Source organism: Dryobates pubescens, chromosome 6 (assembly GCF_014839835.1).
Source record: "Dryobates pubescens isolate bDryPub1 chromosome 6, bDryPub1.pri, whole genome shotgun sequence".
NCBI classification, from domain to species: Eukaryota; Metazoa; Chordata; class Aves; order Piciformes; family Picidae; genus Dryobates; species Dryobates pubescens.
This window is the reverse complement of record NC_071617.1, coordinates 43,221,525-43,293,613: the sequence shown is the minus strand read 5'-3', so window position 1 is coordinate 43,293,613 and position 72,089 is coordinate 43,221,525. Positions and strand designations below refer to the sequence as shown.

The following is a 72,089-nucleotide window of genomic DNA, read 5'->3' as shown; positions in this document are numbered from 1 at the left end:
TGCTTCTTCACCTGCTTACTAGCAGAGTATGGGAAACTGAGAAACCCTTAACTTAAGATAAGCACTGTTTAGTAACAAGCAAACCATCAGTGTGTTATCAATGTCATTCTCACACTGAACCAAAACACACTGCTAGGAATAAAATTAACTCTTTCCCAGCCAAAATCAAGAAAATAATGTGCCAAGAAGTGACAGGGCAAGACAGACTCACAGTTAACCACTATAGTGTCTGGGGGAATCTGGAAGTAGAGAAGAATCTGCATCTCCTAGGCCACAGTTGATAGTATTAGGTGTTTTGTGTTGCTGATCTGCTCTATGCAACTCAGCTTCAAGCTACTCTCATTCCAAGCAACTTGTCCTTAGGCAGTTTGGGTAAGATTTGAGTTATTTGCCTCAAGTAGTTGAGAAATTGTCATAAATTGCTCTTTATATGGTTAAATGTTGTTATGGATCACACCATCAGTTACTGTAATTCAGAAGTTGTAATTTAGTGAGAGTTAGAAGATCTGGTTTCTCTTTTTAACTATGCCACAGATTTCAGGCTCAAACATGGCAATCAAAACAGTTCAGGTCAAACAACATCAAATTCTATGCTTTAGGTGTTGTCTATCAAAAAAAAATTGGAATATATCTAATTTGTGGAGTTCAGCATAATATACATTAAATGGACAAGTTTAACCACTTGCTTGTATTATATTATATTATATTATATTATATTATATTATATTATATTATATTATATTATATTATATTATATTATATTATATTATATTATATTATATTATATCATATCATATCATATCATATCATATCATATTATAGAATAGAATAGAATAGAATAGAATAGAATAGACCAGGTTGGAAAAGACCATTGAGATCATTGAGTCCAACCTATCATACAACACTATCTAATCAACTAAACCATGGCACCAATTGCCCCATCCAGTTTCTTCCTAAACACCTCCAGAGATGGTGACTCCACCACCTCCCTGGCCAGCACATTCCAATGGACAATCACTCTTTCTGGGAAGAACTTCTTCCTTACATCCAGCCTAAACTTCCCCTGGTGCAGCTTGAGACTATGTCCTCTTGTTCTGGTTATGGTTGCCTGGCAGAAGAGACCAACCCCCACCTGGCTACAACCTTCCTTCAGGTATTTGTAGACAGCAAGAATGTCTGCCCTGAGCTTCCTCATCTCCAGGCTAAGCAACCCCAGCTCCCTCAGCCTCTCCTCATAGGGCTTGTGCTCCAAACCCCTCCCCAGCTTTGTTGCTCTTCTCTGGACACCTTCCAGCAACTCAACATCTTTCCTAAACTGAGGGGCCCAGAACTGGATCCAGGACTCAAGGTGTGGCCTAACCAGTGCAGCATACAGGGGCAGAATGACTTCCCTGCTCCTGCTGGCCACGCTGTTCCTGATGCAGGCCAGGATGCCACTGGCCTTCTTGGCCACCTGTGCCTGTACTGACCAAACATGCTGGTTTATCCTGGATTTAAACTGTTTTTATAATATTTTTGTACACTATAGGAAGCCAAATAAAGTTTGCAAAGCTATCTGATATTCTTGCATGGATCAAATCGTGTGTAGATGCACATGACTTAATACACATACCTTAGCTAATAATTTTTAATCTTCTGAAGTTTCACAAAGTATGCTAATCTGTGATATGGATATCGCTGCATTAGGCAGCCAAAGTTCACAATGCAATATCAGTCTCTGTTTCTGAATCTGTTCCAGGAAGATCTGGGGCAATCATGACTTCAGACAAGTGTTTCAATTAAGAAAACATCTTGACATCATCCTTGTGAGGAGCCAGAGTCATAGACACTGCCACTGCTTAGGGCATAGCAATATGTCAACAATATAATTAATTACATTACTATTTATATTGTAGTAATGTTTACAAACCACATGTCACACAGCAAGACCCACGTCTGCTGTACAAGCATTTCATCCCCTTACAATCTCAATCGGGGGGGGGAAAGAAAAAGACAGTTTTCTGGAGAGGGAGGGAGGCAGGAAGGGAGGGAGGGAGGCAGGAAGGGAGGGAGGGAGGCAGGAAGGGAGGGAGGGAGGCAGGAAGGGAAGAAGGAAGGAAGGAAGGAAGGGAGGCAGGAAGGGAGGGAGGGAGGCAGGAAGGCAGGGAGGGAGGCAGGGAGGGAGGCAGGAAGGAAGGAAGGAAGGAAGGAAGGAAGGAAGGAAGGAAGGAAGGAAGGAAGGAAGGAAGGAAGGAAGGAAGGAAGGAAGGAAGGACAAATCAGTGACAATAAAACATTGTGCACACCAACTCATTCACACACACAACATGAAATTCATGGTTTCTCTGCAAGGGGAAGTCACCCTCATGTAACTTTAAGAGGTTTAAAACAATATCAAACATTATGTAGATACTTCTTCAGAATATTAGTGGCTAATTTACATGTAGAGAGAGAGTTGCCTAAGTGCTTGCCTACATGTTTCCTCATTATTTTCATGTAATTAGCTAATGGTATGTTTACCTCACTTAGAGACCCAGAGGGAGTACAGAGGTAGACAATAAAGCAATTGATGTAGGGGAGTAATATCAGCACACTCAATTATGCTCTGGAGGCTTCCTAAGGACACGATGTATGCATCTAACTCATATGTTAGGAGTTTCACACTTCCATGTCTTCCCAGGTGTGTCCTCTCTTTCTGCCCAGAGATCATGTTCAGATGCCCAGTAGCCCACTTACTACAGCAATACAGCTCTGCCTGGACTTTTCTGACAAGAAGAAAACCCAAAGAAACTTCTACCAGTTTTGTACAGATCAAATCTACAGAGGTTGTGTGGTTGCTGTATTGGATGCTCGTGCACTTCATGTCACAGATACATTTCTATATAATACATCAGAGCAAGTGTCTGAATGGCAATTATGTGCCTCTTAAGCGGGAGAGAGGTGGGAGTATAAAATAAACCCACATCAGGGTTTTCTTCCTATTGAATAAGGCAATCAAGATCAAAGGGACTAGCTGGAGAAGTAGCCTTGAACTACAGCAGTGAGGTTTGTTTGAGCTCATATGTCAAAGCTGTGATGGTAGTGTCCATATCAATTTCCTTATACTGGTACAGATTCAGTTCTCAAGTTAAATTGTATGACTTTTTCAGGCCATCCTGAGGCTGTCATATAAAACCCATCTGTATTTGGTGGGTGAAACTAGGAGAACCTCATAGAGGATAGGATATACAGATCTTTTCAAACAGACATAAAATTATGTGGCCTCAGCTCACCCTCAAATGAATATTGCAAATGTAGATGAGTCAAGAGGATGAGAAGACCAGAACACTGGCAACTGTTCAGACAGGGTATCACTTTAGAGCCAGGGGACTGCTTTAGCATGCTAGCAATAGCCCTGGTGCTGGCATGCCACTGAATGCTTTGAATTCCTTGTAGGTAAGCAGCACAGTACCCATGACATACTCATCTGAGTCCAGAAGGGCTGAGAACAAATGAAAAACATATGCTGTGAACTCAATGCACAGGATTGAATTTTGTTTCAGATGTCTGCAGTTAAGACCATTAGTTTTAGTGCACTTATCCTGGTATGGTGTTTGTGGCACATCACTGGTAGCTGTGAAAGGAACTGGAGCTGTTGTTGCTTGAGGCTATGGCTGGAGGGTAGTCAGCCAAGACAGGCACTTGCAGCTGCTGAAAGTCTGGACTGACACAGACACAGACACACTGGGAATTACCCCTTCCTGTGTTTTCCCCAACCTCAGTCTGAGACCTCAGCAATCTCTTCCACCATGTGACCATGTACCTCTGATGTGTCTATGGTCCCTCTATTTCCACAGCCAAACACTGGCTCCTCTAACTTCTTAGCTTCAGTCTCTCATCCCAGCCACTCCAGCTTCCCAGTATGGCTCTATGTTACCTTGCTCCTGCAGCTGCACTGGGAGGGAGGCAGTGAAGCAATCCTGGGAGTAGCTGTCACAGTGAACAGGGTTCACTGTGGGTGAGATGGGACAAATTGGCTTAGGACAGCTGATTTGTGCCATCTTGCTTCCTCCCAGGTCAGGGCCCAGCGGATGGAGATGCTACTTACAAACTTATCATTGATTATGTGGAATCTCTGACGCACTCTAGACAGGGCTACTAAAATCTACACTGTCCCAAGCCTTGTGGAGTGGGAGATCTCATCAGTCTGTGTGTCGTGTACCTGCATTGCTTCTGGACCTCAGCAAGTGTCTTGCACATTTATTCTGCTTTCCATTATTTATTGTACACATTCCCTAAGATAAGTGAAATTAAATTAAATAGTGGTGTCCCCCAGGGACCAGTGCTGGGCCCCATCCTGTTCAATATCTTTATTGATGATCTGGATGAGGGGATTGAGTCCATCATCAGTAAATTTGCAGGTGACACCAAGATGGGACCAGGTGTTGATCAGTTAGAGGGTAGGAGAGCTCTCCAGAGGGACCTTGATAGGCTGGAGAGATGGGCAGAATCCAATGGCATGACATTTAACACATCTAAGTGCCAGGTTCTACACATTGGCCACAACAACCCCATGCAGTGCTACAGGCTGGGGTCAGAGTGGCTGGAGAGCAGCCAGGCAGAAAGGGACCTGGGGGTACTGGTTGACAGTAGGCTGAACATGCGCCAGCAGTGTACCCAGTTGGCCAAGAAGGCAAATGGAATCCTGAACAGTGCATCAGGAATAGTGTGGCCAGCAGAAGCAGGAAAGTCATTCTGCCCCTGCACTCAGCACTGGTTCCACCACCCCTTGAATCCTGGGTCCAGTTCTGGGCCCCTCAGTTTAGGAAAGATGTTGACTTGCTGGAAGGTGTCCAGAGAAGGGCAACAAAGCTGGGGAGGGGTTTGGAGCACAAGCCCTATGAGGAGACGCTGAGGGAGCTGGGGTTGTTTAGCCTGGAGAAGAGGAGGCTGAGGGGAGACCTTATTGCTGTCTACAACTACCTGAAGGGAGGTTGAAGCCAGGTGGGGGATGGTCTCTTCTCCCAGGCAACCAGAACCAGAACAAGAGGACACAGTCTCAAGCTGTGCCAGGAGAGGTTTAGGCTGGATATTAGGAAGAAGTTCTTTCCAGAAAGAGTGATTGGCCATTGGAATGTGCTGCCCAGGGAGGTGGTGGATTCACCATCACTGGAGGTGTTTAGGAGGAGACTGGATGGGGTGCTTGGTGACATGGTTTAGTTGATTAGATAGTGTTGGATGATTGGTTGGACTTGATGATTTCAAAGTTCTTTTCCAACCTGGTTAATTCTGTTCTGTTCTATTCTATTCTATTCTAATCTATTCTATTCTAGTATGTCTTACAGAGCCAAACACCTGGACATATTCATTCTTGTGACGCAAGTGTATTTACAAATATCTATTTACAAATGAACTGTGTGAGAATGTCTTCATTCAGTGCTACCATATACTTTGTCTAGAAAAAAAAACATATTTCTATGAAGTGCATTTTACTGAGAAGTTCAAAAATGAGTGGTAGAAAATCTGGAAGTATTCTGCACAGTTTCAGATGTGTATATTGATCACAGATATAGCTCCTAATTGCATGTTAGAAACTCCATATTCCTGACCAGTACGGTGTATACTGCTGAAGTTCCTGACAAGCCCCACAAACTTGCCTTGCAAGATAGAGTATATTATATCACCAAAACCTTCCATTCATTGATTTTCAACAGCCAGGGATCTTTAGCCAGCATGTTGAATTAATGCATCAGTGGCCTTCCACTAAAAGAACTCAATCATAAAGCCTCAAACAGTCTGTATGAGGTAAGAAAATACCTTTGCCGTACACATAACCAGGATCACAATTACCTCACACAGTTAACTAACAGGATTATAAATTTCTACTGCCCCTTTGAACATTAGGAACGGTGTGCTGGAATTGCATTAACTAATTATGCACCTTCATTGCCCAGCTGCACTGAATATCGTATCCTGAACATTGTCTTCCTTATGTTTTCTCTTCCTTATATTTTTCTAGGCTTTTACAGGCAACTGCATTTCAGACTGTTATCATGGAAGGAAAATGGCTGCTTTGTAACAGGGTTAAAATCAGTCATATATGTTGTCTTCTTCAGTGTCTGGAAATATTATTATGCCAGGGCTATGAATCTTAAACAGAAAATATGGGGAGATATTACAGGGTGTAAAATTGAAAGCACATGAAAGTTCTGATTAATAAGAATCACAGAAACACGGAAGCATTCAGGTTGGAAACCAAGTCCAACCAATAACCCTACTCTACAAGGTTCACCCCTAAACCATATCCCCAAGCACCACATCCAAACCACCTTTAAACACATCCAGGGTTGGTGACTCAACCACCTCCCTCGGCAGCACATTCCAATCCCTGACCACTTTTTTTCCTAATGTCCAGTCTAAACCTACCCAGTCACAGCTTAAGGCCATTCCCTCTTGTTCTATCACTAATTACCTGTGAGAAGGGATCAGCAGCAGCCTCTCCACAACTTTTCAGGTAGTTGTATAGAGCAATCAGGTCTCCCCTCAGCCTCCTCTTTTCCAAACTAAGCAGCCCCAGCTCCTTCAGTTGCTCTTCATAAGATCTACTCCCCAGGCCCTTCACAGTTTCATTGCTCTCCTCTGCACTTGCTCCAGCATTTCCACATCTCTCTTGTATTGAGGTGCCCAAAACTGAACACAGTACTTGAGGTGTGGCCTCACCAGAGCTGAGTACAAGGGGACAATCACCTCCCTACTCCTGCTGGACACAGCATTTCTAATACAATCCAGGGTGCCATTGCTTTCTTAGCCACCTGGGCACACTGCTTGCTCATATTCAGCTGCTTGTCAATTAGAACCCCCAGGTCCCTTCCTATATCTTTCACAGGGTAGTCTCCCAAGGGACTGAATAGTATCATATAGGTAACGATTTAGGTACTACAATAACAGTAACTAGGAAATATTTTCATCAAAGGCAAACACTAAGACCTGTAAGAAAGATCAAAGATAAGGGAAGATAGAAAAGCAAATTGCCATTTAAGATACTGCACTAAGTCAAGCATCTAAGGGGAAAAAATGTACTTAGTTTTCCCTGCTGCATTCTTCATTTGTGTGTGTGCTGCTCCACAAACCAAAAAGAGATGCCTCTGTTAAACAAGCTAATGTTGACCTGCCCTCCTGATCTCACTGCCCCAATAATGGGCTATTTTTGCTGCTTGAGCTTTCCTATGTACACAGATGCTCTCTTTAGAAAGACATTTCTGCAGGATGTTTGCCTTTCAGAGAGCTCCCTATGGGAAAGAGCAGCTGAGGCATCCGTGGCTTTGTATAAATTAAAGCCACTGTACTGGACTTAATTTTAGTCCAGGTTTTATCTCATTTTAATGCTTTGCTTGGGAGCTGGTCATAGTGTTGTGTATTAGGAAAACAGGGATAAGTCATGGGTTAGGAAAACCAAAATATTGGAAAAACAACTCTGCCTGAAGAAAGGGCTTTGAGCAACCTAGTCTAAACCCCTGTTATAACAGAGGTTCTTCACGCAGTGTAATGTAGTAGCCAGGCTGAGTCTCCATGGAAAAACTGTGTTGCAATTACTGGGCTTTTGCCTCTCTTAGGAGAGCTAGAGAGCCATGCTGTGCCATGCTGTGAAGCCTTCACTCTGCCTTGTCCCTAGGACTGGTTGTTGCAAAGATTAGTTGACTTTTATAAGGAAGAGAAGAGAGGAATGGGGAAACAAGCAATGACAATATCTGTGGGAAAGCACCAAGGACAAAACTGACATTAGTGGGGGATATTTGTGGCCTGAACAATGGCTATAGCTGGAAAAATCTCAGATCCTTTGTGCAGAATGAGCTGAGGGGCCCAGGGTGGGCTAAAGCAGAAATTTCAATGTGGAAACAGACTGCAAAAAATAGAGTGAGAGTTCTGGTCACTTGATGTACAGATATATCATTCAATACTGTTCTTACTAATGAAAACATAGACAATAAGGCTGGAAGAGCCAGAGCCAAAGAACCATAGAATCAATAAGGTTGGAAAAGACCTCAAAGATCATCAAGTCCAACCTGTCACCCAACACCTCATGACTACTAAACCATGGCTTCAAGTGCCATGTCTAATCCCCTCTTGAACCCCTCCAAGGACAGTATCTCCACCACCTCCCTGGGCAGCCCATTCCAATGGCTAACAACTCTCTCTGTGAAAAATTTTCTCCTCACCTTGAGCCTAAAGTTCCCCTGAAGTTCCCAGTTTGAGACTGTGTCCTCTTGCTCTGGTACTGAGTCAGAGCACACCTGACTACAGACAACTTGCTGCCTTGGTTTTGGAAGCTCTGTATTTGTGAATTTGGCCTGCATGCCTGAACAGTCCTCAGACCAGACTGTGTGCATGTGTGTGTGTTTAGCTCAGCAGTGCACAAACCAAGCCCAACACCTGAATCTCACAGACCAGTTACATTAGGGACAATGATCTATTGGTGTGTTTACTGACAACCATTTTTCTGTGAGAGACAGCATCAGATTTTTACAAGAAATACAGTGTAATATTAATGTTAAAAAGCTCACTCAGAGTGGAAATGAATTGTTAAGGCATGAAAGGAGATTCTATAGAATATGGACAAAACCTTCAAGCTAGAATGAATTGCCTTCGTAGTACTTGTCTGGACACTTTATTCTCCCTCAGATCTCAGTAAACAGCCATAGCATACAGGGCGGGGGGATGATTCTGTAGGTAGTCTCCACATGGCTTGAAGCTGCAGAAGAACGGAGCATTACCTCTGACAAAAATAAGTAAGGGGAAGAAAAAAAACCCAACCAACAAAAACAAACCAACCAACCAAACAAAAAACCCAAACCACACCCAAACAAAACAACTGGATAAATAGGGGCATTCAGACCTTTTCTTTAGTGTTGTCATGGGGAAACCCATGCTGACGTCACAAATGATGTCCACAACAGCAAAAGAAAGCTCCCTGTGTTGCAAGATGGTCTATCATTCCAGGTTATCTTGTTTTTAAGCTGGAGATCTTCAAATCCTTACTGTATTTTGCATTTTTTGTTTTTATTATAAACAGATGTGTGTCTGGATAGAAATACTAGAAGTTTTGAGAATTCTTCCCTAAGTGTGAATTTAGGAAACAAGAGGAGCTTAGAAGCAATGGCTTTGGGCTCCAAAGTGGTTCACATCACAGGCTGAATCTGCAGTTATATACAGAATAGAACACAGAATACAGAATTAACCAGGTTGGAAAAGATCTTTGGGATCAGAGTCCAACATATCACCCAGCACTATCTAATCAACTAAACCATGGCACCAAGCGCCCCATCCAGTCTCCTCCTAAACACCTCCAGTGATGGAGACTCCACCACCTCCCTGGGCAGCACATTCCAATGGCCAATCACTCTTTCTGTGAAGGACTTCTTCCTAACATCCAGCATCATTGGTGCACAGAAAATTTGAGTGTTACACAATGTCAGTTATGGTTTTCTATATCTTTTCAAATAGTAGTTTGTCTGGCTGACATAGATGTGATACGTGAATGTGATTTGGTGCAAGCATTAAATAACATAGCCCTCTGATCATCCTTGTGGCCCTTCTCTGGACATGCTCCAGCATGTCCACATCCTTCTTATAACAGGGGCTTTAGAACTGGACACAGTACTCCAGGTGGGACCTCACCAGAGTGGAGTACAGGGGGAAAAAATCACCTCCCTCAGCCTGCTGGCCCCACTTCTTTTGATGCAGCTCAGGATGTGATTGGCTTTCTGGGTGCACACTGGTGGCTCATGCTGAGCTTCTCATCCATCAGCACCCCCAAGTCCTTTTCTTTAGGGCTGCTCTGAAGCCAGTCACTGCCCAGCCTATATTGATGTTTGGGATTGCCCTCACCTAGATGCAGGACCTTGCACTTGGTCCTGTTGAACCTCATGTGGTTGTCATGGGCCCATCTCTCCAGCCTGTCAAGGTCCCTCTGGATAGATCCCTTCCCTCCAGTGTGTCTGCTGCACCACACAGCTTAGTGGTGTCAGCAAACTTGCTGAGGGTGCACTCAGTGCCACTGTCCATGACACCAACAAAGATATTAAAGAAGATTGGTCCCAGAACTGATCCCTGAAGGACTCTGCTTGTCACTGGCCTCCACTTGGACATGGACCCATTGACAGCCACTCTTTGGGTGCAGCTGTCAGGCCAGTTCTTTGTCCACTGAATGCTCCATCCATCAAACCCCATACCGCACCAGCTTGGAGACCAGGATGTTGTGTGGGACAGTGTCAAAGGCTTTGCTCAGGTCCAGGTAAATAATATCAGTTGCTTGGCCTTCATCTCTTAGTGTTATAACCTTGTCATAGAAGACCACCAGGTTTGTCAGGATTTGCCCTTGCTTTTATGACAGATAAATGTGTATACACCAGTGAAACAAAAGCAGTGTCCTTTCCTCTTCACAATATCTTTTTCATTTTCTGTGTTACTTTCACACTCAGCACAGCCACATAGAAGTGCATATTTGAAAAGGGGGAAGTCGGGCATGGGGAGAAGAAGCACAGATACAACTAGGGCTCCCCATCCTTGTTCAGTCACTCAGTTCTGCTTTCCAGAACTAGTGAAATCTCACGCCCGAAGATGCCCTGGATATTTAGCACACTTGTGTCTAGCTACAAATCCATGAGTTTAGATGTTCATTTTTAAAAGCAGATGAAGATTTTCTTTGTATTTGTGTCCAGCTTGAATACTCATTGCACAGTGTCTGCAAAGGAGATCAATCCTCTGATAAAAGGCACTAGAGGAATGCAAATTATTTTTATTATGTAAAGAGGAAAATGGGGATAATTTCAAGGTCTACCCTGGCTAAAGCAAAAGCTCCAATACCAGCTGCAGTCTTTCTGGGAGCTGAAAACTGTCTGATATTTGGATATGTGGCAGGATTTGTGAACTCTCATCAGGGCAGGAATAGTATTTAACACAAGTGAAGATTTTTTTTTAAAGGTAAAGTTTCTAATTCTTGCTGACACAGAGCACTTTAATGCCTAGTTTATGTCTAGCATGTGTTAGAAATGTGTGATTTGTGCTGCAGAGAATGTGCCTCATCTCTGTTATATATTCCTGTTGGCATCTGTCAGTGGAAAGTACACCAAGGTACTCGAGGGCCTGTAAGCAGTCCATCACAGTTCAATAGCCCCTTTTATTTTGGACTACTGAGTCCCATAAAGTTCTGGTGACAACCATTAAGTCTTTATGACACATTATGGAAGCATCATAAAAGGATCATTTAGGAAAAGACCAAGTGAAGCAAGTGAGAAGAGATTTCTGTTCAATACTCACCTCAAGTGAGGGTCAACCTAGGACAAGTGTGCAAGCCAAATTTTGGACTGGGGCTGGAGTCAGCTGTACCACAGACATAGATGATTCTTGGTGTATTCCTGTGACATATTAAGCATACCCTGTATGAAGTTTGTAAATATTAGAAAATACTTTTCTTTCCCTGTATTTGCAAGAATGCAAATTTAGAAGCAAAGTTTCTCAAGTGCTCTTGTCCCATGGGTAACCAGTAATGAAAATATGAAGAACAGTAATTCCTTATTCAGTGGAGTGCCATTAGCAGAGTAGGCTTCTCCACATTTTCTGTGGCCAGCCTTCTGAGTCTTCCTCCCATCTACCTCACCAGCTATTTCTTGAACTATACTATATTTCCAGTGTGTACCTCCCTTTTGGCATCAGCAATATTTTGTAATGATTCCAGGCCTCAGGCAATGGAGACTGTTTAAGCACCACAGATAGAATTGGCTCTTGACCTGGTCAGAATTTTTCCACCAAAACACACTTTTTTTTACAGAAAATAACTTTCTCACTGGTGACTTTTTAACTGTTTTATTTTGCTGGAGACACAATGGCACTTTGAATGCTTTCAGCATAAATCGGGCAAGGTGGCTGCCTGGTAAAGACATGCCTGACCGATAGGCTCACAATCTGGCTAGCTTCTTAGGAAACTGGCCAACTTCCTTGGCTTCCCTGTCTGTAGCTGAGCGGGTATTTTGTCTTGCCAGTGCACTGGTGTGAGAGACTAAATCTTGTCTCTCTTGACGTGACTCAACAAAGATAAAATCACCTTTGCTCCTTGCCCAAACAGTAGCTGATGTGTATTGGGCAGATGCCACTGGATAACGACTCTCTGGAAGGTGCATAGACAAAATCATCTCTACCCATCACCTATCCGGGAAAGGAAGGATGGTGCAAAGGACCAATGGATTCACCACCTGGACACATACCTAAAAAGCTGCATAAAAGACCTGAGCAACTACTGGCTCAGAAGAAGGAAAAGACCTGGGCAATGCTGCTCTGAGAGAAAAGTACAGACACAGAAGACAAGACATCACCATGTAGCCTGGAGGCAGTAGACCAGGAAGAACCCTCTCTCAGTGTCCTAAGTTCCGCCTGCTGCAACTCACGGAGCTGAAGAGGCTGCTCAGAGAAGGACATGGACTTTGGGATCTCTCTTTCCCCTCCTCTGCTGGAGGACAGCACAACCAACAAGGATAACATCTCCTTATCACCAAAGCATCAGCATCCTTCCTCCAGAGACCCAACATCTCCTCCTCGCCAAAGTGGCAGCACCCTTCCTCCATGGACTCAAACTGTCTTGGGAGGTGAGGAGTGTGGTAATATAATTCCTTTCCACTTCTCTCTCCCTTTTCTCTCTCTCACTCTATTTTTCCCCTCTCTCTCCCTTCTTCCGTTCCATCCACTTTATTCTGTTAATAAATAGCCTGGCTGTTGATATTTTGGCCTCGTTTGTGCCTCTAATTTCATAACATGGGAATATTCAAAAGAACTGAGTCTCTTATCCTCTCTGGACCAAGACAACTGGGTTGTTACTATTTACTGGAAACTTGTCCACTGGTGTTTTGTCACAAGTACAATCTTAGCAGCCTGAAGTTTTACACAAAGCAGAAGCTGGTTTGGTTGGATTTTATCTTCCTGCCACCTCTAGCCTCTATATCAGAATAACAGCACAAAGTTGTGCTCTGGTTATAAAGCTGTTCCATCCAAGTAGAAAAGGTATTGATACAACATTTGACCAGAGTCTGTCTTTCAACCTTTGTCTAAGGATGGTGGTAGTAGACTGCAGTCATTTCTGGTGTGGTGTAAAGTATAACTTATTTTCAATAACTAATTGGTTTTTGTAAGAGTGAAAAAGAAGATGAAAGCCACTGTGTGCTCTCCTTTTTCCTCATCTTGTGATCTATCAGTACATTCCAAAAAGTCTCCCAGCTTAGATTCTTGACATTAAGAAAGTATTAGAATTGTTCCTCATTCCCACTACATGTGGATGCATGTGATGGTGTTGTCTATTTTCGTCTATGTAATAAAACATCAGTGCCCCAAAGGCACTGGTCATTCATCTACTTATGCCAGCATTCCTGACACTGTTTTGGTTTCTTCCAGGCAGTTTCTTGTTTTGTTTTAGGGTTTGAGAATCAGCAGCAACACACGAGACAGTGTGCTTGCTTAGATCTTTTTCAAGTGACCCCTTAAAAATGACTTCTTTTCATCCTCTCATCCCCTCAAGTTACTTGAATTTAAATGTAGCTAATTGGCAATCATTTTGACAAGGAGTGCTGATGTCATATTTTAGAGGCTAGGATCAGTTTATTGACAATGAATTTGCACCTTTTTTTTGGGGGGGTGGGGGGGGTGTTGATCTTTTTTTGTTGCTTTAGTTTCTTGGTTGTTGTTGTGGTATTGGGGGATCTGTTGGTTTGGTTTGGTTTGGTTTGGTTTGGTTTGGTTTGGTTTGGTTTGGTTTGGTTTGGTTTCCAGGGGAAGGACTTTATATCTGAAGTGTAAAAATGTTTAATGGCAGTCAGCTAAATAAAAATTTTACCTTCAATTTGTCTTGCCCAGCCCAGGTATTTATTGTACATCTGGTCAATGTAACTCTCATATATTCATGCAGACCACTATATACTGCACACATTCAGTGGAGTTACAGTTACAATTTTTGACCATAGTCCGTCTCCTTGGATCCTCTGAGCTTTCTTGGGTCAGACAATATACATATATATAAAACAAGCACTCTTTCAACAAGAGTTTGCAAAGAAATTACTGAAGCTAGATAAACTTTCTGCAATGAGTATTTGGATTATTTATCCTGATATTATTTACAAATTCAGTTTGAATTCGTTAGATGCCTTTGGCTGGAACCTGATCCTCCTCCTGTTTTACCACAGAGATAAAGGAGGATGTGACAGATACTGGATTTATCTGACAGTTTGGGAGTAGAGTGCTTACTTGGGTTGTGAAAAACCCTGGCTTAGTACCACAACTCCACTTTGCATAAAACATTTAAATATTATAAAAGAAAGACCACAGAGAAGTGTTCAGCAATGAGCCTCCGCCTAATGTGTGATAAACCCCCTGGAAGGCCAGAGCTGCAAATCTTTATCTGAGGTAAAAGTACATCAGCAGATAACTGGAGAGCTGCTCTTCAATCACATGTGATGATTATGCCACTTTCTGTGAGGTGAGCAATGGAGACAGAGGACTGAGTTGAAACTGGACAGCTCACGCCCTGTGTAAGTACTACAGCCCTTGAGTTATTGAATGAAGGGGCAACTGCCTCCCCAGAAGCAGTTCTGAGAACTACTCCCTCCCTGCATATTTATATCTCTGGTTCTATAAAAATTCTTCAAATTGAATACTTCGTGTTAGATAGAACATGATGTGTTAAGTCAAATAAACTTCTAATTTTTGTTTGGCAAGAAGATTCAAATTCTGAATTCCCCCCCAAATTTTTGTTTCACTGGCAAGCCACAAAATCAATTAGTTGGATGGTCATCCATTAGATGTGTCTGATGAAACTGCTGAGAACAAGTTTTACTGAAAAATCACACTGGTTTTATATATATTTATGCAAACAGATAACCTCATTGCCAAAAAGAATATTTTTAACTGCTTACCTTCCCTTTGGCTCCCACATTTCTGTAGGATTTCAAGGACAACCAAAATACCCAAACATAGTTTGTATTTTCTGTTGGGATTTCCATGCTCAGCAAGTGCTACCCTTGCAAGGCCTGGAGAAAAATCTGCATTTCTATGGATGGTTTCTTTAAATGTGAGCATTTTCTCATTGTGTTTCATACACCACTGAGGAGCCAGATATGTGCTATATTTCTCCTTTGTAAATACAGAGTATGAGTCAGAGGCTAGTTTCCCCCCATTTCAGCTAAGATATAGCTACTGATCACAGCCATAATAACAGTCACAGTGTTGCAAACTCAGATGACAAGTCTAAATGTTCTCTAGAAGGTGTCTAAAACTGTCCACACTCAAGTAGTTGTGCTTTTTCAGCTGAATGGGCAGAAGCTACTAGTTGTGGTATGGTAATTTGAGGCTGAGCAGTCTCTGACGCTAGACCTTTCCAACAGCATGAATGATTATGCTTTATGTTACCAGGAGCACTGCCTGGGAACTGATGCAACAAGCCTAACAATCCAGCAACTGCAAGAAAAGTGGGTAATTCAAGTTTATATTGGAATTATATCTGCTTCCTCAAACCTGTAGTGCTCTGCCTGCATTGCAAAGCTGGCCATCTGTCCAATCTTTGTTTAAAAGACTGACTTCAGGAGTTGTTTCAGATAGTTACACAGATTAACTGAGCAGATGGTTTTAAATAAACATCCACCCAAGTGGTTAACATGTGCTAATCAACCCAGAAGAGATAACAGTCATGTGTCTGCATCTTTTCCCACCCAGAGTGGCCTGAGGTCTGTTCCTGTGTGGTGCAACTTCTCAGTGCCCAAAACAGGTACTGACATAAACTCCCATTTATCAAGGTATTTAAGCATGTGTTAAAGTATCACTGCAGCAATCAGATTTGAACCCTGAATGAAGCTGCTTGTTCAATTAGAAGAATACAGGAATTGCCATGAGAAATCAGGTTGAACACACAGCTGATCCAAACCCACCTGAGACTGCAGTCAGACCAAAAGTTTACAAGGCACACAGAAGGATCCTGGAGCAGGCAGGTGGAAATGCATTTGCTCCTGAGTGATTTAAGTACTGATCAAAGATAATGTCCTGTCCTTTTAGTTCAGTTCCTAGTCTCCCTGTTCCAGACCACTTGCCATGTTACATGCTTTTCTCATGTAGATCCTACTTGCCTCCGGTCAGAAAATATCATTCTCTCTTCCTGTGAGAGGATATGAATATTCATCACTATATTCTGCTCTCCAGTCTGGATTTGCAGCAGCCCTTGGAAAGCAGTTTACTGTGGTCCTATGGCAGTCTCTCGGCATCCTCTTTGGTGCCTGGCACAGCAGGGTAGCCCTCTACTTTAAGTCCTGCTGGTAAGCTGTGGGGTCAGGGAGAGAACTTCCCAGCCCCCTTTTGTCACCATGTGTCAGCTCACTGCTGCATGCTTTGATCCTGAAAACTAAACTATTTGTGTATCTATCTATATAAAGGGATTTCAAGCAAAGTGTACATTCATGATAGATGTACTTGGAAGTGTGCTTGCACCCTGGGAAATTAATGAGGTTTGGCTTTGCTGATATAACTACTAAAACTGCTGAAAGGTGAGCTCAACATTGGTATCAAAGCAGATGAATGTGAGACCCTGCCAGGCACATGCTGAAACTCTGAGTAGGGTTCCAGGCACCTTGAGCTCATTTTAACTTTAGGCAGCCCTAGTCTTAACTTCTTCTTTCTCTCCTTCCCAGCCTCATATTCCTTCCTCCTTCATAAACATCATAAGCTTTGTATTCACCAGCCACAGAAGGATGTCTCCTCTCTCTTCCACAGCTGTGGAAAGCTTTAACTTTCTAAAATCCCTTATTATACTTATTAATTTTCCATTAGTGTTTGGAGCTGCATTACATATGGGAGCACTGTACCTGTAGAGTAAACTCTTAAATCCAAAATCAGACCATATTTCTGGCAAGAGGCCACTAGAACAGGAGAAGTAACAAACCTAGGCATTTTGTCCATCAGAAGAATGTCAACAGACAAATTACCATAACCTGCCTGAACCAGCTCAACCCTTCTGTAAATGAAAGCCCAGACTGTATTGGGAGTGTTTGCTTTGTCATTTTTTAAATAAATGAAGAAATCAATGGTGTATTCATGGCAGCCAGTAGAACAAGTAGTCATCTTAGCTGGACAACACCAGAACCCTTACTGCTGTCACTGAGTCAGTGCAGTTCTGGCTGGTATCAGCACTAATCCTATCCAGGTAAACACATATTTGCCTCGGTCACAAATTTAAGCTGTATCAGCTGCCATGCTTTCATCTACCAGTTTTAGGAATGTGGTTTCTGCACTGAATCCATCTGGAAATTACCCCCTCAAGACAGATTGCTTGTCAGTGTCTCCTTAGGGCTTGTCTTTGGTACTAAACACCACTGTTTCTAAACACTGCTATTTCTATCTACCTTTTTTTGTTGTTTCGTTGTTGTTTTTTTTAACCTTGGGGTAGCTGATATACATCAGCTATCCAAAGATAAAAGGAAAGGTAAAGAATACCTGTAGCCACAAGAGCAGATGAAATGGGATGCAGGAGAGATGCTGGCTGTGGGGTAGAGTCACATTACAGTAAGACTTTGCTGTATTTTGTCATCTGGCATACATGATGGATGAACAAGATTGCACAAGAAACAAAGAACATTTCAAAGTTATTTTTGAGACCTGACTTTTCCATTTTCAACTGTAAAAAAAAAACCTAAACCCAACAAAACAGTTGTCTCCTTTTCATACTATTTCACACACAGATAGTCTTTGTTTTCAACTATGTTAAGGCCCTTCTGTACCTTCACCTTGGTAATTTTATAGTATGATAGCACTTTCTATTGACTGGGAACAGTCAACAGCTTGTTGCTGTTAATATTTTCAAGGCAGCACACTGGAGAGGAACACTGATTGGAACAGCACTGCACAGCTGTGCCAGAGCCCTGAACAGAATCCTGAAACTTCATGGTGCAAATAGAAAGGACCTGGTATGCTCAGGCCACTATGTCCATCAGCAAGCCTTGACGTATTTGGGCACGTTCAACTAGCATGACATAGAAGAGGCTTCTGTGAGTCTCCTGTGTAGATTCCCAGGCAACCAGCACCAGAACAAGAGGACACACTGTTAAACTGTGTCAGGGGAAGTTTAGGCTCGAGGTGAGGAGAAAGTTCTTCCCAGAGAGAGTTGTTTGCCATTGGAATGGGCTGCCCAAGAAAGTGGTGGAGTCACCATCCCTGGAGGTGTTCAAAAAGGGATTGGACGTGGCACTTGAAACCATGGTTTAGTAGCCATGAGGTGTTGGGTGACAGGTTGGACATGATGATCTTCGAGGTCTTTTCCAACCTTATTTAACATTCTTATTTAACATTCTATGATTCTATGAGACTTCTATATTTATCTGTTCAAATTGTCTTCCCTCCTCATTGAAAATATTTGCCTCTCAGAAAGCTAGGATTAATGTTAAAATGGTTGTTACATTACAAAGCAAGGTCTTTAAGTTTAGCTGAGAATATATGACAATGACGTACTTTTGTGTCTCAGACTTTGAACTGATACCACCATGTCCAAGGGAGATAGAAGAGGAAAGTACTAACTCTCCTTGGTTATATTAATTAAAGTATGTCAGGAATGAAAATTAAGTTCATGAAGCTGTCTTAAGCCATGCCAACATTTTGCTTTCTCAGTGTATTGACATGGCCAGAATACCCATTTCTAACCTTTCCTGAGTCTCCATATTACAAGACAGTTTAGTGACTAACCTTTCAGCCTATGTGTTTGCAAATCTCTTTTGGAGTTCAGTTTCACTTTGCATGCCATCTTTCTCTCTTCCACGCCCTGATCCTTCCCCTCAACAAGAGATGCAAACAGTAGATAACTAACAGTTTAAGAACTTGTGATCACCACTGGCTTTCACGGCTGGAGATCATTATTAAATGAGACACGGAAATTCCCAGACGTGGAAAATGTGGAGCTAGCTTAAAGTTCAGAGCTCTCCACATATCTTATTCCTGGAGATCTGAGATTGCTTAAATGTTGAAGTTCTTGTCATTTCTGACTGTGAAGGTGACCCTGAAGTGGTCACTGCTCCTAACCTGCACCCAGGCAAGTTTAAACAGTTCTAATCAGAAGCGTGAGTTCTGTCTTTGATCTTTCTGAGCTGTTAATTGTTTATCCTGAATTAAATATTTATTTTGGACTTGTTTTCTAATCTAGGGCTTTAATGCTGCACAACACAGGTGCAGACTTTTGTCATTTTAAGACTACCAGTATTATTTTCAAGATAAGCTTAAGTTTTAGTGTCTTGCAAGAAATACTCAGGCTCCTGGGCATGCAAGCAATTTCCTAAAGGAGTCCTTGGCTTCTAAATCACTGGAGTATGTTTGAAGACTTAACCCCTTAACAGAAAACTATAGTGATTAGACAGAATACATTCTGATACACAGGAAGTTATGAGTGGCTTTAAGGATTTAGCATAAGTCAGTAGGCAATTAACTCCAGCTAAATCAACACAAGAGAATGTCCACTCAGATTACACAGTTTAACATCAGTTTCTATACAAATATAAGACTTACCTGCTTAACACCTTTATAGCTGCATGTCTATAACTTTACACAACTACTCTGAGAAATATGAATGCCACTTTCAGTGGCACCAGCCTCGTAGCTAATCAAGGCTATAATGCTACACTTCACCCTAAATAACTATTTGGTATTACATACATTGAGAATAAGGAATACTGATGCAATATGATCACCCACCACTTCTGGAAGTCCTGAAGTTCCCAGCAGACAGAGACCTCATTTTACACAGAATCCCACATTCCCAGCAATGGCACTCAAAGACAGTCCTTGAGCAGAACTGGCTGTCATTGCTTGACATGGAAGACAGGAAACAAGGAAACTTTTAGACTGCTGGTTTGGAAAAAACACATATGGGCTGATAGCATAGCACCTGGGAGACTTGGAGGCTAACTCTGAGCCACCAAATGACCACTGTAGCACTGACACAGAGCTATGGACCTGGAAGCTCAAGTTCTTGGTTATTTTCCAGATCTACTGGTTAAACTCTAAGTTAAAGATGCATGTTGCCAGTGGATCCAGCCTGCATATACTCAGAAATGTATTGAATATATTTTGGTGAAACATTTTGGGGTTTATGAATATTTATTTTCTATTAAAACCCTTTTACATTGCAAAATTTTCACTACTCTCAGTCGAATTTTCACAATCACCTTCTGTCATACTCACACAGTATATCCAATATAATTAAATTCATTTGACACTGCAAGTGCTTGGGTACCGCCTAGAAATTCGTTTGCAAGAAAGAAGGTCAACAAAAAAATTAAAGGCAACTTTCACAAAAATCCTCATATTTTTCTGCCTGTGAGATAGGAGTAGATAAAATGAACTAGAATAGAATAGAATAGAATAGAATAGAATAGAATAGAATAGAATAGAATAGAATTAACCAGGTTGGAAAAGACCTTCGAGATCATCAAGTCCAACCTATCTCCCAACACCATCTAATCAACTAAAACATGTCACCAAGTGCCCCATCCAGTCTCCTCTTAAACACCTTCAGTGATGCTGACTCCACCACCTCCCTGGGCAGCACATTCCAATGGCCAATCACTCTTTCTGTGAGGAACCTCTTCCTAACATCCAGCCTAAACCCTAGCATAGCTTGAGACTGTGTTCTCTTGTTCTGTTGGTAATTACCTTGATAACACACGGTTCCAGAATCATGCCGCTTTCCAGAAAATCTATGATTAATCCATATGTAGTATTTCTCTCCTCATAATTCTTGATAAGTTTTCTGTCTTTAGATAATTGCTTTCCCTGAACAAGCATACTTGTTTTTTTAATCTGAATTCTGTCTCTCTAGTGTATAGATGGGATATACTAACATAATAGCATAATATACCCTGTGCACCAAAGCACTTAATCTCAGATCAGCTGAAGGGTTTAAATACATTTGTTCTCAAGAAAACACCTAAATTGAATATATCCATAATCAAACTGAATTACACTTCCACACTGGCCAGAATAACCAACTGGCTTTGAAAGGAATCATGAAAACATCATCTGGGCCACGTTTCCATGCAGGAATTGTACTACTCCAACTATCTTCTAAAGTGTGGATGCAGATACATTGACATTGAAGTGTTTATGTCACAGGAGTTTGCTACCATATGGAAAACAGAACATTGTATCTGCTTTTTTTCAGCTGCATCTTCCCCATAGGTTTCAGCTGTGTGGTTGTTCTGGTAATAGTAATGCCTCAGACCAAAATATTACATAATAGTAAATGCTCCACACTGGAAATGTCAGTGACATGAGTAACTTCATCTGTCAAAGACATCATGAGGTTGTGAAGATAGACCTGGATGGAAAACTACTTGCTGTGCCTAAAAAAAATGTTCCTTCTTCTTAACCAACCAAAAGGTTTCCAAAAGGCTTTTTCTTTTGGAAGGTAAACACAAATGTAGTATATTGCTGTAACAAAATAAAATAAATATGAGGATAGTGAAGGCTGAAGTAGAGGACTAAAAGAAGATGCAGATTTATGGCTTTATCTATATTTTTTATGTCTTTCATAACCTGATTTCTGTTTGTGTTCACATGCTGCAAATGGCATAAACATTAGACAGTAACTGAAATGATGAAGCAGGAGTACACCAGTAGGAAGCAGCACAATAACACAGCAGCCTCATATGAGAAAGCTATATTCCAGCAGTAGGTAAAAACAAGGGCAGCTAGCAGCAGCTGAAAACCAGCAAAGGATGGAGAGTACCTGCAGCAGCATGTCTTCTGGACACTGTCTTTTTTAGGGTTGGAATTTTCAAGTAAAGTAACATATACTGACCTTACAGTGATTTACAAAGGGAAAATAATTGTTTTCTTCGTTCTTGTGAGGCTCTGGAACTGAAAGAAATTGTCAGCGCTATGTTTTTTGCAGGCTGATTTACCTACAGGACTCTCTGGGGATCTTGGATGTTTCATACAAGCCTTTTATTGTAATTTATTTGAACTAACTGGCATCAGTTTCTGATTTAATACTGTGAGAGGATAGGGAGCAAGGAAATACAAAAGGCTTCAGCAAAGACATTTTTGCCTCTTAACTATTTGTTCAGCATTAGAATGGGAAATTTACAAACTAGAAAATGAGTGTTAAGGGGGTAAATAAGAGTCTCAATCACCTCATTTAATCAGCATTTGTTTTTCCAGTTGGCTAATGTCCTATACCATTGCCTGCTCTCTGGTATAATACTTTTTCTATAATGTTGTCATTCTTAAATTTCTAGTAGTACTTTTTCTTTCTTTCCTCCTAAAAAATGAATCCATTAATTTAGAGGTATAATATTGCTCTCTCTTCTAAAAGGAAAAAGAGATGAAACAGGTTTTTATATTAAGACTGAAGAAGAGTATTGCAGGTTATTTATTGCTAAAAAAGGCAATTAACTAGTAAGGAGAATTGTTCATTATTATTTCCCCAAATTTGAAATTAAGATTTTAAAGGGCATATGGCAATAGAATGTGATGTAAATGGCAATAGAATTTATTGCAAATGCATTTTATTTAAACCAAAACCAGGTCAGTATGAGGCAGATGTCAGTGGAGAACTAATCCAATGGTTTGATCAATTCCAAACATTGATTACTGTTCTTTCATCTGATAGGGAATATTTAAATATATAAATATATAAATTTATAATATAAAACTATGCATATAGGCAAAGCCTCTTAGTAGTACCTCTGTGACTTACAAGGAATTTGAAAAGCCTAGTTGTGTCATTACCACTACCCAGGGAGGTGGTGGAGTCACCATCATTGGAGGTGTTTAGGAAGAGACTGGATGGGGTGCTTTATGCCATGGTTCAGTTGATTAGATAGCATTGGATGATAGGTTGGACTTGATGATCTCAAAGGCTTTTTCCAACCTGGTTAATTCTATTCTATTCTGTTCTACCCAAACTTTAGTCTGATCACTAAGCGTGAAATGAAGGACAACTTCTAAATTGGCCTTTCTTTGAATTCTCAGCCATATAGAAACTGAAATTCAAACTGGGAAACTGTTTTGTAAACATGTGAGTCAGAAGTGTTATTGTTTTAACACATGAATATTCTTTGAGAAGCTGGTGAGAGTTAAATTCCCTGAGGTAGGTGAAGTGTCATTGTAACCACACAGTTTTATCCTGGGCTGATTATGCAAAAATACTTTCCTTTTTTTTTTTTAATCATACTAAAGAAACTGATAATTCTGTCAGAGAGTTGACAGACTCAAACCTTAAAGCACCTTATTTGCCTACCTTCATCTGCAAAGCTCAGAACGATGTGTTTGTCTGGCTGCAGGGGAAAAAAATAATGTAAAAAAATTTAAGAAATTAAAAAGCCTGGTGCCAGAAAACTAGCACTCATGCAACCCTTTGCTAACAACTTGGTGCCAGTAAGTGGCCAGTGGGACTGATGACACACTTCCTTTCTGAGCACTGACAATACAGAATTTGAATAGTGCATTGCATAACCTGAAGATTTTCATTCCAAAAAACAGAATAAGAGTTTGGAAAAAAAACCCAAAACTCTGTGTTGCTGTCCCTCTCGCTTTCCCAAAATCTTGTGCAGAGCTCACCACTCCATTCTCAGGTTGCTAAGCACTGTTACAGCTCCAGAAGTAATGTGAACCAGCCAGGTATTTTCTGTGCAGCTTTCTCTTTATCTATACAAAAATACATAGGGTGATACTTTAATATGATAAAAACCCATTAAGGGAAATCAGTCCTATAGAACAGTTTCCAGATTCCTCTCTTAACTATCCATAACACACGTATGAACCCATCTTGAATGCAAAACTCATTTACACATGCAAATTGCATAACTGATTGAACAGTTACCAGATTCATGTGTTCAGGTGGGGGATTATTTTAACATGTACTTCAAATTGTGTGGATGCAGTGTAGGCGTTCTGCTCAGTTGATGACTAATATCCCTCAGGGGAGACCCATGAAAGGGAGAAAATAATCTGTCAAGAACGTACTTAACTTGATTAGTTTAAGCCTAAACACTTGAGCACCCTTTGAACCTGAGCCGAGATGGTTCTAGGAACCTTCTCTAAGGCAAGTGCCTCTGGCTGAAGGTTCAGGATTGCTGTCTCTTCCTTATTAAAGGAACATATTGTACAAGTAAAAGGATATTATGCTGGATCTGGAAAATATTTTCCAAATATGTACTTAGTGTGTGTTTAGATACTTAAATACTGCATGAACTACTTTCAAACAGCATTGTGTGTTTAGGGCACGAGTCTGACTCAGGATGCTAAACATGGCTGGGTTTGTCTGATTTTCACATTTTTATGTTTCTGCTGACCAGTATCATGCCCCTCTTGCTTTTCACAAGCAAAGTGTGGACAGCCCATCTTTATGCAAAAAAAAAAAAGGGGCAAATATGTGTGGTTTTACTTAAAAAGGAAAAAAAAAAAAAGTGTTGTTTCTGTTCATATGCTGGTCCTTGGGAGGGGAATGTACCTTCAGAAGCGACAAGCGCCCTTCAAATTCTTATCTAAAGGAATCCCACAGGAAACCTTGGAGCTCTTACGAGAAGTTATGGTTATTTATCAGATTTACAAGGACACTAGTCTTTGGCTATCAAGCCCTCTTGGAGCCACCAACTGTTCTCTCCCTTTCTCCTTGTCTTTAACAGTAGAAGTAAACATTGATTGAAGTTTGTTTCATTCTATCAATCTATAGTACAAATAGGCTTTTAGTACAGTATCAGTCCTGAAATCATCTTCAGGTTATGTCAAGTTACGGAGTCTAGCAACTGACAACAAACATTTGGACCCAGCCTTTACTGGGTGGGGAAGCAGTAAGAACATCTTCCTCACAGTAACCAATGGCTATCATTTTCCTGATTTGTTAGTTGGCACCTTTAATGGGTGCACATCTCTCAACATCTCAATTGCAAAGATCCATATATTTCCCATAGGGCTGTCTCTCATGACAAGCCAGAAACTAAAGTAACGTCTCTTGAGTAAAAACCCAGAGGCTTATTATAAAACAATCTTTTAAATCATATTTCATTTGTGTCATTATAATTATATGCATGTAAAGTACTGCACAAATACCCAGTTCCTGAGAAAATTAAAAGGGATGGCTAGACAGATCCAGCCTGTTTCAAAGAGTAACTGAGTTCAGAAACTACACACAGAGTATGGTACTACAGTTGGGACCTCTGATAGTAGATACTAGTATCTCTCCCGGAGTGAAACTGGGAAGCATTCAATAAGAAGGCAAATATAAAAATTTCAAAAGTAACATGTAGAGCCATGACAGTGTGTAACCTGAATAGAATAGAATAAACCAGGTTGGAAGAGACCTTTGAGATCATCGCATCCAACCTATCATCCAACACCACCTAATCAACTAAACCATGCAACCAAGCACCCTGTCAAGTCTCCTCCTAAACACCTCAAATGATGGTGACTCCATCACCTCCCTGGGCAGCACATTCCAATGGCCAATCACTCTCTCTGTGTAGAATTTCTTCCTAATATCCAGCCTAAACCTCCCCTGGTGCAGCTTGAGGCTGTGTCCTCTTGTTCTGGTGCTGGTTGCCTGGGAGAAGAGACCAACTCCCACCTGGCTACAACCTCCCTTCAGGTAGTTGTAGATAGCAATAAGGTCTCTCCTGAGCCTCCTCTTCTCCAGGCTAAGCAACCCCAGCTCCCTCAGTCTCTCCTCATAGGGCTTGTGCTCCAAACCCCTCACCAACTTTGTTGCCCTTCTCTGGACACGTTCCAGCAGCTCAACATCCTTCCTAAACTGAAATCACATCTTGGTCAGGTAACTCAGTGAGAATAATGGTTGATGGAGAATATTGTCAAGCAGGAATAGGAGGCAAAACTCACATGTTCTAGTTCCAGTTGATTCTTTTGCCCTGTTCTTACAGTCCTTTTCTTGCTTCCCTCTGCTTTTGTTTGTTTTTTCTTTTACCTTTCTTTTTTTATTTCATTTTTAATTGTGTGACCTAGGTGACTCACACAGCCATAACAGAGCTGTCTGTAAAAACACTTTCCAAAACCTCAAAGATTAATTTGCACTAAATAATGTTTAATAAATCAATTTGGGAACATCCAATAAAATGTATAAACCCACCATCATTCTATTATTACATTAATTCAAAGAGCTTTTGATGGTATATTTTTGGGCCACATCCTGCTCTGTTTGCAGCTTAGAGCAGGGTAAAAGCTTTTTCACGCCATGGTCATTTTGTACTGCTTCCAACTTGCTGAAATATGTTCTTGTCCACAGCTTAAAAGTTCCTGACAAATCCAGCCTGCTTTAACCTGAGTGCTTGAGTTTATGATGTGGTAATCTGTCAGATGTGCAGTCCTGCATGGTTAAAGTTCACTGTTTTAAACAGTATATCTTCACATATACTTATCCCCAGCTTTCTTAAGCAAATAAATTAAAGCATTTAAAAGAATGGGATTATTATGGCCAGTGCACTCACAACTCATTTTTCTATGTTTTTACCTTGAGTGGTATCTCAAGCATACTATTCTATAATAAACAATCCATGACAACAGAGGTTAAGTGAGTTAACAACAGAGATGGATCTGCTCCAAAACTCCACTTCTGAATGCATCTGAACTTCAGCAAGTTCAAAGCAAACTGGAGGGCAATGAAACAGCCCTTTCTTAAGTCCATTCTTTCCTGGCTTCATGGGTTCCTTTCATTTTCTGTGATACAAATTAGCCCCCACCTGGGACATTTGCATTTACTTCTCTGAAACACAAATTTCAGCTGAAGCTGTGGCTGGGAGTAGCATCCTGCTAGCACAGAAAAGAGAGCTAGTGGTTCAGAAACAGATGGAGGTTCCACTTTTTTCTTGCTGGTTGAAAGAGTACTGGCCATCTCACTGCCCCTCCTTGCTTCAGCTGGGACCGCAGGATTTCCTCTCCTCTTCTCCACTTCTACAACTGCTGACACCCTTCTGAGAGTACAGACAGCCACATTTTCTGTATTTGAACAGAAGTGCTTTTCAGTACTTCAGCTATGAAGTAGCTTCGGTACTTCATTATCCAGTACTATGGCAGAAGCTACTACTATGAAGTAGCTTCAGTACTTCAACTATGAAACACAGGGACCCAAACAAATAATGTATTCTCTTTTAAAAATAATTTTTATTCTTTAGTGTACTCTTAATGTCATGACAATTTCAGTGTTATTCTAGGGGAAAGGGAACGGTATTTGTTTTATGACGAAGGTACAAGGAGCTTAGTAACCTGTACAGTAACAGATTCTTTTCGAAAGAGCCTCTCCAGCCCAATATAAACAAACTAATCTTTCAACAATAAGACACAAGACACAGCATTTTCAGGAGATTAGAGAAGGTCTGGTAAAAAGAAACTGAAAGCTGACAGGTTACAGCTACTAGGCAAGCCAAATAACATTCAAGAAATACATGGTTCACTGTGAAATGTCTCGGTTTTTTAAAGGGAAAAAGCCAATCTTGGTCATTATTTCAGCAGTTGTGATGGCCGTGACAAGATTTGCTCATAGATGCCAAGAGGAGCTCTGCTGAGCCTGAGGCAGTTTGAGTGAGAATCACTCTGCTGCTACTTTTCAGCTGCACGCATCTCTCGCAGTAGCGCCCCACAAGATAAGAGCTGTTGCTAGCTCGGTGGCGGCAGAAAGGAAGTGCTCACGCCTGAAGCTGAAGCAGGTGGAGGAAACTCCACAGGGGCCCGCATTCAAAGCAACCTTATCAAGTAGCATGCGTCTGCCAGCGGTGGCATGCCCTGTGCTTCTCTGTGCATGATCTGATATGCCCAGTGTCAGGTCATGTATAGGAGCTGAGATACAGGCACACATTCTCAAGTGATGATTCCCTCTGACCTCCTCCCCTCTCATGTGAAGCAACTTCCCCAGAGCCTCACTGTTGCAGACTTTTGACAGTTCAGAGGTATGCAAATGGTTGGGGCCAGGCTCATGTTGCATTAAAGATGGTTAGAATAAGACTGGACTGTCAGCAAGACCTGGAGGATTTTAGAGGCATGGGAAGCATTTATCCATCCCTTGCTTAAACAGAATTTCTTTCAATAGATAAAACACATTCTTGTCTGGACCAACAGGAGTGGAAAAATCTGGAAGAATGAATGGGCTGTTTGTTTTTCAATGAGTAGTTTATTGGGGTTTGCTTGCCCTATTTTGAGACACTATTTTTGCAGAAATGTATTTGCTTCAGCAAGTACATTTGGGAGCTTTGACCCATGTCACCACAGCCACTGTATTCAGCTGAGCCCTTTTGCAGCAGGGTGGAAAGGCAGAGCAATGCCCTGTGCCAGGCACCATATATGACCCTGTTCAGTTAACTGTCACTGCATGTGGCAGACACTCAAGCAGAAACATTTCTGAATAGAAAATGTGCTGTCTGAGAATGAACAATGTATGGAGGTGGATCATTCAAACAGGACAGAGTGATGTAGGTGTAAAGCTTTCCCTTGCTGCAGTAGTTGCAACCTTTATTCTTTGTCTTCCTAGTTTCATAAGCATGACAGCTTTGTCAGTACTTTCAGACTGAGAAGAATAATTAAAACTAAAGATCCTCCCTCCTCTCAAATCTTTAACCAAAATTCTCCCATGTATAGAAGTGTAACACAGAAATAACAGCCTGTTAGACCCAGCCTGAGGATTAAGTAGAACTCAGGTGTTGTATAAACCTTATCTTGGCCCTGCACACCAGGACGTGCTGAGCACAGTCCTAGTGAGAAAGTCAATACAAGGAATAAAGAATATGCCAGTATTACTATTCTTATTCTACATATGTATGCGGTTCCAGTGTCTTCCCTCTTAGCCCAGCATTGTTCATGCCACAGCAGAGGCATCTTGTGCAGCTAGAATATAAGCTGGCTGCAGGACTGGCCATATTGTGAGAAGAAACAGAATATGAGAAACTGTAAGAGCTCAGTTGGAATAAGCTTTGTCCATAAACTCCCGCCAGAAGAACAACAAACCTTTCTAATTTGGAGGAGTTTTTAGTATAAAGGACTTTCAGCTTTGTGAATGTGACTGTTTCAGCTGAAGGATTTGCATGTTGCAGGCCTGTGTTGGTTTCAGTGGTTTTTCACAGGTGCCTAAAAAATAACGTATCAATTCAGATATATTGCCTCAAAGCGGCCTCCCACATATAACCCTTAAAGAAACATGTAACTTTTTGTGTCCTGCACTCCAGTTCATGTGTGACATCCCACTCTCATTTTTACCTACCTTATCAATGTATGATTTGGATAGTTTTAAGAAATTATAAATGTGCTGGGAGCAGGAAAAGTTCTACTGACTTTATCCTCTTCAGCTTCATAATGTCTGCCTTTCTGTGGAGCTGAGTTTAAAAGCTGGATCAGGTGCGCTGGAATCTCTTCTCCTACATAGTCTGTTTAAAACTAGACATTAATGGTGTAAAGAGACTGACCAAAAAAGGCATAGAACTGGATATGCAACATTGAAGTCAGTTCAGGAGAATATAAGAGTCATTCTTTCCATTGTTATTTGAACGTCCTCATTACTGCATGGTACGGTGTATTCTTTGGAAAAGAAAAGGAGTGCATATGGGAGAACAGATTGGACAGTGTTATAGTCTAAAGTTATTTGCTCTTCACTCTGCAAGGTACAACTGAAAACATAATTCACTGCAGTGACTAACTGAAAGGTGCATATTGCTTCTGTATGCATTGGCAAACTGTCAAGCTGTTAGTCTGAGCTCTTCCCTACCCCTGCACCCTGGGCCTGATGTGGGGGTACTCAGCTGTTGTGGAAAGCCTGTGTAAAACTGCGAAAGTCACACATGGAAAGGACAAAAAGGTTATTTGACCTTCCTCCTTAGCAGTGCCAGACTGTACCTTTTATATAATTTAAAGCATTTTCATTCTCTCTTTCTCTCTCTGCTGTTGTTTGAAGGTATGAAATCCTGCTATCCACATAGGACTGAATTCAGATTTTATGTTCAAGCTACAATCAGTGTAACAATACTAGATTTCTGACATGGCAAACTGCCAGCCTCAGAGATGTTCTCCAGAAAAAAGGCTACCCAAAAGTAAGAAAAGCTTCAGACTTAAACTGGAGCTTAAAACTTGAGATCCCTGTTTAGAAACAAATGTGAGCTTGTATCACAATTTAATGGAGAAAAGACAATTTAGTTTAGTCACTCCAGGTATGAAAGTCAACCTTTTTTTTCTGGATAATGATAAAATGTTATAGCTGCAATAGCTGTTCAATGTGCAGCTTTATTGCCTAAGCTTAGATCACAATGGTGACCAGCCTGCACAACCCTTCTGTGTGCTCCAGTGCCCAACTTACTGCAGTAGCAACTTCCTAATTCTGTCTTGCCAGTGAGGGACCGAAACAGCTTCTTCTGTTTTTCTGTTCCAGTGATATGAGGTACCAAATTCCTCTTTCTGCTTTACTTATGGGCCCCAGTAATGTCCTTCCCACACAGCTGTTAACAGGTGCCAGATTTCTACATGCTATCGTGGATATAATGGATATTCCAACTGAAATCTTTCCACATTGCTCTCCAAGGATATTTAGATGCCAGCATTGCCCTACAAACAGTCCAACTATAAAGAAAGGCAAAGGAATTTAATCTCGTAGAAGGCATCCAAACTCTCCAAGAGAGAGCTGGAGAATAACTCACTTCCCACTACTAATTATTTGTTAGTTAATGTATAATTGTGTAACTAGGGCCTTTCCCAGCACTAGAAGGAAATTTGAGAGGCATGTCTGTGGCTGATGCATGCAGGTTTAATGATCTTGTCCCAAGTGCATTGAAAAGACTAGTGTTGAGACAAGCCCAGAATTACATGAGCCTGCTGTATTTGCACTAGATGAGAGGAAAGACATTTCTGACAGTTTTTATTCAGCTGGCTTAGACATTTGTCATGTTTTAATAGCACTGGGACAATTATGACAATTATTAACTCCTTTAGTAAAAATCAAAGTTGTATTATAATCTGTTTATAATAGACACACTCTGCAATAACATACAACACAGTTAACGTCAGTGGACAGGTTCTGGCCACTTCTGTTTAGTGAAAGCAGCTCAGTTTCTTCAAATCAGATAACAAGAATTAGTTTTTTGGTAGGGCAGAGGCAGATGTCATGTGGTCTGTGACAGAGGAAGTACAGTAACTTTCGTAATGCAAGACCATAAGCTCCAGATTACTTTTAGACTTATTTTGGCAGTGGGAGTGGTAATCGTGGTGGTGTAGTTTCTGTAGGACACATTCCTGCACTAAAATACAGGCTGCAGGAATCAGATCTCTCTTATGAAAATTAAGGGCTTCAGGGTTCTTGATATATCGCCAGGACAACTTTAACTTGGGCAAAGTGTTGCTGCTCCTCCCCTGTGAAAATTTCATCACAAAAGATGATGTTGCAAATTGTTTTATAGGAACACAGTCACACCTTTTGCTAGCTCTGATTGTCACTGAATTGCAAAAGATCAAAGGTGAGAGGGCAGAAGATGAGGCAGAACTAAGAGCCAAGCTCTCCCAGCTTGGAGAATCTCTGTTAAGTATCCTCAGTCAATGAGAATTCTTAAGCAAAGTTGCTGACCTGTTTGCAGATTGGCCCTATTATTTGAGTATGCTTCCTTGTTCCAGTGAAACCGTAATCACATGCCAGGAAAGCACTGGATTTTCTGTCCTAACTGAAGCAATGTTATCTGCAGAGTTCACCCATCACCACTGACTCAATCTTTAAAATTAATTAACTCCCTACACCATGTAGTTTTTATTTGCTCTTCCTCCCCTTTTCTTCTCTCTTTGGCAAAAGAACTAACAAGTACTCAAATGAAACAAGTTGTGAAAACTCTTAACAGCCTGCTAATCATTAGTTTCTATAGCCCATGATGGCAATGCAGTATTAACTAGTGAACTCTGCATGACTCAGATGGTCATCTCTGAGTGAAAAAAAGCAGCTAAGGATGTTCACATCGTTTTGGATACCCTCAGACAGCACCATATCACTTCATCTTGATGGGCTCAGTGCTACCTTTCCCATCCCTTTTCTCTCTCTCTTCCCACCAACTGCTCCATAGATTTTTGCAGATGTACCAGATCCCCAGGTATAGTTAGGGGTGCTCTCTGACTTGCCTCGACTCTGATTATTGACAGGCCCCTCCAATATCTCATTGCTGGCACCTTTGTGAGTCTGTCCTGAGTTACCAGGACTTCCCCATGAGCTCCTGAAGAAGAGCAGCAGTGTGGGCAATTAGAATCTGCTTACATTCATCCCAGACCCAGAACATTGTTCCAATTCTGAGATGAACAGGCCATTGGACTGAATGAATGCAGTGCTGAGGTGCTACACAACACAAGGAAAACCTCTAGCATCTGACTTGTATCTCAGTCATGGGTTACTGCAACTGACTGTGACACTCTACACACATCTCTGAAAAGCCATTGAGAGCCAAGGGCATGGTTTTTACTGTGAAACCAGGACCAGAATAAGTTATAACTTGCAGGCAGCAAGGTTTTTTTAGTTGTTGGGTTGTGGGGGGTTTTTTGTTTGTTTTGTTTTGTTTTGTTTTGTTTTGTTTTGTTTTGTTTTGTTTTTTACAGCAGTGACAACAGTTTAGCTGTTAGCAGTAGATCAGGTGTTTCTTTTCCTGATGTTCTGACTGACTCATTTTTGTGCCAAGTTGCTTCCTTAGAGTCATATCTGCTAGTGACCTGGATTTGCTTGCTACTTCTATACCAGGTTTTGGCATGTGGAAGTCATCACTGGAAGTCAACAGACATTGAAATCCAAGATGCCTCCAAACCCTCTAAATATCTATCCTTATAATGGTCTGGAAGGGTAGAAACTGTAAGTTCAAAGCCACTAGCAGCTTGCGCGCGCTTCGTTTGCAAGGCGGCTGTGGGTGTTATGTCTCAGCCTTTGCTGTGTTCTTTCCCAACACCATACATAGTGGAGGAGGGAACACAAAAGGACACATAGGGACCGCATGACAGGCAAAGGGCTGTGGAGGTAGACTATGACAGGCATTCTTGTTTCCTTACAAAACTCCTTTAAGCATAGAAGGAAGAGGCACATGCATACAGACAGTGCAGTCCATGACCCTTCTTTCATTCCAGGCCACCAACTACCAAAACATCTGGCATCCACAGCAAGATATTCTTTAAAATTCATACTCCTTTAAATGCATTTAGCCAACTCTCTTGCTTGATCTTTTTTTTTCCCCCCAAGATAAGACCCAAGCTAACCTTGCAAGAAGTTGCTGCAGCATTTAGAAGTGAAAAGATAATAAGAATACGATCCTTTTCAATAGTTTTCCAGTGTATAGCTGTCCTCATTTGTTATCCATAAGTCTTCACTCACCCAAGAGAGATGAAAAAAAGGCACTGGCATTCTTGCTGCCTTTTTTCTGCCAAAATAGATGTGGTGATTTTGTTTCTATAATGGGAAGAGGCAGGTGGGAACAGCTCCCCAGGTATGTTGACTAACAAAACGTGAGCACTACATGCTGAGCATGAAGGGAGCCCGATGTGGATGTGAGAACTGCTCAGTCACACACAAGGCCCTCCATTGCACAACCTGGCACACGGACATGCAGCTGCACAACCAACTGCAAGAGGGAGGAGGCCGACAGCTCTTTGAATTCTTGTCTGTAATCTGCTTCTGTCACATTCAGGTGGATAGTGTAACACTGGAAAAGACTTTTGCACTGGGTGACACAGAGATTGCCTCAAGTTAACGTCAACTGGTTTGGGAAAGAAGTCTCAGAGCAATGTGCAGCCATTCATCCATATTACCATACACAAATAGAACTTAACTCCTTCTTTATGACACAAAAATAAGACTTGACAGTGATGTTCTACATAACAAAATAACAGATTGTTGCATTATTCACAGACTCTGTTGCATTATTCACAGACTCTGTTACCATGGTACTCAGCTAGCCTTGAGCACACTATCTATAAGAGTAATGCTGGCAAAATGACGGCAAAACACAGTTTGAGACTGACATTATCTTAGTTGAGTTTTTGTGTACAGCTGTATGCTGAACTGCCTAGATCATTGACATGAGTTTCAGTGTGAAGGACTATCACAGGCATTTCATACCATCAGTGTTTATCTGCAAGACTGAGGCCATGGTAAACCAGAAAAAGAAGGATAGAGACTTCCTTTGTAAAATATTTTGGAAGAAACCAGATTTCATCATCTGGTTCTAAAGACCCAGTGATTGCTGTGGATGGCTGAGAAACAAGGCAGTTAAGGAAATACAAGCAGAAAAAATGTTGAAGTACCAGGACTTCCTGATGAAGACACTGCACTTGAACACTGCAGGTATCTTAGTGAAAACCAGATGATCCAAATGCATATTTTACCCTGAACACATTCCACACAGGTATTGTACTCATCACCAGTTATTCATTAAGCAGCATGACTAACATCTGTCATGTGGTGTTTGTTCACTCATTATCTGTCCATGGGTGAAGAATTCTGTTGCAGTGGTATGCAGGTTGTTTTGGTAAAGGTTTTTATTTTTGAAATATTATTTAGTATGTGTTGCCATACAATCAGGGCACGAAACATGCTGTTTAAATGCTTAGCCCAAGAGGTGTGAACAATCCCACGGGGGATTTTGGAACTTTCTACAAATGTCTTGTGTAGAATTCTGCATCATCTGCAGACCGGTTGTACCCTTTCTCTATGCACCAGACTGTACCGAAGATAGCACACCCCTCAACTTAACTTAAAATCATGCATGACTAGATGTATAACACTTGAAAGGTGTCCAAATTTAAATGGATAAAGAAAAGTGAAAAATGCAGAGCTGACAGGCATCATCAAGAACAGAGCCATCAACCAGCCAAAAATAAATTTCCAAGCAAAACATGGCAGAGGCTTGAAGTGAGCCTCATAGTTCATACCCAGCACAGCATGCAGTCTTTGCCACTACAAGACAGGTTTCCTTTGCCCACATAACGTCTTTTATTTGCTCCATCGAAAACATTTTCTGACGTTTATTCATTCATTCATTTCAGCCTGTTCTAGGAAACATCTGTACAGCAAATGTGTCTTAGACACACAGCTTGAGTGAAGGAGACTTCCTTTTGGGCTGCACAGCCTGAAATAATGACCTATGCAAATAATACAAATGATTGATACTTGTGGTATTGCTCACCACAGTGCTATATGCTGTTTCTCCCTTGATTTTTTTAAACAAAATTCAAAAACTTTTGAGTGAATAACCCTAGCCTTTCATTAACTTAGCCTAGCATGAAAAGCTGTGGGGCCTATGTGGCAGGTGTTGTGGGTTAACAATAAGGGTACTGTCTAATCCAAGGGAAATAGAGAGTAGAAAAGGGCCATGAATAAAAGGATATGGAATCTTTTATGAGGTCAGGAGAGGCATTTTGGTTCAGGAGGTGCAAAGAGAGGCCAACTACAGAAAACAATCCTTGCCATGCTCAAGACAGCAGTGTGAAATTATGCCTTGTTCTGACAAAGGAATCAAAGTGAAATACCTAAATGTAAGTTTGCTGACACTAAGAGGATCACCTCTACTTGTAGGCTATAGCTCCTGAGGGAATAAACTCCTTCTAGATGGCATTCCTTACCAGGCTCACCTCTTTTAAACTCAGTGAAACACAAGGAGACAGTCAAACAAGTGCAATAGCATTTCAACACAGGGAAAACAGTATGTGATTTTCAGGTTTGTTTGTTTTTAAACACTGACTGACTTAGTTACTGAGAGCACTAATTATGCAATCAGTGACTGGGAGTTTAGAGTGGCAAGCAGAAGCTGAATCAAAATTGCAAACAAACTTCCTTTAAAAAAAAAAAAAATCTGAAAGTGCTTTTGCTTTGTAATTGCAGTTGGTTCAGGGTTATTCCTGATGTTCCTTGTGCATTGCGCACTTACGGTAGTGTTTCAAGGGTACAAATGGGCTTTTAGAGACTTCCACGACAGATGGAGAAGAGTACCTTTTCAAAACTTAATCAAATACTTTCAAGTTACAAAGCACAGATGTTCAGGGTCAGGAACACACAAGTATAATACTGCTATAATGTGTCAGGCTACTGATGCTGCTGTTGGAGTAATCTAACCATTTGCAGGTGTCTCAGAAAAAGCTGTGGGAGCAACAAAAGGAAAATTTTACCATAGTTTGCCTGTAAGAAGAGTTCTTCCAAAACACTTGCCTTAAGTATTTACATAATTAGAGTTAAAAACTGTAAGGTTTGTTAGTAAGTGAGGCAAAGATGGATGCTCACATTATGTGGCCAATGACTTTTCAAGTTTTGCAAAGATCATGGGCCAAGTGATAACACCTGGGAATAATTTTCAAGTAGTAATTATGCTTCCTGAAATTCTTATTTTCCTTTGAATTAAAAGTTTTGCCTTACAACTTCATGAAATAGCCCCTATTTTGTCCTTAAAAAAAAAAGTTACTGTAGTCGACACTCATTTTTAAGATGTTTATTATGATGCCTTCTACCTGACTCCTAACACATATAAATGCCTTTTAAAAAGGTATTTCATTACTAAGTTTTGGCAATCCCTTCCTCTTCTTAATGTTTCCTTTATATAACTGGGGAAGCCCGTGCAAAGACAGTGATGCTGATCACATAACAAGCTTGTGGATTTTGTGGCTTCTACAGTCCTGCTTTTAGGCTGCCAGGAGCCTCTTGCAGATGTATTTTCTCTGAGTACTATATACAGGTTATTAGGAAGAACCAGTTATGCCATTTTCTGTGGGCAATCTCATAAGGGAATCCACTGGGCATGATTCAAAGCTCTACAGATAGAGCTGTCTGTGGATACCTGCTAACCAAGGCATGCTCCCTTGTCTTTCACACGTTCTCCTTTATGTTTTGTCATACCGTGTTATGTATTTTCTACTTGTTTCCATCCTCTTTCCCATGTTCCCTCCTCCCATTTCAACTATATCCACGTGAGAAATTTCAGCTGGCTTATCTCAGCCTTTTGCTGTGTGGACTCCAGCTGACACACCTATACATCCCAAAAATCCCTAGTGCTGATGCAGTTGATACAGACAGCTCTGCATTCTTGCGTGTTTTTCTCTTGTTGGGGTAGGGGCGGAAAGTAAAGTTACTCTCAGAAAAAACAGTATTTTTAAGACATACTATGTCCATGAGCGCTTTGCCAGAGTGCATAACAGACAGCTATCTCCTCTCCCTGCCTTGCTCTTTCCCTGACCCATTTAGCCTCATTTCATTCAAAACCAGTTGTCTTCCTTCTGCCTTTAAATGTGAATGTGGAGGAACGTGGATATTGAGCATCTCATGAAAAATCACTAACTGGGGTCTCTCCATCACTAAGAGAGTTTGGTACGGTGATGTAGATAGGAACATTCATTGAACGCACACAACACACGAAGAAACGGAGATACAGCTCCTGGTGAGCATTTGTACTGTAAACACGAGCATCTTGGAGAAAGGGTGAAAACTGGCGAGAGGCCCCCCATCTTCTGTCCACAGAGGTTCTGTTCACCTTCCTCCCCACACTTTGCTGGATCCAGGAAAGGCGCAGCTCTCGTTTCGCTGCTTTTCAGCGTCCAAAACAAGGAACTCCGCTGGACCTAGCCGCACAAAAGAAAACCTAAAATATAATTGAGGGACTTTGCCCCTTTATTTACATGGCTCAAGAAAAAATACGGGGGAAATAAACTAAACCAAAACAAAACCCACGGCTGCGAGCGCAGGGCTCAGCCCTGTTCAAGGGGGAAGGCGCCTCGGAGCGCGTTCACCTCAGCGACCCCCACACCCGCTCCCAACGGCCGCGCAGGCAGGGCGGGAGAGGAGGGGAAGAGAGGTCGCGGCCTCTCTCCCGTCCCCCGCGGCGGCCCCTCACAGGCGAGCGACGGTCAGAGCCAACCACCGCTCTCCTGTCCCGCGGAGGCCGTCCGCCCCTCACCAGGGCCGGGCCAGCCCGCAGGAGGTCCGGCAGCACCCCGGAGGCAACCCGCCGGCCTTTCTCTCGGCCCTAGAGCCGCATGCGCGAGCGGGCGAGGGGAGGAAGCGGGAGGGCACCAAATTCAAAGAGCTGCTGAGGAGGGAGGGGAGAAAACTGGGGGAAGGAGGCAGCCGGGGGAGTGGAGCGGAGCAGAGGAGGGAAGAAAGAGGGAGGAGGAGAGAGTGGGAGGGGAGTGTGTGGAAGACTCTAAGGGAACGCGGCAGAGGCCAGAAGAGGAGGTACGGTGGACGGCGGGAGGAAGGCAGAGGTGTCAGAGGAGAGACAGGGCGGCATCAGGCACTCACAGCTGCGGCGCGGGGCTGCCTCCCCGGCCCGCCTGCCGCGCTCCGCCCGCCCGCCCTCCCGCCGGCACTATGGTGGACAGAGGACCCTTGCTGACCTCGGCCATCATCTTCTACCTGTCCATTGGGGCGGCGATCTTCGAGGTGCTGGAGGAGCCGCACTGGCGCTCGGCTACCGACGACTACAAGCGGCAGAAGACGGAGCTACTCAAGCAGTTCCCTTGCCTGGGCCAGGAGGGGCTCGACAAGATCCTGCAGGTACAGCGGGCGCCGCCGAGGCCAAGGGGTGCTGGGCGGCGGTGGTGGTGGCGGCGGGCGGCGGCAGCAGGTGCTGCCGGGCGGCCCGGAGCGGAAAATACCGCGCCTTTAGGCGGGAGCAGCGCTGCCGGGCTGGAGAGCCAGGCAGCAACCCGGGAAAGCCCAACCCCGTGGCTGCATCCTCGCAAAGCCCGGTGCCAACTAACTGTCCCTCGAGCGGGAGCGCCAGGAAAGCTCTCAACCATTCCTAGCTGCTTAATGACAGAGGGATTAAACGTTTCTTTTTCTTTCTCCCCGAGATGGTAAAAGAGCTCGGGGTTAATTTTGGTTTTAGCCGGCTGGTCCTGGGATTTGGAGGAGTTCACGCAAGCCCATCTGCTGCTAAACCCAGGAGCTGTGAATGCGGCTCTTGTTTTAGCAGCCGGAGTGTTTTCTTCTGCCTCAGTAGATGCTGTGTTGTGAGGAAGAAGGGAAGGTGATGCCAAGCGTCTTGATCCTCTTCTGTTCGATCTGATTTCCTTTTATTTATTTATTTGGTACTGAACGCTGTCGTTGTGAGGAAAACGTGTCTGAGTGTCCGAGTACAGGTCCCGGAGGTCAGCTGGGGTAACTGGGGGAAAAGGCTCAATGCCTCGCACGGACCTTTGCAGCTCCTGTGCTGTTATTTTTTTACTTCAGGAGAATGACTTCTGCCCAAGCCATAAGGAGTTGATAATCGTCCTATCTCGCTTATCTGGCAGAATTCCACTTCAAAACTAATTATTAATAAATAGCATGTGTTAAATCATAGAGCAGTATAAATCGGGTTAGTAACATTTTATAGATGTGGTATCCATTAAAATATGGTGGCAAGTGATGGTGAACCATGGAAAATAGCTCCCCAAGATGTGTGGGGCTTAAGTGGTTGGAATGAATAACTTGGGACATTATTTCAGAATTGTTTATATTAACTAGATCTTCTGGTCATTATGGTTTAGATTTGTTTTCTTAACAATTATTTTCAAATTTACTAAGGGTAATCTAAAATATGAAAGACTGGGGAAATGGTTCATTAGTTCTGTTGGTGTAATTGATACTGTGTGAGCTTAGAAGAGGATATCATTCTTGATCCTAAAAGTTTGTGGTTTAAATTCTACTTCAGTTGGTGGCTGCTTTCTGTCTGTTTCAGATAGCAGAGCTTTTTGGTGGCAGTGTCCTGATTGTTACTATTTTAGTCCCTTATTAAATGTGTTTTTGTGGTATACAGTGAAAGGATGGGTGAGTGGAGGCCTGAAAGTATAAAGGGATGTTGGAAAATGAAAGACATAGGTTGTGGGGGTTTTTTAAGTAGGCTTTTGCTGTTCTCAAATCATACTGAAATCTTATTCTAGGTTAAACCCCAAACCTTTTTGAACATCCTCAAGAGGGTATGTTAAGCTTGGCATGCTAAACTTAATACCAAACTAATGGAGAATCTAGATCCTGCCTCAATTTAGGATGAAACTCATGTTGCTGGCTTTTTTTCCTCACGATCCTCATCACAGTTCTCAAGTGTCAGAAAGATCATTACGTAAAATACAAAAGAACAAGTATAAAATTATTGGGCAGTGCGTTAGAATGGATTGTTTGACAGAGCACACTGTAGGATGGAGATGGGTGCAGGGCAGTGAGGGGAAAAAAAGTACTGTTATGTGAACAGTGGCCAGATGAAAATATTTGGTTTGAATATCTCTCTGCATCACAATGTGGAGGGTCTCCCTGTTTCAGCGTGTGGTAGCTCCTGATGATATTCTCAAGTTCATGTGATTACACTTTTGCCTCTGCTACTTTCAATTATGCTTTCATTTCTGTGTTGAGTCTTGCTGGTCTGATGATTCCTTATATTCTGTTGTCTTAAATTCAGGTTAGCTAAAATTGAAGTCTTGCCTTGCTCTAATTTCACTCTTGCTGGTAACTGGAAACTTCACTGCCCACTTTCTCTCAGACTTGGTTTTTTTTTTTTTTTTTTCTTATTCAACTTACATGTGAGAAGTGATGGGAAGAAGGGGAGTGGTATTTCTTACAGAAGAGGATGGCAGGGGGAAGTCTAGCCTAACTGAAGCTCTCTGGGGTGTAGAGGAATCATGTAATGACATCAGGAACTCATCCTGAGTAAGCTGTGAAGTATATCAGAAATAGGCATTGTGGTTGTCCTTTCTCAGCCACTATCCTTGCTGCCTCTGTTGGGTTCTGCTGAATCTTTGCAATGCTACTAGCGTCTGTTTTAGTCTCTTCCCAGCCAGAATGTTGTTGATTTGAAAACGTGCATTTCCTGCCCCCGCGCCCCACCCCCACCCCCGCCAAAACATTGCCTCTGTTTTGTTCCCGAGCATCCTCCTCTAGCCTCTTCCGTGGACTCCCTGAACTTGTTCTTGGGATTTTATATGACTTGTGTCTCTGTTCTTGTATCTTTTTTAAACGGCCTTCAGTCTTCATCATAAAGCCTTTTCTCTCACTCTGCTTTCAGTCCTCGCTGGCACTCATGTGACTCTACAAACCTATATTGATCTTTGCTGTTACTTTGCTGATATTCTTTTTAATATCCCCATTTAAAACACAGTGGGTGAAGTTCTTCAAACAGTATAATCACCTATAGAATTTTACATGGTTGTCAGTAAATGCAAGGATGCTATGAAATGTTCAACTTGGGCTAACAATACTGATTTTGTTTCCAGAACAACTCTGAAAGGTGATAAGGACTTACTCAGAAACTAGTTCTCTTCTGCCCTTCTTCCCCAGTCAGGTTAGCTCATCTGAGCCTAACATTAGCTGTGTGTGAAATGGAAACTGTGTGGAATGGCTGCAAAGGTAGATCTGTAGTGTGATCTTAACCACTTAAAACGCAAGTAGGTTATCAACAGACTTCCAATTCACATACAGGCAAGTATCTCTGTACCAATAGTTTAGTGATTATTAAGTGGGCTGTATTAGGTTAAATACTGCCTGAAGTTTACAAAAAGGTTTTTACAACATGTTACAGTAGAAATAAATTGCAATAAATACTGACCTATATGCATTTAACATATTCAGAAAACTCAAAAGCTGAGTATTGTAAGATATGCTGAAAGGAAAGCATTTTCCCTAATCCTAACCGAGAAATGCCTAAAATTAAACTTCTTTTAAAAACCTTTTAGAAGTCTCTCACATGAAGAATCCATTTCCTTTTGATCATTTTAGGTATCGTATAATTTATCATAACTATGTGCTAAAGAAAGTACTTTAAACTCTTTTTGGACCAATGCTACATACACACTGACTTAAAAAGTGACTCACTCTGGATATTGTATAGGGTGGTTGCTGTGTGCCTGTGGTCTTCTGAGTAAAGCTGATTGCTCAGATGAAAATGTGTCTGAAGTGCTTCACATGACAATTTGTGTAGCCCTCCAAAGGTACTTGGCCCTAATGATGTATTGACATGAACTATGCAGCCTCACCCCCTATGTACAGTAACCTTTGACTAGAAATATCTCCATGCTATGGAATATCTGCAAAAATAAACATTTGTAATAGTGATACAAGTGCTGTATTTATTGAAATTAGAATAGTATGATGTCTCTGTCTGTTGGTTTAAAAAGTCTATGTCTTGTCCTTGCCATTTACTGCTGTGGCCAGAAGTCCTGAGACTCTGTAGGGTAATACCTTTGCCTACTCTGCTGCAGGAATGAGTTTTGGTGACAGAAGCCAATATAAGCCAATTAATTCATTTCCCTCTTCTCCAGTTCCTTACTTTTACTCTTTATTGCTCCATCCCGATTGTGAAACATCAGCTTAATGATAAAGGAGCTATTCATGCAAGGAGGAGCCCTCTTGACCCTCATGTCCCTATTTGCAGGAACTAAAGGTTAGCCAACACTCATCTGCATTGTATTTACTGGGAAATCTCTCTTTCTGGCCCTCGAATGCCATAAAAAAATTAAATGTTTCCTATTGATAAACATCAAGGTTGGTGAAAAGAAAGGGGAAAAACCTGAAGATGAGTGAAATTGTCTACTTTAAAAACAGCAATAAAGTTTAGAAACTGCTGGCTCTATTTAGGAGAAGCAGACGAACATACTGAGTATGAGGACAAATAATTGAGATCTTTATTTGAAAACCATACAAAACTTTTAACAGGCCTGAGAGATAACTTTAGAAACCTAAATGTTTAGATTTAAAGCCCAGTGCTGTGAACAAATATTTGTAAGATTTTTAAGGAGAGCTTCTGCTGGGTATACGTGCCACACAGAAGGTTTATGCTAATGGAAATAAAAGTCAAGTGGCTTAATAGTAGTTTCTCCCCTCTTTTTTAAAGCCAGTATGTCTTCTCTACTCACATACTGACAGGTGCTTTTACAGGATTTTGTTTTGTGTTTGAGGATGCTGAAGTTTGTTTTCATATTTGTTTATTCTTGGAGTTTGTCAGTTTTATTATGAAACTTCAGAAACGCTCTCTGACTCTGAGCACAGTTTTCCACAATGCTTTGCTCCCAAGTGCCTACCTCAGAGTTTAAATCTGTGTGAAATACTCTTGAGTCTACAAAAACTGAGCTAGGTTTTGAATGATTTTTGTGTGTTCAACATTTAATGAAGAAATTATGACTTTTGTTTATATTTTGTAGAGTGACTTTTCCCACCATAAATAGGAGCATATTTTTCATCGTTCTTCTCTTAATGTATGAGACTCAGTTCTGTAGTTGGAATGTCAGATGAGCTGTTCCTTTCAAGACTAAGACTTTTGCATGGGCTGAACAAAGTCAAGCTGAGCAGCGATCAGACAAGGAAAAGTGATGGCCAACAGAAAATCTTTAACTGTAAAGTGGATAACAGCTACAGCTAATACCTTGTCAGTGCAAATTAATCCTTATGCCTGAGATCTTGCTCAATTTTTTCAAATGTATATATTTAATTATGCATGCACTAAGCTTAGCAGGGATGAACTGAAATGAAAATATAGGACCTCTGTCAAGCCTTCTGTATTCACCCTGGCATCTGAGACTGAGTTACAGATATTGCCACTGCATCACTAGGAGAAGAAAAGAGGACAAGGCTATGCTAATCCACGTGCAAAATCTCATGTAAGCAGGCGTGCTTTTCTGTTGTGTGTTTTTTCATTTGGTTTGTGTTCCTCTCTCCCCCCGCATCTAGTTTAACCATTACATTGTTTAAACTTTTTTGGAACATGGTTAAACAAAACTAAAAGTGCATACACTGCAACTCTCTGCTGGTGAAGCAATAGCAATCGATCAGAAGTTACAGTTTTTCTGCTATGGGCTTTTCCTTTTTCCTACTGTGGACTTAATCCTTGATTGCTTGAAGTATGTTGTCTTTGTGTTACTTTAGGACAGAATATCTGTATTACGTGACATGCTACTTTCTGCTGCTACTTGTGTTTTCTGACAAGCAGTGCTCTAGACATTGAAGGAAACTTACTGATTATCAACAGCTTGTTGTCCTAAAAGATCTTGGGATCCCTGCTTTGGTTCATACTGTACACATAACTATTGCAAGGTACCTTCTGTAACCAATGAACATGCAGCGTAAAGATGACTTTGTACAGCTTTCCTTTTTTAAAATCAAATTGTGGGGGTTTTGCTATGAATACCAATTAAGCAAGAATAATTGTTTTGCTTTTCTCTGGATACTGTTAACCTTCACAGCAATCATGTTTCATACTGGTACTGCAAGCAGATGTCAACAGGGTAATGTGCAACCAGAAACAAGCTGGATTCCAAGTGGCAGTTGATAGTCTCACTAGTGGGGGAGCAAATGAGAATGTGCTTTAGTACTATGGGTCCTATTGATCACAGTGCTGATATTTGCAGAGATTTTAATTTGGTGCTGACTATGATTTTATGGATTGAATGCCTATGAGCAAGTGCTTAAATTTCTTCATGGAGAACCTTCTTTAGGTTTTGATTAGGCCAAAAGGAGTTCAGAGTCTGCAATCACACCTGAAGGTCTCTACAGTGCTACAGATATCTTCAGGAAAGTCACACTTAGATGCAGATTTAGCCCCTAAAATATGGCATGCAATACACACTGCATTTTTACTAGCTCTATTTATTGAAGGGGTAGCTTAGGCCTGAGGGCTCAGCTTTGTCTTTCTGTATTTCCTGTGTTCATTCAGGTTTCTCAGCTGATCCTACATACTTTCTCTAAAACACCAAGTTCTTTAGCAGGGTCAGACTGGCAGGTCTGTTTTGTGTCCATCCATCTTATGTTTTGTGTTAGTTGTCTACTCATCAACACTTTCATGGTAGTCAGGAGAGATTCCTCCTAGGCAATCCTTGCTGTAGAAGCTCTTATTTAACAGTCAAATCAGTAAAGAAGTTAATAATTCTTTATTAATTTGGGGGGGCATTGTGTTGTGTGAACTCTAATAGATCAAATGTTAGCTTCTGAAATGTTTTATACTCAATCATCATGCACTATTTTAATGAGAAACACGAGTGATGAAAAAGGACTACGACATTAATAATAGCTTGTATATCATAGGCTCTTTTGAATCTGAAATCAAATTCCTTTTCTTTGTAGTGTTCCCTGTGCTGGACCTCTGTTGTGAGATCAGTTGTTACAGATCAGCCCATCTGTAGGACTCTATTTCTGCCTTAAAGAAAAGGTAGATGTGGATTGTGATTGAGCAAACTAGGAAATTCTAAGCTGACATTGTTCTATGCTGGCATCTTACAGATATTGTGTAAGCAGACTCTAGCTGCTGAGAAATAAAATGCAGACCTGTGTGTGTCTTTGAGGTTGCAACAGGTGCAAATAAAAGGTTTCAGTTGGACCTATCACAGGTATCTGAACTCTGATCCTTCTTAACTGCAAAGACGTGAGCTGTTCAACATTAATTTGGATGCCGAAGTCAGCCATAAGAAAGTGGCAGCTAATGGGTGATAGCTAATGGAACTTGAGAAAGTCCAGAGGTGGAAAGCATAGTCAGACATTACGCAGTATTTTTAGTGGCTTGGCTAAAATACAAAATTCATTGGTGACGACTTCTGTGTGACCTCCAAGTGCTTACCTTGCTGCTCCTCTTTTACTGCCAGCCCGCTTCAAGGGAGTAAAAAAGGCTTTATAGAGGAAAGTTTCTCAATAATTATGTGTGATCCCATGCTAGAAAAAACAGCACCTGTAGCAGGTATGTTTGTTCTGGCCTGTGAGGGAAGTGAGGCTGAGCCTCCTCCAGATACCAAAGAAGCAGGGGTGATGTTTGGAACCAAATAGCTGTATAAAGAGAGGTCTAATCCAACTTACTGGTGGTACCAACTTCTACCTTGGCTTCTCTTTGATCAGGCTGGCTGAAACCTTCGCCCTATTATATGCTGAAGTAGTGAACCAACAGCTGTTACTGTTGCTGCTAACCAGCTTCACACACTGTAATGCAAATATGTTAAAATGAAGTTAAATAGTCAAACTATGGTAACTTGCCATTTAAATAAGAATTTCAATCTTCAAACGGGTGTGTATGTGCCTGCAGAATGACAGAATGACAGAAGGGCAGTTCTGTAATCAAGGCTTGCCTGTTTGGCCCAACGGTTTTTGAAAGGCTCTGGCATTTACACTTAGAAAATCACTATTTCTTATTGGTATTGGTGCACTCTAAAAGCTTTCCACCTGCACTGCTATCAGTTTGCCCTTTTAAAATGTTACTTGCATGTTTCTGACTTTTTTTTTTTTTTTTTGACAGCTTTTGGGGTAGAGAGCCAGAGAAGGGAGAGGAAGAATGAAAAAATTGGAAGTTGTAGCATAAAAAAACATAAGCTGACTTTATTATGTCTCTATGTGATTTGTTATGGTAATAAATGGATTTTCAAGGTAGTATCTTAGCTGGGTTGTGACTGTAGGATAACTATGCTTTTTCATGAAGTTGCTGTGTCGTCTCTGCAAGGTCCTAAAGCTGTCAGCTTGATTAATGAAATAATCATAAATGTCTTTGTCTCGCATTTAAGAGAAGTAAAATATAGTTCAAACTCCAAGAGTGCCTCAGCTTCATTTGCATGTGTTTTGAGAACGCCTGCTCAGCGGTGTTAATTGGACAGCTGTCTCCACAGCTGGCTGTGTCTTGTTTACTAGCAGAGAAACACTGGGGGAGGGGGGGAAGAAGTTTCACACTACTCACCGACTTTGTGCTTTCATCTGAATTTATTAATATTTCTTATGAAATCTTTACTAATTTTTCTCAGGAAAACGGTCTCACTTATTTGAGGTAACTGCATCTTTTCTGTGGTTTTGATGATTCTAAGAATCTTGCATGGACAAGCACTTTTAAAGCTAGAGGGTTCTCTACTTAGCAGTGTGCAAGTGCTTCCTCTTTCTCAGCTTCTAAGAAGGTAACTGATGCAAGATGAACAGTTAGATGTCAGTTACAGGAAATCCAGGCTAAAAAGGAAGAGAGTATAACAAACAGAAGATAGCAAAGTGGTTAGACTTTCTTAGGTCCTCAGGGACGGGACAGTTGAGAAGTGACAGGGCACACTGCATGTCAATGCTGTAAATTACTCTTTGCCTTCAACTTGCCATAGGTGTTTAGAAGTGATGTGCAAATACAGCAAGCTTTATGAATCTGGAAGTGTGCAGAGTTTGGTAGTCTTAAAGCTGAAAGATACTTTTCAGTAAACTAAACTTACTTTTTTACTTATTCAAGACTTTCTATAGGATATGTACAATGATTTGTTTACCATTGGTTTTTGACTTGGAACTAAATATGATAAAGACAGAAAAGATGGAAAAAAAATTTCATCAGTATATGCTCTGCTTTTCTTCAAAGTTATCGACTGAAAGCTGTCTTAGGAAGGAAGCCCTGTGTACTTGGTAGTATAGTGCCAAACATCATAAAACAGAAGATTGTGTTCCAGCATACATGTTATGTGTGATTTCAAAGTTATATACTGTTCCTGCAAAAATGGGGTTTGTGTGTATGCTGACACTACTGTGCTTAAGAAATATTCAAATGCATAGGCAGCCTTTAACCAGCAAATGGATGCTATTACCAACTGTTCTCTTGCTCTGCAGAAGAAATGAGATAGGCTAAGCAAGTTATGCTTTTACAGATCTGAGGGTGTCTAGATCTGACTGTTTCCAAGCGTTCTTATCATAGTTACTGATTGCATTTCTTTCTGTCCTGCTTTAACTGCGCTGGCTGACCTCTATATTTGAAAACATTCATCCAGAGCACCCTCCTTTCCTTCCCCAATCTTCCTCAAAGATCAGTCTTCAGCTAATCTGGTGTTGAAGGGATTTACAGTAACATAACAAAATTTTGTTTCAGGTTAAGCCCTGGATAAAGCTAAATACATAGTAATAGGAGTTTCAAGGCAGACAGCCTTTCTGTGGCAGGAATTTTCCCCATGTTACTCCTCTTAACATAAACCCATCACTTTGCTATTCAGACAAAGCATCCTGTCCATGCTGACATGGAAGCCTGCCTTGCCTGTCTGATGGACCAATACAGGGAGAGATACTAGTGTGGTTGAGGTTGTATAAAATGTTGATTGATCCTGGAAACTTTGTTCTTTGTTTGGCTTAACAGGGTGATTTAGTAAAGGTCCTATCACAAAGCTCTTATAGCCCACAGTGTGACACTCTTGCTCCTGTTCTATAAGTCAAAATTCTACTGAATTTAAAACGTTGCTACATTTGGTACCCTGCTCCTCATAAATCTGTTCAATTTTAGTTGTCTTCTATTGATTTGATGCTGTTGGGACAAATGCTTTTATTCCAGCATATGCAAATTAACTGACCTGTCAAACAAGTAACAGTTGTTACTGGAACTTATTTTTAAAACTTTTTTTTCTCCTTAGGATAGGTTGTAAAACAAGAAATGAGACATGTAGTGCTACTAACACACTTTCGCAGCCGCTTCTAGTTTGTCTTCAGAGAAGCAGCAAGATCTTTAATATTGTATTGAAATTTGAGGATCAAATACAGATTTGCTTGTGAAACTGAAGGCCTGTAACATTGTGGTCCTAGTTACTAAGGAGCAAACTCCAAACAGTTTCTAGTGTGTTCTGACAAAGTCATTTTCTGTAAAATTCTTTATCTGAAGCATGTTTTTATGCATGGCTATAAAGGGGGGAGAGCATAATACGCTTCCTAATACAATGTTACTTTATGCTGCAATTCAGTCACTGAGTTGAAAGGCTTATTTGAGGCCTGTGTAAGTGAATTTATCAAGCTTGGATTACACCTGTGTTTTGTCTTGTCCTAATGAACTATTCGCATACACTGAAAAGTCTGGGGGTGGGGGATGAGGCAAGCAGCGTTTTAAAGTTGACTTCCCTTTTTACTTACCCAGTGCAGTACCAAGACTTTTCTGCCCAAATATTCCAGTTTACACCATTTCACAGCGGGGGGTGAAAATCTCAGGGATTATCTGTACTTCTGCCATTTCTTCTACAGGTTTTATGGTCTTGCTTGGATAAGGGAACAAAATAATAATGGGCACACTTCAAAGGTAGAATCCAACCCCTTCCCATCTAGTAAACTAATCTGAGAAAACTGTTTTTATTGACACTAGGATTGTTTTGGTTTAATTCTGCTTAGATCAATTGCAGCTATATGGAATTATCTTATTTTGGATACTCAAGACTGCTGCATGGGTTAGCATCTGCTTATGCAATCGGTACTCATTCTGTTGCAATAGTCTCATGTAAACACTGTCTGGTCCTAGCCCTGCATAGTATAGGTCACCAACTGGTGTGAGGGCTTGATTAAACTCAACTCTTCTGCTTCTACTTTCTTATCTTTAAAATGAGGACAACAGCATTTTCCAGAGCCCCTTTTAAAGGGGAGTTGGCTACATTAGTCACCATGTATGCATTCAGATAGGAAGGAAGCCTAATCTGCTATTATAGATTGTTCCAACTTCTTAATTTCAGCTGATGCAATGTAAAAGTTGTTGAAATAATTTTTATTTTTTTTTACTTTTCAAGCCAAGGAAAAGTGTTATAAGAATATTGACAGCAGGGCCATCAAAATTCAACTGTATTAATGAAAGCTATGAAATTATCTGATGGGTTTTATTTCAGAATGAGAGTAATCAGATGCCAAAGAAAAGTTGGGACACTCAGCATCTGCAGAACAGCTGCAGTTCTCATGCAGGAGTAACCTTTGGATAATTTGTCTTCAGAATATGTCCATGCAGAACTTGGGAAAGTGAAAAGGAAACAATTCTATAATTGCATTAATCACAAGAGTAAGGGAATGGTGGTGAAGCATTGAATATGCTTTTCATCAAAATAGCTTGTTGACTAGTTCATTAAACTGGAATGTAGTCCTGAAACTAATAAGGGGGGGGTGGAGGAAAACTGGTATCAACCATTAAATTCTGTAGTCATGATCTGTCAAAGAAGCCAGCTGCCTTTAAAAAAAATGTTTACATCCATTGCTTATAAATGGAAAGAATAAAGTTAAGTGGCATTAGTTCATTAAAGCATAGGAGCTGCAAGTCTAACAAACAGGTAAGCTTTAGCATTCCATTTTGCACTGACAAAATAGTTCCAGTTAACTAATTCGCTGAATTATGAGTTTCACTTATTATTTAACTCTGCAAAAAGCCACCAAAAGGAAATAACCTTGCTGATCTCTTTCCATTAATACCACTCACATTGTTTGTCCTGTGAATTATGACTTATAGGAAAATTAACTGTCCATGCTATACATCACACACAAGCCACTCTTAGTGCATGCTGTAAAAATATTGCCATGCCTCCAAGAGGTTAACATCCCTACAAATTAGAACTTTTTTTCCAGAGGAAACAGTAACACCTATTTGTACCACAGAATGGAAGTAGAGCTCAATAATTTTTAATTTTTTTTTTTTTTTAAATGGGCTTTTACCACTTAAGTCTCAATTTACTAATTTACTTCACATTTTATTCTAAAATAGAAACTTTTCTGAAGCTTGGGGGTTTATTGCGGAGTTGTAATGAGAGAATGACTAATAGTTCAGTCTTTTTCATCCATCTAGGCCAGGAGGTCACTAAATGTGTGCAGTTAGCTACTTGTTATGGGAAGGAAGAGGTTAGCAGCAGGACAGCAAGAGTTGATAGTGAGGGGAAACTTAATTATTCAACTGTAATGGTTTGATTTGCTAAAAACCCTCAAACATCACCTTGTAGCAGCTTACAACTACTTGCTGATCAGAGCAGTTTTAAGTAGTTCTGTGCTTTCTTTTAGGGATGTGATTGCAAGCTTGATTTACTTTCTAAGAATGAAAACTACCAATGCAGCCATGAAAGAGTTGATTATTACACACTTAAAGTGCAAAACCAGCAATAAATATATAATATTATATATATAATTTTCTGTCAAGTCACATGAGCAGTGCTGGCTTGACCTCAACTTGTCTAGCTGAGGAAGAAGTAGCACGTATCCCACTGTGATTGGGCAGAACGTACCTCTGAGGCCTTATTCTTGAATCTACTGCATGAAAGCTGAAGCCTCACACTTGGGGCATTCCTTTCAGTAGAAGTAGTTTGGGAAAGCAAAAGAATTGGCATGAGGATGGAAAGAAAGGCATAACACAGAACTGTGAAATAAATAATCCTTATCTGAATCCTGGATGGGTAGCATACAACAGGTTTCAAAAAACACCTGTACACAGTGTGATGAGTTTTTAGAAAAGCTTGTGTATCTTTTGACTGAAAATCTCTCAAAGGACCTATTTGTAAAACAGTATTTTGTAAAAGAGTGGTTTGTGATGAAAAGCTGCAAGGATAGATACAACTTGCTTTGCTTTTTACAAAGCAAAAGAGCAAAGAACCCTTCTGCACTCCCTCTTTAATATTTGCTTAATCTGAAGGGGATATCTTTTGTGTTATGTCTGTAGCTGTAAGAGTCATCTGTAAACCTTCAGTAGAAATAGCACTTTGTACAAGTAAGGAGTACAAATTATCATTGCAAAATAACTGATATTGACTTGTACTTCTCATGAGTGTGATGAGGCTTCACAAAATCAGTAGGATCGTGTGTCCACTTTGTAGAGCCACTGGTATATTCAGGAAAGGAAATTACATGTATTTTATGGTGCTTGAGCCTTACTGAAAGGCCTTTTAAAACTCCTATTAGAAGTCTGCCAGGAAAAAATATAAATCAAACTGGTACTGCAAAAGTTTCTTGTGTTCTATTTAACAGTACAGTTGTTCCTTTTCTAGTAATTTGTTTTACTTTTTAGCCTTTATCTCTTTACTACTCTGTATCATGTCAGCCCATGAAGAACAACTCCAGAATGCCTTTCGAGTGATGCCCAGAAAATGCTGAAATTGTTTACCCTTTGTCACAACTTCTGTCTGAAGAACTCCCTTACTAAAAGGATTATGCTGTAGGATAATAATATGCTCACCAGTGCATGATAATGGTAATAAGGATTTTGGATCCAAAATCTTGTAATACCATAGTGTGGAAATATTTACATTATCTAACCCAATCACTCTTAAGCTGAGGTTTTGTGTTTTCATTGTAATACCAACACTGGGTTTTGGGTTAAATGGCTTTTGTTTGTAAGCTTGTGTAACAGTTTCTGATACAGAGCAAAAGAAAGCAACGCTGTCCCCCCTCCAACTTTATTTTGCAGTACAAATTGCTTTGACTAACCCATAGTAATCTCCTTGGTCTTCTAGCCCTTGTCTGCCTCTCTTCCCATTTCTTGAAGGCGGATGACCAAAATGACAGAAATCATGCCAGTTACGTTTTACCAGCGCTTTGCAGAATGGCAAGACAACAGCAGGAAAGGGATTTTGAGCATCCAATATTGCTTGAAATTCTACCTCTTTTGTTGTTTATTGATGTGCTTTGTTTTTGAGATGCCTAGACTGTATGGCTGGACTGATGAGATGTAATATAAAAAATGCATTCCCCTTGCATTTACTGCTGTAGATTATGACAGCACTTTTATGTCAAAGAATGGGAAAGAGGAGGAATAAATTGCAGTGGGTGACTAGGACATTGTAAAGCTGATGCTAAAAATGCTCAATTTTTGAAAAATGGTTCTTCACTAACATGTTTTCCTTGAAACTAAAGCAGTAATGACTTCGTGTACAACTTGCCAGAACTGTTTGCAGGCCTCTCAAATCAGCTGAGCAATAAATGTTTGCAAAAGGCGTTTATATATTGAAGGCATGTCAAGGTCTATAATATCATCAGATTTACACAATGCCTTAGTACAGGGGTAATAAGAATGAAAGGACCAGTGCCATCCTTACTAACAAATTAAATGATGCCAGTAAATGACTAAAAGATACAGCCAGTGTGCTGGCCAATTGACCTGTGATTACTTCTTTAAAAAAACCTTACAGCACTGCTGGGGCTTATCACAACACACATGCTACATGTATAAGACTTTATCTTCTCTAAATAAAATTGGTGGCATAATCTATATTGCTCCCAAGGGCACTTAAGTCCAAATTCAAGATACAGAAGTTCTGAAACCCCTTGAGGCTAATTGAAGGAGAGGAGAGGTTCACAGCCTAGTCTGAAGGAGGAAATTATGAAAACCAGATCAGTGTTAAACTGTATTTTGCTGGTCTGCTCCCTTGTGAAAGGGTATAATTCAACTAAGTTAGATGGTTTTCTAGTGGTTCTCTTCTACAGGCTGGCATTTTCTGTTCAATGAACACCCTTTTCTGGAACTACTGGTTTTCTATTAATTTTCAGATACTGCAGAAGTTTGGCATCTAGGATTAGGATTAAGTGGTACATTTGTTCCCCATCCCATTGTTTGACCCACAGGAGGGTCAGTGCAGCATTTGCAGTGATCAGCATTTATGTCTATATGAACTACTAAAATGGTCAGCACATAAATACCTGGTTTGAATTGGGGAAGGGAGGAAAAAATATTGAATATAATCTAACGCTGGCACTACGGAAGTACCCACAGTATCACAGTATAACTAAGGTTGGAAGAGACCTCGAGGATCATCGAGTCCAACCTGTCTCCACAAACCTCATGACTAGACCATGGCACCAAGTGCCACATCCAATCTCCCCTTGAACACCTCCAGGGATGGTGACTCCACCACCTCCCTGGGCAGCCCATTCCAATGATGAACGACTCACTCAGTGAAGAACTTTATCCTCGCTTCTTCTGTATCCTGTTTAATCCTTCTCATGCTTTGTCTAATTTTGATCATCTTTACAAGCAGGGAATAGCTGGCACAATTATTTACCTTCTCTATTTCCAAACAATAATGTTGAATTAATTTGACTGTAGACTCACAAATTGTTTCCACTGGACTGTGTCCTGTAGCCTCCAGGATCCTAAATATTAGCCACAATTAAGTTTTTATGAGTCTTTCAGGTTCAGACAAGTACAAAGGTAGTTCTTTACATCTCCTCTAAATCAACAGTTTATTGCATAGCTTTCATAGAACAAGTGAAAATCAGGATAGAGCATATCAATTACAATTTTGCATATAAAAACTCTGCTTCTTCTTGTTGTGTGTCCCTCCTCCCCACCCTCCCTTAACTGATTAGAGCTATTTCTGGTTAACACATTGAGATTGTGCTTGAAGATCACATTTTCTTCTGCTTGTGATATGGGTTAATGAACAGATTGCTTTTCTAAAGGACAGATTAATCTGGTTAAATTGTAATCAAAAACCAAAGAAAACAAAGAATGAAATCACAAGTGTTCTTATCTGTGACAAGTGTGCATTCTCGGCCCTAGTTTTTTTGTCAGCTGGGAAGCATGGAGAGAAAGGGGACACAGTGACAAGAAGAGATGCTTTTTCCTGTAGTACTACCCCTGGGAAAAATACCATTTACAGGTTAAGTAAATTATTTCCTGTTGTCAATGAGTTGTCAGCATCAACAGTAATGGGTTAAGAAAACTTGATGCTTCTTACCTGTGCCATATTACAAAAAGGAAAAAAAAACCACAGAAAAACAAAACAAACAATGACAGCAAACAAAAACACCACCAAAAAACCCTGGAAGTGCCCAGGCTTATTTTTTCACTCTGTTCCATTTGAGAGATAGTCTGTGGAAGAATTTCCTGCATTGTTTAGCATGCATAATTGGTAATGTGTTAAAAAATGATGCTTGAGGGGGGGAAAAAGTGCTGTCATCAAGTGCCTGGAAGAAAGTGGAGGAAACATGATGTAATAGGAATTTATTGGCTTATCTAAAAAAGTCTCTTTTGTAGATATATTGTAGAGATCACTGTTAAGCAGTTCCAGTTTGCTTCAGGATATTGCTGTGTTCCTCCTCTGTTCTGAGCACCTACATAAACCTCAGATGAGGCTTCCTCAGAATTCCTCTAAATAGCAAACATTTTCCAGCGTAAAAGTATGCGTGTATGATATAGGTGTGAATGCTATCTAGTCCTTCTTCAAGCTCAGTCGTGTTCTTTGAAGGACATACAGAGGTTTTCTTTACAGCAGTGATGCAATTTAGTTGAGTACTTCCCCCTCCTGAAGCCCACTTCTGTTTGGTAGTATCTTCAGTCTATTTAAAGGATTACACAGCTCTAATCCATGGCTTTCCTCATAGCATGTACTTGAGTACTTTTGTTGGAATCTGCTTTCAAAGTCCACTACAAGACAATGGAGCCCACTGTGTGCTTTCTTCATCTAATAAAACTAGCAAGTCTGCTTTCAAAAGAAACAACCTGCTAGGCCCATTAAAGTCTGTGAAGAGGAATTTCCCAATACTCAAAAGTAAAGAATTTTGACAAAACAGACTAATTAAGAGATCGAGACCAAGAGGCAAGTAAAAAGCCCTCTGGGTGTGTTGTATTCTAAATTAACAGATACAAGCAATGTCTGGTTTGCTGTCCTGTTATGTAACAAAACTATGCAAAGTGAAAATGAGGCATGTATTTACTTGCGTTCTTTAAATATCAGGCTTAGATGTTGGGACAGCTCTGTATGAAGTAGCATGTGCTGGAGGCCTATAGGTAAGAGAAGGTATGCTTAGATGGAGGTCCAACTTGCTAACAGCCCAAAGTTAAGCATAATAAAGGGAAAGCAAAAGAGCATCGTAGTTCTCCAATTCATTTATGAATTGAGAAGCCCGGTTGAATGAATAGAACAAAATATGAATTAGTTGCCTGGATGAGTGGCAATCAACAAGATTAGCTGAACTATCATAGAATCAATAAGGTTGGAAAAGACCTCAAAGATCATCAAGTCCAACCTGTCGCCGATACCTCATGACTAAATAAACCATGGCTTCAAGTGCCAGGTCCAATCCCCTCTTGAACACCTCCAGGGACAATAACTCAATGACCTCCCTGGGCAGCACATTCCAATGGCCAGTCACTCTTTCTGTGAAGAACTTCCTCCTCACCTCAAGCCTAAACCTCCCCTGGTGCAGCTTGAGACTGTGTCCTCTTGTTCTGGTGCTGGTTCTCTGAAAAGCAAGTTTAGTCTTGTTCTATAACTTTTTGGGTGAAATGTGGTATCTACAGTGCATCTGACCTGTGCATGTACTTTTTCTATTTTGTATGCTAAGAAACTGTTGGGTCATTTAAAGCAACTTTTTGCAAATTCAAGTAACTTTACAACTATCTTGTTTAAAAAACCCAAACCAATGATACATTGAAGCAGTTAAAATGAAACGTTGAGAAAAGCTTAAGCTGCCTTTTCTCTGGGGACTGTGGAAAACTTACAAGATAGTGTTCTGTCTGCTGTATGGGTAGGAATGTGAAAATACCATCTCATTCTGGATTAAATCTTGCTGTTGCTGGAAAGAAAAACCTCCCCTGAAGTATGTAAGCCCATATTTTGCCAGGATTTTTTTTCCCCAAGTGGGAATTTTGAAAAGATTTCACTTTGATAGATACTTCATTTTAAGACTAAACTGTTGATTGAAAAATGCAAAATATGCTTTAACTTGCAATAGCAGTTAACCATTTTATAAATATAATATGTTACAGCAAAGGGAAATATTGTTCCCTGCTATTTGTAGTTGCTCTGTGTAGGAATGTAAATACTGGGACTAACACTTGCTTTTCAGGGGTTGATTTTTATTTTTTGTTTCAGTTCAATTCATAGATAAGGGAGAAGGAATCCTTACAGTCACACTGATCTCTCTGGCATTTTGGGCAGTGTTCATGTATGCTCTCAGGTTTATTTACACCTCTCAGCACCAAGCATGGGGTTTGCGGGGTTTATTCTTTTAGAAGTAAAAGTTAGCATTATTCTCCCAATGACTACTTCCTAATTTTTGCCTTAGTTTCAACTTGGCTACTGGCCATAATCCCGTTGTGCTATTAGAAACAAACTTTCTGCCTCCGATTTTCCATTTGTTAAAACAGACTCTACAGGGTCTAGGAACAGTGAGAGTCTTGGCGAATGTAGTAACTTACAGAGTAATGTGGCTGGGAACAAATACAGTACACAGCAGTTGAAATAACTGTGGATTCACTCCTGTAGGTTCAGTCGATCTGAAATAAGACTGGTGTAGTCAATTGATGTCCTCATTAATAAATGTGGAATTTATTAAATCCTGCCATCTTTCTCTAGTGCAGGTGCTGTTGACTCATATCCTGTACCTCTTGCCCCAACCACCTTCCAGCTAGATTCTCTGGATAGGTCAGTAAAGGACAGTAAAACTTTCATAGGTTAGCAAGACACAAGGGTGTTGCCTGTTAGACTGAGACAATGTGGTTCACATGTCTTATTTTTCTTTCTACAAAAAAGGTCGCAAACCATTTGCCACAGAAGTGAAGTAGGAAATCCAGGACTCGGCTAAAAGACTTCTTTTTACATCTGGCATGGTTCTTGTCCTGACAAACATGAAACTTGTATTGCGAACACAGATAATGCAGAGAGGGAAATGAAAGGTCAGCTGTCCCAAGTCCTGCTGGTTAGCATAGTCCTGCAGAGTCTGTCAAGTGGCTAAGGCAGCCTGAAAGGCTTGTTCACTTGGCTCTGTGTGTTGGCCCTGGTCATATGCCAGCATGTTTCAGTCAGCTGGGAACTCAGAGTCCAAGTGAGCAATCAGAGAATAAGCCTGTCATTACACTAGAAATGGGGGTCAAAAAAAGGATGGCAGGGGTGTATACTCGTGTATACACCAGGGGTATAGGCTTCTCTGGTGACTTTGAGCTGCTTCGGAGGGACGGATAATTGCCAGCCATCCTTCCCTGAGAATTCCTCTTACCTTGAGCCAATTAAGTACTAAATGTGCCAGGTGGCTGACAGAAATATGCATGCCCAAATAGGGTGCTGCTGTTTTGTGTTCTGGGCTGTGAGGTTTTGTATTCTGATCCTCAAAAGATGCCTCCCCTCCAAACAGTGATGATCTTTGATTTCTCTGTGCACATACACGTTTATATCAGCCCTCCTAAAGGTCACATTGGAACGCTGCTCTTTCTGCTGCCTGGATGAAATGTTTTAACCTCGGTATTTTGTCAAGTTTCTGCAGCTCTGTCACATTGTGTCTCTGGCTACCAAACTGGGCACTGCGGCACGTAGCAAGATTTTGTTAGAAGCAATGCAGCTGTGTGTGGAAATGGGGTTTGGGAAGAGAGGTGAAGTATTTTAGTCTTAAGAATATATGGACTAATATGAGGGTGTTAGTGAACTCAAACCAGAAAATTTTAGTAAATCATCACATGTATACACCTCATATATATAGATAGGAAAAGTAATGGGGGGGGAGGGGAATTTCCTTGCTCATTGGTGAAACCATTAGTTGCATAGTTGGCTTCTTTCCTTGTCCTTATCTGAACCCCAAGCTGCCAAGATACTCTAGTGAGGAAAATATTTTCTCTGGACAGCATCCTCCATTCAGTTAGGACACATTGGGTATGCAGGAGGAAGGCAGTTGGCTTTAAATTTTATAATATTTTTTTGGTTAATATTGCTTTCTCCAGCTACTATAACTCAAAACAATGAATTGTGGCATTCATTATTATATTAAATACATATTTGTTGCTTAACAACTAGACACACAAACTTACTTAATAGATGAGCTATGACAGCTGTCAGCCAGGATTAATATATTCCTAGTTTGACTGTGAATCTGCTACTTTTGATCTAACTATAAAGAATTTACAAATTCAAGCTGTGCCTGTGAAATAGCTGCTTCTGCTTTTAATATACAAGCAGATGTCAAAGTGCAATATGCCAGCAATGCAGGAAGTTTCTAGCTGTGGCCATGCCTGTCTGCCTGATAAGTCTGAGGCAAGTCTGTCAATCTAGCTATGACCACCCACACACTTTTTTCCTTCAAAAGCAATACTGAGGGAGTTTCTTTTCTCTTTATTTATGTGTAATCCTGAGACAGCGTTATCTAGGTATGCAGAACTTTGTAATGGATATCAGGTGTGGGAGTCTTAACATGTCTCATTTTTTTACTATTATTGTAAAGATAAACATTAATGAATATGTTTTGATTGCCTTTCAAAATCTGATTCTTATAAACAGCTGACTGCTACTGTAGATTTATAGGTAGAGCCAGAAAACCATGTGGGACAAATACAATAGAATTAACCGGGTTGGAAGAGACCTTTGAGATCAGCGAGTCCAACCTATCATCCAACACCATCTAATCAACTAAACCATGGCACCAAGCACCCCATCCAGTCTCTTCCTAAACACCTCCAGTGATGGTGACTCCATCAACTCCCTGGGCAGCCCATTCCAATGGCTAATCACTACTTCTGTGAAGAACGTCTTCCTAACATCCAGTCTAAACCTCCCCAGCACAACTTGAGACTGTCCTCTTGTTCTGGTGCTGGTTGCCTGGGAGGAGAGATCAGCCCCCACCTAGCCACAACCTCCCTTCAGGTAGTTGTAGGCATCAATAAGGTCTGCCCTGAGCCTCTTCTTCTCCAGGCTAAGCAACCCCAGCTCCCTCAGTCTCTTCTCACAGGGCTTGTGCTCCAAACCCCTCCCCAGCTTTGTTGCCTTTCAAGGGTGTGCACTTTGCTTGGCATGGATTTTTATTTTCAAGTTACTTTAAGCCTTTTCTTGAATTTTAAAATGCCATGAAAAACATCCATACAGCTTCTTGTACCACTTCACCTCTTTGTTCTCCCTTACTCTGATGCTTCTGTATTTGGTTAAAATCTGCTTATGAACAGCAGTATAGAGTTTCATCTGACATTATAAATGTAAGCCTTATTACTCTGGAAAATTTTATCCAAATGGCTGAATTGCCAGTGTTGTATGTACCTATGAGTAGATAACTACTGCACTATTTTCTGAGAGGTTGTGGTTGTTTTTTTTTTTGTTGACATCCAAATCTCTTCAACTTGTTTAAGAGAGATTTATTCCTTGTAGGAGAGTCTCTAAAGTGCTTTGTAGATTTGTAATTCTCAGCAGGTTTTGGTGCATTAAATCTTTATATCCTTGATAAAGAAGCAAAATTACTCAGTTCATTTAGAGTCCCAAGTGGGGACAAACCCTAAGGAGTCCTGAAAGCGTGTATCAGTTATTGCTCTAATGGACTCTACCTTTGGATGCAGGAGCCAGCTGTTACAGTCCTTTATGCACGTGGTAATACCCTTGAGAGTAGAAAGGGATTTGTGATATGCAGGAGAGAGTCCAGCAAAGAGCTACTGACATGATCAAAGGACTAGAGGATGCTCCAGTCGTCCTACAAGGAAAAGCTGAGAAAGCTGGGCTCCTCAGTGTATATATAAATACCTGAAGGGAAGGTAAATGAAAGCGAAGCCACGTGCCACTGCTCATGCACAGGCAGAAGGCCATAGTTCTGCTCCGTTTGCTCTTCTGAGGGCCAAATGGCCCAGTGTAAAATGACATATTCTACTTACCTAGTTATGATAAAGGTCTCTTGGAGGCAGTGTGCTTGTTCTCTTAATTTTGTACCCTCCCATTACTTCTGCAGGGTCTGAATGTCTATGGAGAGCCATTTTACCTTGCCAGTGGTATTTATAAAATTTCAAACTTAACCATTCCTCCTGCTAATACAAAGGCAAAGACAGCAGAAATGCATCTGCTGGCTGCTGCAAACTTAAGCCACCAGAGACTTGCCCTAGCAAACCTTGGCAGGCCAGTAGGAAAAAACAATTTAAACAAATGCATTAGTATGTGTCTTCCCAGTTTGGGCAAACTTTGCTGCTGTTGTGTGCCTGCCCCCAGCAGAAAGTGGAGAAGTAGAATAAATAGTGTTAGGAATATAGCCATAATACTGATGTGGGTCAAGGCTTCTCCTTGCCACTTGCAAATTTGTTCAGAGGGCTCCTCAGCCTTGTTGTTACTCATGTAGGATGAATAAGAGTGGCATGTGCTCCAAAGCCTCAGTGAGATACTCCTTTGCCCAAGATAGGAGATAGAACAATTTGTTCTTGTGATATCTGGTAAATCTTGAGTGAACCTGATCATCAGAGGGTTAAAAAAATGTCACAAAAGCCATGAAGCACAATGCTGTATTGCTGCAATGCTGGGGTTTCTCTGAGGGAAAGTGCTTGCAAACGAGGCAATGTCTGCTTGATTGTGTTCGAATGGCATCCCCTATTTCTACTTGTGATAATGTCATCAGAAGATATGTTACTTTTATGTGTCTTAAATTTCCCTCTGCAATTGCCAGTCTATTTACTTTCAGCAAGAACTCAGGGACTTGAGATCTTTTCCTTTGCCAAAGTGCAGAATTGGAGTACTGGGGAGTGAGGGAGAAGAGGGAGTTTGATTCCTGTGAGGCAAAAGTGGCTTGACTGAAAAGAAAGGCCTGTTCATTAGTAGAGTTGTGAGGTGGGGTCTAAGATCATATGTAAGTTCTGAGTTAGTTAACTATTTTCAGCTTTTGAATTGGGGCATAACTGAAGGGTTTGGGTTTTTTCCTAAATTACATCTTTCAAGATAGAATAGAATTAACCAGGTTGGAAGAGACCTTTGAGATCAGCGAGTCCAACCTATCATCCAACACCATCTAATCAACTAAACCATGGCACCAAGCACCCCATCCAGTCTCTTCCTAAACAGCTCCAGTGATGGTGACTCTGCCACCTCCCTGGGCAGTACATTCCAATGGCCAATCACTCTTTCTGTGAAGGACTTCTTACTAACATCCAGCCTAAACCTCTCCTGGTGCAGCCTGAGACTGTGTCCTCTTGTTCTGGTGCTGGTTGCCTGGCAGAAGAGACCAACACCCACCTGACTACAGCCTCCCTTCAGGTAGTTGTAGACAGCAGTAAGATCTCCCCTGTGCCGCCTCCTCTTCAGGCTAAGCAACCCCAGCTCCCTCAGCCTCTCCTCATAGGGCTTGTGCTCCAAACCCCTCCCCAGCTTTGTTGTCCTTCTCTGGACACCTTCCAGCAACTCAACATCTTTTCCTAAACTGAGGGGTCCAGAACTGGACACAGTAGATATTAAGAATGCTTGCACCATCTACCCTTTTTGTCCCTCCTTGCCCCTCATTTTCCCATCCAAAGAGTTTTTAGAGATCCTTTTCTGTAGTGTAAGAAATTCAGCACAGGCAGCCTGAGACGTTCTGTATCTTAGTATATGAAAGTAAAGGCATCCCTGACATTGCCTAGCAGATTTACTAAGGGCGGGGTGGGGGGTGGGGGTCGGGTCAACACGAAAACAACCATCACCCATACTTGCTGTTCAGTTGTATAATGCCCACTTACATTGTTGTTTGAAGCCAAAATAATTATTTCAGTATGGGTAAAGGTGACACTGTTGGGAAAGCAGCTATATATTTCCCACTGCACCAAAGCTATGTAAGCATGTTTTGTGACCATATTCGTTCCTGTGGCTGGGATGCATATAATGCACTTGGGCTTATTGCAGGCACAAACTAACTTAGACGACTACACTGCAGATCACAGATAATTGTGTGCTAATAACAGATAGCTCTGTGAAAATAGAGACAGGAAAAGGATGGCAGCTTTGGCTGGAGAGTATCCATGACTGTCTGTATAAAGTGTTTATGTAACTCAGCTAGCCACCTCTCGCCTGAAATGTTAACTGCCTGTATGTCAAGGGCAGCTGTGTGCTACTCAGTCCAGCAGCTTCTTCCTCTTGGATCTGGGCCCCCTTCACACCTCCGGATCTCAAGCATTGGCAGATGTGAATGTAACTCTATGTGCTGGGAAACATTATTTCATACTGAAAGTGAAGTAATGCAATGAGATAATGGCCTAGTGACAATGGAAACAGATACTTCAGTGCACATCTTATGAGATGTATGAGCTATGAAATAACAATAAAGAGGTGGGCTTACAGCATGAAAAATGGCTGAATTGGTGTTCAATGTAACATTTAGTGCAATGTTACTGGGCACTGGAAGAGGTGACTTTACTTTTTCAGGGATATTAGATCAAGGATTGTGCCTACTGGGTCATTTCATTGTCCCTTGGGACTTTGAGGAAATTTATCTGCAGACCATAACAGAAACTAATGGAGTTATTTTGAATGGCTTCTCCTCAGATGAAATCCTGTGATCCATTGTAGCTGGCTTCTTGGAAGGAGGTGGCATTGTGTGTTTGCTTGCTCTCAACCTGCTCCTTTCTTATTTCAACACTGTTTTCTTAAGACAGGTAACTGCCTTGTTGAGACCTTTCTCTGTGCTTTTCTATCCATAGCCTGTAGGCTATGGAAAGGCACTGCCTGCAGTTTTGTGCACACATTTAAGTTTACCAGGAGAAATATCTAGTTCTGTACCTTCAATCACTTTCAATGCTTCTCCTTTTATCTTCTGTAATAGCTTGCATGTTAAAAGTGAATTTTTAATTAAATTGTTTACATCTTGTATATGCACAATACATTCACTTTGAGGGCATTTTTATTATGGTAGGAGGATAGTGATTATGTAATAAGTCTTGAGAATAATTAAAACCTGTGTTAACTTGTGTATGTTTTCAGTAGTGATTGAACTTTGTGTTGAGTCTGTGCTGGGTCCAAGATCAGATCTTAATCTAAGTAGGAAGGAAGGAGTGATGAGGGAAGGAAGAGCTGGTTGTAGGTACCTCTAAGTTCTTAGCAGTTTAAGATAAACCCCACCTATCACGTTTTGTTCAGACAGCTTTGGTTTACACTGCAGGGAGAAAAAGCAGTGTAACCTGAGAATGCTTTAACTGCAGGGTAATGTGACAGGGCAAAGATTTAAATTAAGTAGGAATTTCTGGCAGAGAATGTGATAAATTGTTTCTCTTATTTTAAGGGGTAGTAATACCTTTCAGAATGCCTGGTTTTGATGTGAAACTTTGACTTTCTGCACTAAATAGTAATTAAAGTTTTTTTATTGATCTGTTTTCTACAATCTAGTTTTGGAAAGGCAGGGGAGACTGGGTCTTCCTAGTCTCTTCATACCAAAGGTAAAGGTAATTCATAATTTTTGAGCATCTGAAGACCTGAACAGATGTTAGAAAATGGACTTGCTGAACCTGTGGAATTGTAAATAACTACACCTAATTGCCTAACACATTGTAAACAAGTGCTTTGCATTTATTATGGTATACTAGATTGAAAGATGAATAAGAAAGGGGCTTGATTCAAGGACAATGGCCAGAGTCCTGTTGCATGGAATACTTTGGAAAAGTATTAATTTGTCTGTCTTTGAAAAGTGTACAGTTTTACATTGGCTTGTAGTAGATGAATTGACTCTGCCAGGGACAGCAGGCGAATGAGCACTAGTTGCATTAAGCTTTGCCAAGGATTGTGTGACGTCCTGCTCATACCCAAGTCAAGCTGAGGCACGTAACAGTGTTTTGAAATGGATAGTAGGTCTGAAGATGTCCCTACCATTAAACCAAACTCAAGAACTACACTGGAGGTTAAATGCTAGTTCAGTCTGGAGGAGTGTATTTGGTCTCTGGATGAGATCCATTTGGGTTAAACTGGTAAATCGAGTAAAAGCTGATCTAATTAAACCCCCTTAATTAAATGTCAGAGCACCTGCACCTCTTTGTCTTAGGTGAAGCAAGTTTTCTGTATTTCCTAAAGTTCATGTTGGTGAATATACTAGGCTAGCCTTCACCAAAAAAAAAAGTTGGGTATGAACAATGGGGGGAAAGCTGAGAGGGACAGACACATTTCTTTTCAGGTTGCCAGGATTTTCCAAGAATGACCGTAAACTGTTTTCTTACAGGTTGTGTCAAATGCTGCTGGACAGGGGGTTGCCATCACTGGGAACAATACTTTCAACAACTGGAATTGGCCTAATGCTGTGATCTTTGCTGCTACTGTGATCACTACCATTGGTAAGTATGTATGATGTCAACTTTCCTAACTGTAGTTTTCTAGTGCTCTTGTATGTTTGTACTCTTCTGTAGAAGTGTCAGACTAGCCCCCGAATGAAGTCCCCATGGCTGGAGTTGCTTAGAGTACATGTTCATCTGCAGATGAACAGCTGAAAGTCTTACTGTTAAATCATATGGAGTGTTGTGTTGTTCTTTATTATTTGAAACTCATAATACTCTGCTTCTAGTTTACTTACAACAAAAAGTTGAAGTCGGGAACACACCTAGTTAAGAAAGCCCTGGCAAAAACAGCCTGCTGATTTTTAGAGCCTGAGTTTGTAATGCTCTGTTGAGTTCTGTGACCAATGAAGAACTAAATTCTGTTGAAATGCCTTGCTATTTCACAACCCATCTTGCGCTTAACTCAAACTCTCACCCTGGAAAGGTACTGGGTCACAAATTAAATGCATATAGTGGATCTCTCACATTCAGGATAAATTGATTGAATCAAATTTTAAAGAATAAAGTTTTTAATAGTGTTACTTAAGGTTGGGGAATCCTATTAGAAGAAGGTTTAAGATGAGCTTTATTTCATGTTTATCTCTCCAATCAAAAAATGCACAAAATCTGTGGAAAAATTAAAATGCAAATGCTCTTCATTTGCATTAATGGAATACACATTTGCTAGAGTACAGTTAGGAGGCATCCAGACTCAGATCAGCTGGAGTAGACTAAAGCTTTTACAAACGGTGAAGTGAGGAATATTTGATACAGCAGAAGACCACACAATGTTGTTTTGTCCATAGGTAGAACTGCCTTGAATTCTCCGCAACACAAACGGACTGTGCACATACTTATCTCTTCTAGGTTACGGAAATGTTTCTCCAAAGACACCCTCTGGGCGTCTCTTCTGCATATTTTATGGGCTCTTTGGAGTTCCTCTCTGCTTGACATGGATCAGTGCTCTGGGGAAGTTCTTTGGAGGACGTGCCAAGAGGCTGGGCCAGTTTCTGACGAAAAGAGGAGTAAGCCTGGTAAGGGCCTTGCTTGTTTACACTCATGCTGTGTGTTTTGGATGTGTAAATTAAGCTTACACTTCATAACTCACCTGCTGATCTTGGTAGTAAATGAACACTTGCACAAATACAAATTTTGCCCAATGGTGTTGCACAGAAATAACTGAGATGGGGCACTGAGAGGAGGATTTGGTCTGATAGTCTGATGTGGTAGTTCTGCAAGAAATTTTAGCAAAATGAGATCTTGTCAAAATCTTTGATACTAACTATAGATCTTGTAGCTTCAATGGAGACTTATGTCTCACATTAGAAATGTATAGGACAAATGTAGCTGAGGCTCCATTTCTCAGGCATTTCATGCAAGTTCCTCTGGCACAGAAATAAGCTGTCCTGCTTCATTCCTACCTCCTCCTAGCCTGAGTACTTCCTCCTGGCAGTGAACCAATTGGAAGTGTTTTGTTCTGAGGTACTGGCTTGTGGCTTTTTTGTTTGTGGCTTTTCATTACCTTTTTTTAGTGGTGAAGTTTGGTTTTTTGGGTTATGGGGTTTTGTTTGGGGTTTTGGGGGGGGGCTTTTAGTGTTTGCCTCGCTCCATTTCCCCCAAGTGAGTTCTGTCTCAGCTCTAACTGTGCTAAGATAGGAAGCAATGCAGGGCCGCAGTGCCTGGAAGACAGTAGGACTGGTTTCAGAAAGGGAAGAAGAACTTTCTTTATCGGCGCCTGAGAAGAAACTACAGAAAATTGTGATGGAATACATGTGTGCGTGCAGCTTTGTGCAGAGTTTGTGTGGGTGGCAACAGGTAGGAGGCATAAAATAGGAAAGAAGCATCTTAAACTCTTCTGATCCTCTACGCTCAAATGAGAATTAAAGGAAAATCAGAGATGCTGGTTGCTTTTTAGACTAGAGTACTATGTTTTCTAGCACATCCTATTTATAAAATAACAGGAGCTCCTTTAATTTTTTTTTTTAAAGAGCTTTGAGAGAAAACTGGGGACATATTCCTATTTGAGCAAGTAGTTGCAAGAGTAGTGAGTCCTGGATAAAGAAAACTAAAATAGTTGTGTTTACTTTAATCAGTGACTTTTAGGTATGGCTGTTAAACCGTTAGCACAAAACTCTGGAATGTCTGATCCTGTTAGATGATGCTTCCATGGATGGGAAAAGAAAATTTGCGGATATTTCCCTGACTTTAATTCTTTTTTTCCTTTACAGAGGAAAGCACAAATTACCTGCACAGCTATTTTCATTGTTTGGGGTGTCTTGGTCCATCTGGTTATTCCTCCCTTTGTCTTTATGGTGACTGAAGGATGGGATTACATCGAAGGCCTCTATTTCTCATTCATCACCATCACCACCATAGGATTTGGAGATTTTGTTGCTGGTCAGTAATTGCATTTTATGTACTAGTGTGGCTATTCTGTTTCCAAACTCTTAACTTAAAAAGGTGTTTCTTAAGTTTTGCTGCATAGAAGATTGAATTAAAGCTGAGTAGTGATCCAATGGAGTGACTCTTTAATCTTAGTTTAAATGCCCAAGACCTTGAAAAGGGGCAAAGTCTGAAGCTAACTTCTGGAGTTCAATACTCTTTTAGGTGCCTCAGACCTATTTCAGGCAAGGAGTTTTCCTAACCACCATGACAATTAAGCACCTGTGAATGGGATCCTGTATCCTAAGCAGAATGCTTAAGCACTGGACAGTGCTCTCTGCAGCTGTCAGGAAATAGTCCACAGGAAATGCTGAGCATACTAACATCTCCCTCCTAAATCTTGTCTTTCTCTAAAATCCACTGTGTTGTTTAGGGCTTTGGCAATGGTTGCAGTAAGTGAAGTTTTGAACCGTTTTCTCAGGGAAAGTACTTATATCCATGCCTCAATAGCAAGAAGGCCTGTAATTATCAAACAGGGAGAAAGTTCACTATCATAGCTTGCAAGGAGAAGATAAATGTGCTGCCACTTATGTTGTCGTCCAGTAGTCAGAATACATCAAGCCAAGAAGGGGAAGACCTGGGATTGGCTTTTTCTTTCAATAGCATTTCAGATCCCCATTTAACCTCCTCTTGGAGCAGTGCTCAAATAACCAGGCTCTGTTAGTGCAGTAAATCTCAGTGTTGTAACTTCAAAGATTTATCCGCTGCAAGTCCTCTTTCAGTAGTATTCTTGGTTTTTAATTTTTGCAGGTGTAAATCCAGAGGCAAACTACCATGCCCTTTACAGATATTTTGTGGAGTTATGGATCTACCTGGGACTAGCTTGGCTTTCACTCTTTGTTAACTGGAAGGTCAGTATGTTTGTGGAAGTTCACAAAGCAATAAAGAAACGGAGGAAAAAAAGAAAAGAGTCATTTGACAGCCATCCTCGGTCTAAAAAACCCCTTCAAATGGGTACATCAAAGGATGTCAACATTTTCAGCTTCCTTTCAAAGAAGGAAGAAACATACAACGATCTTATTAAGCAAATTGGAAAGAAAGCCCTGAAGACAAACAATGACAAAATGATTAAAGTAGAAAATGCCAAGCAAAATATGCAGAATGCTAGTATAGATGCCCAGGTGATTTACACAAAGGCAGAAGCGTTTGAATACGACGAGACTTCCCTGGACATGGAAAATGGTCGCGTACTGAGACCCCTGCATGATAAACGCATTGGAGACAGTCCTCTAGAAGGAACCATTTTTGTAAACCAGCTAGACAGGATTAGTGAAGAAGAAGGTGAAGCATGGGATTCCAGAGACTATCGACCCTTAATATTTGAGAATGCTAATATAACATTTGTAAATGAAGATGACGACGAAGAGGAAGACATGTCAGATGACGAGGAAACGTCAAAATCCTCCATGGATGATAATCTTGCAGAGGAATCTGAAACCACAAAAAAACTGGTGAAATTCCCATCCTCTGATGAATCTACCTTTACCAATAACGAGCTGGAACTTTCTGTGCCTTACGAACAACTGATGAATGAATATAATACAGTAAGCAACGTGAAGGCTGCAACGTGAAGCACGTTTGGCAATGGTTTTCTGAAAGTGGTCGGTGCATATTGAATGAATTAACAGAGCAAGGAGAAAAGCATGTTCTTTGCAGCTTTTCCTGTCTCTTTGAAAACAGAAGTCCCAAACTAATAAACTCCAGTGTCCTTTTCCCATAAGAAGTTGGTTTCTGAGCCCATCAGCTTTGCTTATCTGAAAAACTTGCAAAATAACAGTTGGATTTGGAGTCTTGCTCCTTCTTGGGGTTTTATAGTTCTTCAACAAAGTAGAAAAGACTAGTTCATACACTGGACCTGCTCTGCGTTGATGCATTTCATTGAGGAATTAGTTTGGGAGTGTCACTATTGCAGACTGCTTCTGCCATCAGATGCGTTCGGTTACTCCATTATCCTTTCACCTCTGAAAACATGGATTTGAATCCTGCTTTGACCACAAATGAAAGCAAGTGGGTTGCTTTTTATGTTGCCCATTGTTAAATTGTTACCACAAAGAAGTGGTGCAACCATTAGTTGTGAGAAACTTAAGATCGAATACCAGAACACACAGATCTGAGCTAATGTGCACTGGCAGACTGAGAAGTGAATTGTAATTCCATAAGTGAAATGCTAAAATTCAAAAGGAATGGATGGAGATAGAGCCCTCAAACAAGAAAAACAATCATCTGGGATGAAGCTTACCAATTCGGCTGCTAAACTGTGCTTCAGCCCCAGAACTCTTCTACTGATTGGAAGATATATTGATCAAAGCATGTATGAGTATAAGCAGGATGCAATGAACTTTTTTAATGATGAAAGTGTCCTTCCACTGTTGATTTCCTAGAGGAAATACTTGAATGAACCTTATACAGTATCTTTGTACAGGTGAAGTTTTATTGACACTGTTCTCCTGAGGAAAAAAACACCTTGAGGGGAGGCACAGGCATTCTCCAAATGCCCTAATGCCTGTCAGAAGGGACTTGTAGCACTGCTGCTGATCTGTACAGTGTGTTAGTCAGTATTGTTTGATGTTCCACTTTGCCTTGGTACTTCAGAGTAGACTTGAATGAGATGATTTTTTGGAACAGTTGTTTATTCATTTTGTTTTAAAGTTTGACCTTTTGTGCGTATATAATGGTTATTCTATCCCACTTTCGAGAAGGCTGGGCAATGTCAAATCTTGGGCAAACACATCTGATAAAGTGACCTAAGGCCATAAGACACTTCTTTAAAAGGAACTTTGTCTGTAAGCTCCTGAAAATATTACCTCTTGGCTTTGGAGGTGGGCTTCTCATTGAGAAGGAAGTATGTGTCTTCATAAAATTTCTGCCCAAGTGGTTTTGGCTACAAAGAAAATTACACCACAGGGTTATTTTCCTTTGTTTTCCCATATCTACATGTTAACCCAAACAACTCTTTCAAATGCGGCTTTTGATTACAAGTTAGCAAAAGGTAGCTGATGTAAGGTAGGTCACATATGTTTGGAACAGAAAATAGTCAAGGCCTTAAAATGTCAGGTTCTGTTCTGTTTAGTTTTACAGTATTTAAGTCATTCCAGTACATCTGAAAGTTTCCAGAGTTCAGTGAACAGTTAAAAGTTGTCTCATTCCTGGTTTTGTTGTAATGCTGGCACTCACTAACTCTGTAAGAAGACCTTATGGAATCTTGCAATGCTAATCTTGAATTGCTAGCTCTTTCTAGTAACTGCAAATGTGGGCTGCAGCTTCAGTTGCTAGCCTCCTCCACAGAAGGAGGACATATGGGAAACTGGCACTCTGGTTTGATAGCTTATTGATGGGAAGTTTTGAAGTCATGTACTGTGAAACGAGAGACTGTCTTTACTGGTCTTTATTCAAAATTTTCCAGATTTATGACATTTTTGTCAAATAGAAAGTGATTAAAAGGCTAGGATGCTGGCAGAAGTGTGGAATTGACATCACTGGGTTCAGCAATTAACCTGTATTTTATCAAAATACCGCTGAAGAGAGATTATCATTTGAAATCAAATTTCATTGCATTACTGCTATTTGAAGCAGAGGTGGCTGGGTGAATTTGACTTGCATCAAGCAGGAAAGAGTCTCCCTCTCAAGAAGATTCCTATTTACTTCTATACTCCTATCATTTTTCAAATTACTCCAAACCTTTCAAGTATTTCCATGTAGCTGAAGGGTTGTGGTTGACAGCTATACTTTGTAACTGTAAGAAATGGTAGGTAAGACTACGTGTGATACACAGGGGTTCTTGTGTAGCAAGTCTAGCCTTCTCTTGGTTTTTTTTCTCTTTTTACATTTTAAAAAGTGCACATTATTGTAAAAGAAAATGAGAAATCACTCCATACGGCTTTTGTTGTGTTCCAACTTTGTCTTCCGCTACTGATGTGAAGGTTAAAGTTTTAGTGACAGTTAGAAAGCTACAGGACAGTGTGGAGAGAGAAAGCTTGCTGAAAGTGCACGAAGTGGAAAAGCATACTTCAATTTTCATTTTCAAAAAGGAAAAATTCTCCATAATACAGAACTAATACAACCCAAACACTTGGCTGGGCTGCTTTCAGTCAGAGGGGACGTTGCACGCTGGAACCCAGACTCTCCATTCTCCATAGCAAAGTGCACTTGTACGCTGGAGCTGAGAATGACTGGGGATCTGTTTCATATTAGCAAGTTAGATGTGGTAGATGTGGCTCTCTGGCCTTTCCCAGTGTAGGCAGCATAGACTTAACTCTGCATAATGAGTATCATGGGATTTCAAGTAATAGTTTAAATTTATTGAAACAAAGTATAATATTCCTGCTCTTTTGGGAAACATGATCACACCTCACAAAACTGTTCTCAAGACATCCCACCATGTGCCTTAATGTAATCTTAACACTGGGAAAAAAAATTCTTCTTTACAGGGGGGCCAACACAATTGGCCTCGTTAAGCCCTACTTGTTTTCAGTGCTTTGGAGGGGTTTAGTTGGCACATAACTTTCATACTGGCACTCTCCAAAGAGTTGAACTATTTCCCAGAGCTTTTAAAATTATGGTGCCATCTTGGAACTGCCTAAGTGCTAAGCAAGACAGCTTTTTGCCTGTCTGTCTTCCACGTCTTAAGAAAAGCAGCTGCTTGGGGGGAGATCTAAATTAATACCTTTCTCTCTTCAGATTTACACATAATGAGTCAGAGGGGTGTCCAGGCTGTATATTGAGCTATTCAGCCCCAAAAGTGCCTCTGAGTAAATTCTCCAGTGCTACTTGATAAGGTCTCGTAGTTATTTCAATTATCTGGTCAATCTAGAAACATTTCTTTGGCTACCGTGTAAGATTTCATTTGGCTAGCTGATACTGTTAACAGGTCTCTTAATGCCATGGAAATTGGTTTTATAGGTGAGACAGATCTCTTCCTAGGAAGAGAAAAAATGAGATTTTAATTTTTTTTTTTAAATGAAAAAAAAAAAAAAAAGCTGCTTGCAAGCATATAGGAGGAAGGAATGGAAGTGGAAACTTCTTTCTAGCTATTGCCTACAAGTAGATTGTATTTACAGT

At 40.9% G+C, this 72,089-nt stretch overlaps 1 protein-coding gene across 1 annotated transcript; it reads left to right on the top strand.

Annotated features, from left to right (window-relative positions):
* Nucleotides 1-38,108: 38,108 nt before the first annotated feature.
* On the top strand, nt 38,109-69,100 carry KCNK5 (potassium two pore domain channel subfamily K member 5). The gene is made up of 5 exons (XM_054162420.1): nt 38,109-38,494; nt 64,499-64,610; nt 65,457-65,623; nt 66,818-66,986; nt 67,782-69,100. The coding sequence occupies exons 1-5, from the start codon at nt 38,309-38,311 to the stop codon at nt 68,600-68,602; spliced, it is 1,455 nt and encodes a 484-aa protein (XP_054018395.1). The 5' UTR covers nt 38,109-38,308; the 3' UTR covers nt 68,603-69,100.
* Nucleotides 69,101-72,089: the final 2,989 nt, after the last annotated feature.

What these genes read in the sequence shown, in the direction of transcription:
- KCNK5 (XM_054162420.1), top strand. Translation starts at nt 38,309, where the DNA reads ATGGTGGACAGAGGACCCTTGCTGACCTCGGCCATCATCTTCTACCTG. An exon ending in CGAAAAGAGGAGTAAGCCTG is followed by an intron (nt 65,624 to 66,817) that starts GTAAGGGCCTTG and finishes TTTCCTTTACAG; the next exon opens with AGGAAAGCACAAATTACCTG. An exon ending in ATTTGGAGATTTTGTTGCTG is followed by an intron (nt 66,987 to 67,781) that starts GTCAGTAATTGC and finishes TAATTTTTGCAG; the next exon opens with GTGTAAATCCAGAGGCAAAC.